This window comes from Azolla caroliniana, unplaced genomic scaffold (assembly GCF_043228905.1).
Source record: "Azolla caroliniana isolate FFs.n. ecotype wild unplaced genomic scaffold, voAzoCaro1.0.p SCAF_8, whole genome shotgun sequence".
NCBI classification, from domain to species: Eukaryota; Viridiplantae; Streptophyta; class Polypodiopsida; order Salviniales; family Salviniaceae; genus Azolla; species Azolla caroliniana.
This window is the reverse complement of record NW_028230443.1, coordinates 19033436-19105524: the sequence shown is the minus strand read 5'-3', so window position 1 is coordinate 19105524 and position 72089 is coordinate 19033436. Positions and strand designations below refer to the sequence as shown.

At 40.8% G+C, this 72089-nt stretch overlaps 4 protein-coding genes across 4 annotated transcripts; 3 read left to right on the top strand and 1 right to left on the bottom strand.

The window, feature by feature from the left end:
- Nucleotides 1-17282: 17282 nt before the first annotated feature.
- LOC147861255 (serine/threonine-protein kinase AGC1-7-like) lies at nt 17283-20755 on the top strand. The gene is made up of 2 exons (XM_087323604.1): nt 17283-18114; nt 18639-20755. Exons 1-2 carry the CDS (start codon nt 17411-17413, stop codon nt 20011-20013), a joined length of 2079 nt encoding a protein of 692 aa, XP_087179730.1. The 5' UTR covers nt 17283-17410; the 3' UTR covers nt 20014-20755.
- A 4195-nt stretch (nt 20756-24950) lies between these two features.
- LOC147861254 (uncharacterized) lies at nt 24951-26319 on the top strand. Its single transcript, XM_087323901.1, has one exon. It carries the CDS (start codon nt 24991-24993, stop codon nt 26317-26319), a length of 1329 nt encoding a protein of 442 aa, XP_087180027.1. The 5' UTR covers nt 24951-24990.
- Nucleotides 26320-37448: 11129 nt separating this feature from the next.
- Nucleotides 37449-39246, bottom strand: LOC147861253 (uncharacterized). Its single transcript, XM_087323355.1, has 2 exons — nt 39131-39246; nt 37449-39048 (listed from the first exon to the last, which is right to left on the bottom strand). The coding sequence occupies exons 1-2, from the start codon at nt 39244-39246 to the stop codon at nt 37449-37451; spliced, it is 1716 nt and encodes a 571-aa protein (XP_087179481.1).
- A 1237-nt stretch (nt 39247-40483) lies between these two features.
- On the top strand, nt 40484-47620 carry LOC147861252 (dynein axonemal assembly factor 10-like). Its single transcript, XM_087323831.1, has 16 exons — nt 40484-40621; nt 42161-42212; nt 42663-42704; nt 42813-42863; nt 43130-43179; nt 43272-43312; nt 43481-43570; nt 43651-43691; nt 44633-44693; nt 44878-44916; nt 45071-45147; nt 45996-46073; nt 46164-46220; nt 46309-46461; nt 47033-47100; nt 47178-47620. The coding sequence occupies exons 1-16, from the start codon at nt 40533-40535 to the stop codon at nt 47263-47265; spliced, it is 1077 nt and encodes a 358-aa protein (XP_087179957.1). The 5' UTR covers nt 40484-40532; the 3' UTR covers nt 47266-47620.
- Nucleotides 47621-72089: the final 24469 nt, after the last annotated feature.

The window sequence follows — 72089 nt, the reverse complement described above, 5'->3', positions numbered from 1 at the left end:
ATTTAGGAAGCTTCCTAAAATGATCGCGGAATTCATGGTATACATCCCTGAAATGTTGACACAATTGGAAGAGGAAAATCTCCAAGATAGGATATTAGCTACCATAGTGGAAGTTGAAAATGCATTGGTCATGCCATAGAGATGTAGGTTATGTGAGTCTTAGCTTGCTAACTTGGAATACACAAGGAATTGGTGGCACCCAATTCCAGATGAAAAAGAATGTATTGGTTACTGAAATTCAGTGTTGCACTGAGGCAATGGTGCCTGATGTTATCATGGTGTAGGAGCACTATCTAGATGGGGATAAGATCGATAAATTTGGAAACATTTGCCCTGGGAATTGAACCAATACATGGTCAACAACTATGGGGGATAGACATATTCATGGGGGATTACTTATAGTTATGAAAGCTAAGTTTATTTCTGGTCACACTCACAGTTACATTCATAATCGTATACGTTACACATACATACAACCATTAAGTTTCTTCACCCTCACTCATTACACTCAACTATACGTACATCCCGTACGGTAACACAGGTTGCCTTTAGAAATATAATAAATAGGATACCAAGGAAAGTTACTGCTCAGATGATCAACCAACTAAATACCCCTATAGGTATGCAAGAATTGTGGGATGCTATTCGGGATATGAACAAACAAAGCTATGCAAGAATTGACGAACTTCATATATACTTTTACATCAAATATTGGGATCTAATTAAGGATGACATGTTGATAGGGATGCAATACATTATGGTTGAAGGATTAATGCCCACAACAATGTGCAAAGGAATGATTTATTTAAGGGAAAAGTACCAAGATACCCCTGGAAGTTTGTCTATTTACCAGAATGCCCCTAGAAGTTTCAAATTTACCAAATTACCCCTATATCCAAAAAAATACACTTTATAAAGTAATTATACACTAAAATCTACAAGCCCTATTTACCAAAATACCCTTGGCGTTTGTCGATCGGACTGTCAAGTTGCTGGTTCTATGACCGGACAAGAAGAGCCCGATTGATTCTTCGTGGATATGGTGGGAGATCGGCGATGGCGGAAGCTTAGGCTCGGTGGCGTTTCGCAGGAAGCGCCACAGCTATGGTAGCTCCTACGTTTCCTTGATTATATGCAGGATTAGCAGTACTAATTATACCGATTTCCTTCTCTTCTTCGCCTTCTTTTGCTTCCTGTCCTTCCACTGCCCCCAACGCTCTGCTCTGCATTAGATTCAAACCCCCTAAATTCCCTCTCATTTATAGGTTCCATTTCTTGCATGCCTCTTATCCGCCTTCAGCTTTCAATCAGCTCCTGCCTTTTGGATCATGAATCCATGGTGTCATTTGCCTCTTTCGATTATGTAGGAATCATCTACTGATGAATCATTTATGTTTTCTGACGATTTCTTTACACACACTCCTCAGCTAATGCCCATGGAGAGATGAGTAAGTTTAGTCAAAGCCATATCCAGTGGGATTGAAGTTCGTAAAAAACAAAACAACAGTTATGGCCTGTAAACGCAGAACGATTTGGAGCCACGAAATAAGTTTTGAAGAGAATATGAGTGCAAACACTACTATGATTCAGCTTGAGATGAATTCACATACCAAAATTGTTACCTAGCTTAGGTGTGCAATTCAGATGAATGAGATTAATTAACAATGATTAACATCCTTAATGACTCAATTGACATCGCTAATTACCATAATAGCCTCTTAAATAACCCAATCTAAAGCGCTAATTACCGAAAACAACCTTTTAATTGACCCTATCAGTATCTCTAAAAACCCATTATGTATCCACCCAATCAGAATCTCCAAATACCCGTATTAGCATCCTGATTAATCCAAATAACATCTCTAATGACCCAATGGTTGTGCCTAATTACCTATCCGGTATCCCATAATGACCCAATCAGAAACACCTGGATTAGTGTCTCCGAGGGCATAATCAGTACGTTTTTTTACCGCTTTACGTCTCTTTTAATTAACTCTCTAATGACAACAACAACGTTGTTTTTCAATTCAATTTTGATGTAAAAACAACATGAGCCAGTAGATTCTCTGACTAATAAAAACAAAAGGCCTATCGATAAATAAGTGGTGAGTAGGATTTTGTTCTCAATCTGTGTAATTTTGTTCTCTCTCTAGGTGTTCTTTTCCTCTCTCTCTCTCTCTCTCTAGGTGGGGGGGGGGGGGGGGGTGGGGGGGGTTGGTAAAAAGAAATTTGTGTTTGAAGGGTATTCTAGTAACTTGTAAGTAGGGCCTGTAGATTTCACTGTATAATTATTTTATACAGTATATTTTTTTGGACATAGGGGTAGTTTGAACTTTCAGGGGCATTCTAGTAAATAGACGAACTTCCAGGGGTATCCTGGTACTTTTCCCTTTATTTAATACCCAAGGATGGAAAAGACCTAACAACGATCGATAATTGGCAACCATTGATAATTATCACCAATTCGTATAAGATAATGGCAAAACCTGAAAACCGGAGCATTGTTGATAATGTGATAACTTTTTGGGAATACTCAACATGGGTTGAGGAGCAAGAAGTGAACCTGGTAGTAATGCTCATTGCTACTCAACTTCGAAAAAGCTATGACAGGATTTCATGAGAATTCCCATAAGTAGTGATGGCAGCCCTAGGCTTTGAACAACAATGGATCCTTGGAATGGGTACCTTTTACAGAGGTGCATCCAGCCAGGTTTTAATGGTTGGAAGTATGGGGAAGAGCTTTAAGATGCTACGTTCGGTACGCCAAGGATGCCCATTGGCCCCGTACTTATACATCATTGTAACAGAAGCTTTGCATTATCAAATTGTTGATAGATCTTGGCAAATACAAGGCCTTACCTTGCCGGATGATGTAGGTATGGTGCTTGATATGACATATGATGATGATGCAATGACCTATGTCAAGGGTGATGCAAACAACTTGGGTAAATTGCAAAATGCAATTGATGAGTTTTGTAGGGGATCGGATGCTAAATAAATTGGAATAAATCATTGGGCATTTGGATTAGTAATAAGCCCGTGTTAAATTGGGCCCCTGGCCCCAATTTCAGATGGGTGAGGAGAGGATAAGCTACTACATACTTCGGCTTCAAAATTGGTATGGACATCGATCGAGCAGAACACTACAAACTACTAGTGGACAAAATAAAAGCGAAGCTAATATGGTGGAATGCAAGAAAACTATCCGTGTCGGGCAAGATTGTGATTGCAAATCACATTCTAATGGCCACTATATGGCATATTGTTGCATGATGGATAATCGTGCCCAAGTCAATGAAATTGATAAAAAGGATCTAATCAAAATTTTCTTATGCAGGGGCACAGAGGAAAAACATGCCCGTGCAAAAGTTTCTTGGACCACACTTATAAAAGGGAAAAGTGAAAGCGGGGTGGGATTGATACCGATAGATATTGTGGTGTAAATGAAGGCTTTGTTAGGCAAACTAGTGGTTAGGAAATTGCAACCTCCTAAGGCACCTTTGGAAAGTTCTATGGAGACGTAGATGGAAGATGTGGTTGCCGAGACAAGGTGGAAGTTGGCCAAGCAACCCTTTTGGGGTTTTGTGCCAAAAATGAGACCCAAATATTGAGGAAGTAAGTAGAGTCTATATGCTATTGGAATTATGAAAGCATGGCAAGAAATCAAATGCCATTGCATGTTGTTGGAATTATGAAGACATGCTTAAAAGAGTTACATATGCCATTGCATGCTATAGGCATACCTTGGAAGAGGAAGAAATAACTACCTCTGAAATTGTGTGGATGGGACTTATCGATGCCGAGAATTGTTCAATTGGCATTAAGGGAATGGAAGCATAGTCGAATGAGGCATGCTACTACAAACTAGAGCACGGAATGACAAGAGGTGATCAACCAGCCTATCAAAGAGAAAGGTCGATTAGGTTGATAGCAAAAAATGGAAAGGATATGATTATTGACCCTAAGCCTAGGGAGATGACACGTGCGACAATGTGTTGACCAATAGAAGGGCATTTGGATCAGCTATCATGGGACCCAACGATGTATTTCCAGAGAACTCAAGGACAAATTGATGGGGCAAAGCTAGTTCAATTTTTCAGGTACAACACGAAAATTGGGAGGCAAATTATTCTAGAACAAGAACACGACAAGATTGCAGCACAAAATTTTTAGATACAAGAGGGCATTAGTGAATGGAGACTAGATAAATTATGGAAAATGATATGGTATGACAATTATGACTTCAAGATAATGATGTGTTTATGGCTTATTGCGCATAGAGCCTTGCTGGTAGGGACGTGGGGTAAAGGCCCCAATGTAGACCCTAGATGTACTGCATGTGGACATATAGAAAGCATTTCCCATTGTCGCGGGAATGTCGTGAGGCAGTGGTTGTATGGGGAAGGGCATTACGTTTGCTTTGTTGTGCCTCTGGTTCATTCACCCTCAACTAGGGACATGCTTGCTGGAACGGTCTTGAGGATGATGTGGTGAAATACGATAGCACATGAAAAGCTAGTACAGAGGGGAGAATAGCATTGTTCGGCAAATGACTGACAACAGGTTACCTACAATTAGTGCGCAGAAGCAAAAACTTGGAGATCTATGGATGTTGTTTGCACCCATTACCATACGATGCATATGGACAACATGGTGTACCATAACGAGGATATTTTCAGCAAACAAATGCCCTCCAGCTCAATCAATTAAGCTAATATGGCACACACTAATAACTACACTGAGAGCTCAATATTAGCGGATTGATGGTACTTATGATGCTTCATAGTTAATGAGGCTGAATTTCAGAAAACGGTGGTGTACTACACCGATGGCTACAACAAATGGAATGGATATACGATGGCAGTATGTAGTACCCAGATGGTTGTTCCCCCCTCCCATTTGTTGAACGGGGGGCGTGAAAGAGATGTCATGTGGGATATTGAATGTAGGGGATGTGTATGAAAGGATGGCTAGAGACACATGTGAAAGTGTAAAATAAATAAGTGAGATCTCTTATAAAGGATAGGATAGTCTAGGCAAGGCCTACCCGAGAAAGGGATCGAGTTTGTGTATATTTTAACTAATGGAGTATATTCTTTGTTGGAAAAAGAAAAAATAAGAAATAAGAAATAAGGTATTGGGGGATATCCTTAAATTTTAGTGTTGTGAATCGTGATATGACGAGCGCACATGACCAAGTGAGTTAAACTAAGAATATATAAAAGATTGACAAATAGAGAACAAGTATGACAAGAAGTCACTCGACAAGATGAAGTCAAAGCCAACGACAAAGCTTAGCTTAGTTGTCAAGAGCTTATACTAGGAGTGGAAGTTCAAAGGTTTGAATCGTGTAATAGATGATGACAGAAGAAAGGTGATCTATAGTAAGCAACAAGATATATGGTCAAGGTATGTGGTTAAAATGAAAAATTGTGTCTTTTTTTGCATTAGTCGAGTCTCAAGGTTGTGCTACAAAATGAACTCACTATTTTAGTAAGGACCCTCTTAAAACCAATAAAAGGGAGAGGATAGCTCATTGTAGGGGGTTCAATTTTGAATCAAGGCAGAAGTGTTGTCGAAATCTCAAACGAGCTTGGAGTGGCGAACCAAGAGGGCGTCAAGGATCACCAATGACTAGAGACAATAAAGCCATCTCGTTGGTCTTGTAAATAAAACTCAATGTGGATATCCATCCAAAGCTCTACTTGCAAATCCTACATCTCTATTTTAATTATCTACCTCTATTTCAGTTCACTCCATGTAATGGAGTTGAGATAATCTTGCTTGTATCTACTCAATTCACGGGCTTTAGTATAAATTATTCATAATTTTGGTATCTAAACTCGATTATTTCTTGTATATTTGAAACTAATCGCAGTCGAACAAGAAACGTGTCAAACAATTGCATTCAGAATTCTGAGCTTGGGGCATTAAGTCACATGATTTTGGAGCTTAATCATAGAAAGAGAAAACTCGGAAACCTTGCCATGCCAACACAAATATTTTATCTCGAGGATTGTGACAGATTTCTTAGATCGTGATTCCGACAACCAGTGAGAAGTTGGAACCATCTCGTCATCTTTGTCCTCGAACCTTCACCACCTTGAACTCTCTCCTCTAGAGCCTTCACCTCCTCCAATATTGTCCTCGTTGAACCTACTCCTCTTCCAACATCCAGATTAGGAATAAAATAATAATATAATGTGTAGGCCTAATATACCACATAGATGCATGTAAGGCTATATTCGAACCTTAGGCCTTTAAAGTACAAAGCATTGTATTTATCAATAGGGTAAATATTTACCATCAAAATATTATTATTGTATTTCTTAATAGGGTCACTAATATAGAAGGATAGCCTGAAGTCTCCAACACGACAACTCGAGTTCGCAACCCATCCTCTTTGGTTCAAGTCCTCAATGGTCTCACTCAACATAGCAAATCTAGGATATATGGCACTTCATCTTGGTCTTCCTAGGCATCCCACGCACCCTCGTGATTGGCTACTCCCTAATTCCATTATTCGACAAAGCTTTGGGCATTCAATTCCCAAAACTTGTGAAACCAACAATGAGCTTTGTTGCTCATTATATAACTTTCAAGAGCTCTCTTGCCAAATAAAAATTATATCGTTTCTTTTAGCATCCACTATTATTTTTTTCGTTTGTGCATGCACTTGTCCTTATCCTCACATGGCAATTCACCTTGGCATTCATAAGCATCCCACACACCATCATTGGTTACCCCATGATTCTACTTGTCAACAAAGCTTTGGGCACTCAATTCCCAAAACTTGTGAACTCAAAAATGAGCTTTGTTGCTCATTATATAACTTCCAACATCTCTCTTGATAGATAAAAATAGCCTTGACTATTTTAGCATGCACCATCTCATGTACTGGTCCTTATCCTCACATGGGCCTCCAATGCCAACAAAATGGTTGTTGACGCATTCGTATTTATCGCTTACCTCATTGACATCCCTTACACATGGTAGCTCATTTTTTTTCACTTCGTTGCCCTCAAACAGGATTCAAATCCTTGGGCTTTAGTGGTTACCTCTTTCCATTTGAGCTATGTTTTCTTGTTGACTAACACTTCATCTCCTCACCTTTTCCTCCGTGCCACTTTGAGCTAGAATCCTAACTTGTCCTAAAACTTGCATTTACATAGTTTCCTCCCTTCACGCATGCCATGTCAAACAACACCAATCCCACCATAGTTGTGATCTAATGTATGAAGGGCAAGTCATTCATTAAGTACATTTTGCCTCAAAGGCAATCTAGCTCGAGCCACAAGTGATGGTAAAGAAGAAGACTTGCACCTCTTTCCTGCCCCAACCATTGTCCTAATGGTCCATCCCCACTGTCACCCTCATGCCCCCTCCTACACAACCCCCCCTCCCCCAATCAATCTCTATTGCATCCAACATCACAACTTTCATAAAGCTTTAATACCATAGACACAAACAATACAATCACCCTTCACTCTCCTTATCTATAAAAGAAAAGGAAGAACATAAAGAAAGAAAGGGGGGACCACATGAAACTACTTGTAAGTAATTGAACTCTTGTCATTTGTTACATGTCAACTATAATTAATCTTGTGGTATTTTAACTTTCTCTGTGTAGAGTTGTCAATTATAGGTCATAATTTATAAGTACTAAGTGACCATTCTTAGCAAATTATAGTCAACACGTGTCTTCACCATAATCCTCCACTATAGCAATCACCATTAGCATTACACCCTCAATGCAGTGTCTAACCCTTGGTCGTTGAATGACAAGCATTGATGACCACGATACATACATACATACATAAACTTGGTTGAAATCTCTCAAAAACGACTTGTCTAAATCTCTTGAGTGATTCATCTTAAATGTGTTGATCAAGCCTTGAGAGTTGTACCGAAGCAACTATTTTGGCATTGAAGGTCCTAAATCCTTGATGAGTATCAAGGTACATTGTCAAGTATTAATATTTTGGGGGGGATTTACTACTAAATCCCCGAATTTTAATACGCGAAAACATATAGTACAAAAAACAACAAACTATAAATAATATGCTATTGATAACAAAAATATGGAAAAACACTAAATATATGAAAATCCACACCTTACTAAACAAAAGTTTTAAAATGTGAAAATATGCGCCCCCCACTTTTAGTATTTTGTATGCCTTGTGAGCTTCCAAAAATCTTGATCGTATGCTTGTCGACATCCACCAAGACCCTAACAATGGCACCAAATATTAAGTTGAATGTTTGTAATATGCTAAATACCAACATAGACAACATTGTTAATTAACGGTCCACAACTTCATCCTTGGTTCATCGTACCATTATACATTGAGCAAATCCTCTCTAGTTCTCCCAAAATATGCACATCATTTAATCAATCTAGCACTAATTGTTCCCCATGTACGAAAAATGTGGCCAATATATGAGAAAGATCTTAAATCAATGCGAGAAATACCCTCCAACCAGAGAGTATACATGTAGCTTTTGTCTTCTAAAAGACGTGTGTGAAAAGCCAAGGGCAACAAGAATACATGCATGTACACAACTGTTACACTAAATTTTATGTGCTACATATTTCAATTTCCTAGCTTAATTTCAATAATGATAGTTACAAACTTGGCCATATTTTAATCTCGAAGTAAGAAATTGGGGACAATCTAACATAAAGCTTGAACCAAGTTTACTCAACTTGAGAAAAGAGTATACTAAAGCAATCATCATTTTCATGTAGATAAAATATGGATTGAGTCAACACATCAAAAGATAAAAGTAATCCTTTTCATGTGGTATTTATCGAAAACCTTCAAACCTAAGGATTAAAGAATGATGTCGAGTCTTGCAATTCAATGATTTTCTTTTTTTAAATCAACCAACCTTATGACACCTACTTCAATAAAGTATACGTTTTAAGTTTCGATATATTCAAAATGCAATATCATATTTGTGAGGACCAAGAACATAGTATTTATGAAAATTATATGTTAGGTTTCTTATTCTTTCATTGGCTCCACAACATGGATTTTATAATAAGGCCCAACCCAATCCCCATGCATTCGTTAACTTTGGAGCATAATCTAAGTTTTTGTTAAAAAACATTTGGCAATTAAGTAACCCCCATTTAAGATTTCCTAAAGAATGCTCAAAACCTTGGGCTACAAAGGTAGATGTGTCCAATACCCTCTCTTCCATGCATCTCATTTGCTTAGTGTTTCTTGTGAGAGTTAAACAATTGTTTCATGATTGATTAACACTAACCTCTATTATATATGGATTAGCTAATCCAAAGGAAAGGAAAACTAATTGAAGAATGATGAGCATTAATCCAACTTAAATGTTTGATTCACTATACTCAATGGAACAAACATTAGAGTTGATCAAAAAAGGAATATTGATAATACTAGCAAGGAATAAAGGAAACCTAAGAGGTATTTCAAAAAATTGCAAAAATGGACAAGTGCTTTGGTAAATTATGCTATATAATAAACACCCAACATACATGGTGTGCACAATATACCAACACAATCTTAGGTACATATTGGGGTGCACATTGGGTTTCACTTTTGAACCCTCAAATTTTTGGACATTTGTATGAAACTAAAAATGAACTTCAAAGTTAATCATTCCCAACCACACAATTTCCTAGCGCTCGCTCATTTCTCGATTTGTGCATGTCATCTTTCTGCGGGAGCCATGCTATCCTCTCTGACTCTCTGCGATTGCCACGTCAACCATCATATCACAATTTTGTTGCCAGTCATGTGGCCACTTACGATGTACCCATGTGAACACACTTTCATGTCAATTCATGCTACCTATAAACATGTTAGCATTGGAATCCTAAGTGCCCCTAATAGTTTCAAGTAGGCTAGACTATCATGTGAAATTGTGCCATCAAGCTTGTTTACTTAACTTATTGGCTAGTTTATATGTCCACCAAAGAGGTAACATAGATGTATCCTTATAAAGTTAAACTTTGAGGACAATGAAAATGTTATAATGATCCATATAAACAAAAGCTTTGAGGTACTCTTGTTCTTACAACCAAAGAGAGGGTGTTGGAATGTAGAACCCCATTGTCAACATTAACAAGCACAAAAACCTTTGTTTCGTGCATAAGGAACCACAATCCTAATGTATTCAAAGCGGATGGATGTAATATGAATAAATATTGCCCCTCACTTCTAGTAATTGATCGAGGATTTTAAGGCGATGAAACTAATAAGTGGGAAACGAGAGAAATCATCAATTGTACAATGAAAGTAAGTGTACCTATAAGCAAAATGCCACTTTCAAATCTAGAAGCAATCTCCGTAAGAATCGTTGAAGTACTAACCACAATATTCAATGTAAAGTTGATCATATACCGTCACTAAGTCCTCAGTGACAATAATAAATTCTTTATTTGATTGATTGTGGAAAATAGACTAGACATTCTTAGACTCTATTGTGTTATAAATATGTATTTATAATAGTTTGGTAAACATGATTGTTGGGTTGCTATTTATTCAAGTATACACAAAAAATAAATTGCACCTAGAATTAATGAGATAAAATTATCAAAGAGTTAATTATGTTAAGGCATATGGTTTGTGTAAGATCTCTTCAAGTTGATGAAGAAAAGCATTGAGGTAAGAGTAAATAAGTTTATTACTAAAAGATATTATGTGTGAGAATTGGAGTGTACCACAAATTCCACTGTGCACAGATTTGCAGATACATTACACAACATATCTGAGACTTGCGAAAACTTGGATGAGTCAACTATGGCTATATTGTATTGGGTTTGAGCATCTGGGCTACATTTTACATTCCTACTTATTATTGTCACTAAACGAGCAGTCAAGAAAGGGAGACATCGTTTGGTTGATAGAAAACATAATCGCAGATTTGATGTGCACCATATGGATTTCATTGGGATTCGTAACATTCAAGCATATGCTAAATCTTATAGAAATTTCAAAAGTTCAAAGACTCCTATATTTCCACATAGACCTCCCTCTCATTCATTCTCTTGCGTAAAATTATTTTTGCATATTTCACTAACTCCCAATGCTTTGACTCAACTAAAAGTAGCAATCTAAAATCAAAGATTTATTGGGGCTTCTTATCCTATATTTGTTCTCAATACATCTTATGCACAACTAATCTTAAATATAATAAAATGCCCTTTTTAAATAGGCACACATCTATGGAGAAATCAACTCTTTCCATTTGACACTTTAGAAACCAACCAAGTGAATTTACCCACAAATTCTTGCATTAGCATTGACTAAGGAGTGGGATAGTACTCCTTTCCAACCTTTGGATCATAGAAAATCGATTCGAAATCCCTAATAATCTAATGTCAAACTATGTTATTGGTAGGGTAAGACCAAGTTTAGAAGAGTCTCTTCTAGGTGGCTAATGAAGACTATTATATTCTCCACAATGCTTTGCTTCTAAAAGGTGGAGTTAGTTTCCATGGTATTTGATAAGATAATTGCATATTTACAAGAGTCTTTCCTTAGTATTGGTTAAGGAAGAAGATGCAACTGTTTTTGCATACAAACTAATACTTCTACTTAAAAATGGCTAAGGAGAAGTATTACTTTACCCATGGAAGACTCGTGTAAAAAAACATGATATACATTCATGTTCGGTTGTTTTTGCATGAGTCTTCAGAGTACAAAGTAATACTTCTCCTTAAAAATGGCTTAGAGAAGTACTACTCTACCCTTGGAATACTCGTGCAAGAAAATGTGACATACGTTTTGGTTGGAAGCCATGATGTAAAGGCTATTACATCCTTGTGGTTTACTAATGGTGCACGATGTGTAAATGTGTGTTATGCACCATAAGGCGACATTTCTCACACTGTTTGCTTTTTTTGTCTTCTAAGGGAATGGAATTTTTCTCACACCTTCCCTTCAAAATATGTGACTCACCACAAGCACAAATCAACAAAATGGTGATGTCTGGAAAACTGTAGTATAACCACATAAACATAATCCAACTAGCTTCACACACACACACACACATATATATCCAAGCCATCAATATCAAAATTTTGTATGATTCTTCAACGTATATCATATGAACTGAGATTTGAAATTATATGGCTCACTAATTTGATAAGGAGCTTGACCCTTATGATCTTCGTGAGCTATCTCAATCTTGATCACATTCTCAACATTAGTCTTAATTTTAATCCATTCTATTGATCTCATAGAAGAAGAAGAGGAAGAACAAGAACAAGGAGACAAATGTGACCTTGCAATCCTTTTTCATAATTTCCTCAAAACCCCCCTTATGCAAGATCTAAATAAACTCATGTTAACACTTGAATAAAAACACATAAGATGTCTTTCTTACAAGTCAATGCGAACCATCCTCATATAGTATGTAAAGATAATGTCATGTTTTTTCCTTATATCTTATATCTTATATGCTTATGATCATTTTATGAATTGAAAGAACAAGTTTTTGTTGCTTAATTTTGAAAACCTAACAAATCTAAGTGAGTGAATGTCGGTATCTTATATTAATTTCATCAAAATCCACACCATTCATTCAAATTAACTTAGCATGTACAAATGCATGTTATAGCGTACAATGTCAGAATACCAATATAGTACACAATAAAGGCCAATGTGAAAGCATTGTACCATGAAAACGATGCAAACTAAAGAAACATGCCAAATGAGTAGAAATCTGATCACGATTGTGAAGATAAATACTAATGAATATCGAATATGAACATTAATATGGAAGATTGAAGTTCAAACTCTCATTACTTTTGACAAGTGTAACAAGTGAGGAAAACGTATTCTCAAAAGCATCGTGAAACTATAAGCGGTTAGCAAAACAATAGAACATGTTGTACCCACAAATAACTTTCCTAAATAGTTTTTGCTTCTCGAATTGCAATTCTACCCAACTCTAAGGTTTAAGCATTCTCCCCATAAAAAATTAGGCTAAATAGAATGAGTTATTTCCAACACTCAACCATTGTTTGCATGAGGCCCCATTCACCCCTACATATACCTTAAACACGCTGTTGAGAATCGAACTCAACTTCCCTTAGAGATAGTGTTCACACTAGCCAGTGGACATCATACTAGGCTAGTTTTGTAATTAGTAAAAAGGGCACTTGCCCTAGACCAATTGGTATTTAAACCAACTCTTTGTAACCTAGTTATTGTTGGATGTAATTTATCTTTTGCTAATATACAACTTCTTGTTCAAGCTCTCCCTCTCTCTTTGCTTCTCTTACACACACACACAATTTACTTTCGTCACCTATGCCGCTCGCGTTTATTTATACACACATGAATTAACAAGTGCAGTTATATTGATCAACCCCACATTTCCTGCATTAATGGAGCACATGTATTAGTTGATAGAAGAAATCACACTCACGAGGATTGATTCTAACATGCATATCTATACATCAAGTGATTCTTGTCCCATTTGTAGCATATGTGGAAAAACCTTGAAATTTAGGTTCTATCAAATGTGATGTTATTCAATTTTGTGAGCGGTATTGACTTACATAATAAACCCTCAAATTGTATAAATGTCCTTCATGTAATCTTGTAAATAATATATATGTATGTATGTATGTATATACATATTTTATGGGCAATTTATTTCATTATCAATCCATTTACATGAATCATAAAATCGGGCATGCTCGTATGGACCAAAAAACTCATCCTTTCTTGACTGATTGAAACTCTCATGTTCTCCTTTACATGTCATCAAACATTAGGATGAGTGGATATTCCTAAGGTTGATGTTGGGGTCATAGGAACTAGTACTAATAGGCATGTGTGCATATTGTTATTTTTACTTTGTTTTCAAGTGTCTTGTACTGTGTCAATGACGTTTCATTAAAGATTTCATTAGGTTCCCTCTTTGGAGTATACGGATAAAGTTGGAGATTGTACTTGAGCCCAAGTTGTTCTTCAAAAGACATACCCATGTATGTATTTCCATTGTGCTAAGTATCCACTATGCTTCATTTCTATTACTAGTGTCCCTTTTAAAGAGGGGGCAAGAGGGGGCATCCGATGAACCCCACTTCAAATAAGCTACTTGAAAGCCTGCAATTCTAGATGAGAGAATTAGTTGCGCGTTCTTAATAGAAACACCTATAATAGGTTTTATATGTAAAAAGAGTGGGGGTTTTTAGAGAAGAAGCAAATTTTCATGTTACACTATTCATAAAGTTTCACGTCTTAATAAACCAAGAAAGGTTGAAGTTTTAGCTTAGATTGGAAGTATACTCTTGGTACTTGGAAATTGAAAATTTTGTGCTTTGGCCCCCATATGCTAAGGGGATCATTATGCTTGAAGGCTTTTTTATGTTGTCCGATTTCATCTATTTATTTAGTCATCATAGTTTTTGGGCATGTACAAGAAGGGCCATGCCTTCATAACGTAGCAAATTGGGATTGTGCTTGACGAAACATATGTCAAATTTCTAATATCCCTTTCATGTTATGTTGTAAACATCCTTTTCAGATTGGCCGGGGGGGGGGGGGGGCAACAACCTAGTGTTTTTGAATGCCTCGTTCTAAGTGTCACATTAACCTATTTAATGTTAGCAATAATTCATCATCCTATTCTAGTGCCTCGTTCTTCATTAAGTTCACGTGACATTTATAGTTGAGTTGGTATCATTACTTATAGTTTCTAAAGCATGTGTTGCAATTCGCGAATAACCAGTTATGCATCATACTGTGCTTCGCACGTTATCCCTTGCCTTCTTTTCTTTTCTAACTTTTCATTTATTCTTCTTGAACTAGATTCTTGTAACTACATACCTCTAGTTTCATTCATCATTGGGTTCTCAAATCTCTAATCGTTTTCCACGTAAATGTTCCTTTATTCGGTTTACCGTAAACCATAAAAACTTTATATGACGGTGGTTTCCGAAGCATTGGTATTAATTTATTACTATCGCAATTATAACTTTATTATCGAGCCTTTGCTTCCTTTGAGGAAAAAAAGTAGTTTTAGATGTGAAGGCCATAAAACTTTTCATTGATAGTGTATTTATACCTAGGATCTCCTAAGGTAAACAAATCTCGTCATTTATTTCTATTCAATATTTACATTCGTTCTTTTGTGATTGTACACAATTCATACATTTTCCTTTTCATCACGATACAACTACATACTCTCTCCACCCTACATCTCTCTTGGCTTATTGGAATTCACAGACACTCGACACAATCAAGTAGAATGTGTTGAAACCATTGTGGCATGGCCTCGATCTCATGAATCAAAAAGTTAAAAGGTGTAGCCAACATGTAATCTAGATCGATGCTCGATATCTCCAAAATACCCAAATGTGTAAAGTGGCATGATAGCCGACATACAATACACAATAGTACCTAGTACCTAGTACCTACCATTCATGTCTTAGGTTGAGCTCACATACATTAGAAGGATGGAATATAATTTAGAGCTACCTCTAGGCAACCCCAATCATGGAAATCCGGACAAAATCGTCACTATTAGCTATAAAATTGTGGCCATATCAACCATATCTACATGGAATTGCTTTATGATCGATCATCCAAAACACCACCAAGTTTGGTACTCTTACAACCCCATTTCTTTGATGAGATATGCATGAGAGACAAGGGTACAATGATGTATAACTAAGGTGTCAATGATGAATGTTGGTATTATGCATACATGCACATCTTGGTCGTGCCATAAGATGCCAAAGTGTACTATTAGTGCAAAGCATGTTAGGTAAGCCCACAATACAATCAATCATTCTGAAATTCCCATTGGGATTATGAACTATACAGACAGCAGAGCAAGCCTACGATAGAAAAAAGGCTTATCATGCAAAACTATAGTTATTAGATATACATATAAGGAAGAGTTGCTTTATAGCTAGCTAGGGGGTTGCCCAAGCATGGAACAAAAATGGGTTATCATGTAAAGCCATACTGATTAGATGTACATATATTAAAGTGAGACTTGATTTATGGAGAGCCAAAAGCCTCAGATGCTCCTCCTGATTCTTTCTTTCGGGAATGGAGAGGAATTCCATTTAATCATTATGGTTGCTTCGGGGTTAATTACATAGTTGTAAACTTAACTTAAAAGTTAAGGGTCAAAACGAGGCTCGATCTGCAAGTGCTACTGCTAGCAATGCTTTTTTCCTTGATACCACGTAAAAAGAAGAAGTATAAATTATAATCGAGAGGTGTTTAACCAATCCTCCTTGTGTAGATTATTGATAGATGGCTCACATATTCTAGGAAGCAATAACACGTTGAATCCTTGGAACAGTCAAATTCTACTTAAAAAACTTATCCTTGTTTTAAGCTATCAACAAAACGAAGGCTTGTTATTGTTAGTTATTTTGTGTGGGCTCCCCGGGGGAGGATACGTGGCTGGCCACGTGTTGCCACGTGGGCAGTAGCCAGCGGGAGCTTCTGCCGACGTGGCATGCCATGTGTCTAGCCACGTGGGCTGGAGCCAGCGTGGGCGTCCGCCGACGTGGCACGCCGACTGCGTAGCCACGTGGTGCCGGAGCCAAGCTCGGCTTCCGCCGACGTGGCGCGCCACGTGTCCGTTCCTTCGCCTTTTTTGGCCTTTCGTTTTCTCGCCCTTTCATTGTCTGCTTCTGCTGCGTCATGTACACTCACAAAAATTGTTCTGCGATAACAATTCAATAACACAGAGAATTCTGTCCGTAGCAGCAGCTGAAGCCTCAGTAGCTATGGCGCCTTCAATTCATATGAGCTTCTTCCTTCTTCTTCTTCCTTCTTCTTCTTTTCCCCCCCACTGTTTCGAAACAGACATGAATGATAGAGCGACACAGAGAAAAGGTAGGCCACATAAAGGACCAAAAAATCTTTTTGTTTTTCTTGGTTTACTTGCTGATCGCGACGGGTTAGCCAGGCTATGGCGTCGTGGAGCTCACACACGGGTTAACAATGATAACTCGTCGTTGCCTTTTTGTTCTGTTTTTCTTTTTTTCTTTTTTTCTTTTTACCTCTGTAACTGTTCACCCGTACAAAGCAGCTTTCTGCAGCAGATGGGAATGGTAACATGAGGCAGATCTTTCGTAACTGTGCGTAGTGTTGTGAGATCATATGACCTCCCTCTCCTCCGCAGCAAAAAATTTCTTGCTTCCATTTCAATTCTCTGTGTTACATAAGAGTAGAGCTATGGCGAAGAAGATGGCCAAAGTTTCCTCAGGTACGCAGACACATATCTACTTTCATCCTCAGCTTCTTCTAATTAATAGAGCCTGCTCATATGCCATTTTCTTCAGAGCGATATTAAGTGGACTGTCACGGCGTATCGCTGAAACATGAGCTCGATCCCCCATAGCTACCTCGTCCTGCAGAAACGTTTATAAGTAGCGTTAGCTATAGCGATGGCGATGATCAGAGAAGGAGGTCAAGAAGAAGAGGATGCCATATTACCTGATCAAGTTCTGCAGCAAACCTTAGCTTTCTGTAATTCGACTCAAGTACTAGCCAGTGTTAATTCTTCTAGCGGTGTCGTCCACCGCTGCCCGACCTCGACTGCTACTTCTCGCACTAATAGCGGCAATATAAGCTGCACAGAAGAACCAATAACTTCAGCGCCTGCTCATAATTATTCCATCCCTACAAGTATCCATGGCTTTCGCCCTGTTGCTACTCTTGGCCGTGGGAACAAGGGAACCGTGGTTCTCGTCATCGCCAAGCAGACAGGAGCTCCTTTCGCTCTGAAAATCAATTCTTGCAGGGAATCATCGGGCGGCGATCCAGTTATGGTAATGGATCAATCGAATGTGAGTATGCAAATGAAGACGAAGAAGAATCAGGACATTAATCATCTGCTTAGCCATGTCGATGCGGCAGATCTTAACATAATCGACCACTATGATGATCATCCTCTTTTGCCTGACCGTGGTGATGGGAACGAGAAAGAAATACTGTCTTTATTACGTCCCCATCCTTTCTTGCAAACTCTCCATGGCCATTTCGAATCAGGAAAGCACTCTCTGCTTCTTCTTGACTTCTGCTCTGGTGGTGATCTCCACATCCTGCAACACAAACAACCTGAGAAGCGATTTTCAGAAACGGCTGCAAGGCACGTATGATCGACCACATTGAGTACACATTTTTCAGAAACTTAGGATAATTTTCGTCTTTGATCTTCATCTTCTTGATTAAATCTTATTTGTTTTTTCTGCAATCGCTTAAATCTCTAGCTCCACGGTAATAGCCTGTAGTCATTATTATCCATTCAGGTGGCTGATGCTGTAACCCTATAGTTTTTCCTGTTTGTTTCTTATTCTTTTCAGTTTTGTCTTTCTTGTTCTCTCTTCCTCTTTCTTTTTGTTCCGAAATTTCTCTCTTACTGTGTAAACATGTCCTCCCTCAGCCTCCACTCCAATAGCTACCAGTAAATCTTCGTTTTATCTCTTTTCGTGAGCAATTCTTTCGAACTTCTCAGCTTCTGCGTCAAAATTGTTTCTCAATCTCTGCCTGCAACATAACCAAAAACCATAGTTTCCCGATTACCGTTACTAGTATTTTGACGTTTTTTCCTCCGGTTTCGTAAATTTGTGGACTCTGAGATATCTGTAATTTCCTTTGATCTCCACTGCGCAGATTCTATGCCGCGGAAGTTCTTGTAGCTCTAGAGCAGCTTCATAATACAGGCATTGTGTATAGAGACTTGAAGCCGGAGAATATTTTGATCCAAGAGAATGGTCATATAAAGCTTACTGATTTCGACCTTTCACTCAAACTGGTGCGGTCGAGGTCTAGTGACGGAGCTTTGATGTCTGACAAAGCCAGCGGCACAGCATCCACACCACTGTTAAAGAAGGAAAAAATCGATTTGCCGTTTCATGAGCATAAAGTAAACGACAGTATTGCTGGAAAAGAAAATGTAGTTGTGGAACAAGAATTGGCTATTGTAAAGGGATTAATGACGCAAGTTGTCGTTAAAGACATGGCGTGCATGAGGCGTTTAGGAGGTTGTTTTCTGTTTGAACAAGGTCAAGATCGAGGAGGGGAAGAAGAAGACGATGATGATGAGGAGAAGAGTGAGACAGCCGACGACGAAGTGGTTGAAGCTGAGAAATTCTGCGAATCTAAATTAATGGAAGCTCTAAGAATTAGAAGAAGAGGAGGAATGTTAAGAAGAGATGTACAGAATAAGAAAGAAGGATTAAATATACGGAAAACGATGGCAGAAAAGAAGAAGAAGATGGCGCAGCAGAAGAGCGTCTGTTTTGTGGGAACAGATGAGTATGTAGCACCAGAGGTATTGAGAGGAGGAGATCACACCGCCGCCATGGATTGGTGGAGCTATGGCGTTCTTCTCTACGAGATGATCTATGGAAACACGCCATTCAGAGGAAAGAACAGTGACGAAACTCTGCACAACATAATGGAGAAAGAAGCAGAGTTCCCAGGGATAGTAAGTGCTGCAAAAAACCTGATTTCACAGCTATTAGTGAAAGAAGCGAGTAAGAGGCCAAGGGTGGAAGAGATAAAACGCCATGAATTCTTCAGAGGACTGCAATGGGAGCTTCTGACAGAAGTGGCGAGGCCTCCTTTCATCCCTCCACCATACTCTCTGTCAGAATTCGAAGACAGAGCCAGAAGAAACCAGCAGCTAATTCGCTTCAACCCTAATAACAGTATGTCCAGGTCTTCTTCTTCGTCTAATTCTTCCAACCATCAGAATAACACAGTGCCATGGATCGATGAGGTTGCTCTTATTCATCGGGGCGGAATATGTAATTCTTCGTCATCTGCCGCAGCCTCACACAATTTATCTGCATCGACTCATACTCAGTCTTCTGCATCTTCTGCGTTGAGCCTGAGCAGCTGTGGCGCTATGGAATACTGCATGAATAGTCTTCACCGCGAGGAATTACTGGAGTATATGTCCATTAGTCAGGATCAAGATCCATGGATTGGTGATCAGCTCGACTTAATCAATCAACAAAAATCCTTGTGGAAAGCCTGTTGATTAATTCAGTGAGCCGAGCTTTAATCTACAATGGTTGATGTAGCTATGGGGAGATTATACATATATACACTGATGGACGGTCAATGCAGAAATGGTGAACTCTAATCTGCAGTGGTGGATGTAGCTATGGCGAGCTTCATGAATCTGCAGATGTAGTAATTGGAAAATTAATCCTAGTGGTTAGAAGACTAATCCTGGTGATTAAAATATTAATCCTAGCGATTAGATGATTAACCTTAGTTATTAGAAGGTCAATCCCAGGGATTGGAAGGTTAATCCCAGTGATTAGAAGCTTCATCCCATCAATTAGAAGGTTGGTCCTAGTGATTGGAGGTTCATATATCAGTTAAAATTAACCCTAATCATTAGGAGATTAATCCTAGTCATCAAAAGATTAACCCTAATCATTAGAAGATTAATTGTAGTGATTAGAAGACTAAACCTAGCCATTGGAGAAATCGAGGAGCCCTAATCATATGCTAATTAGTACTAACCGTAGGCTTTGGAAGATTAAGGAGCCCTAATCATCTACTAATCAGTAACTATTAAGCTCTCTAACAATCTAGCCATGGTAGTTATGTACATTATCTTATACAAATATAATATATAATGTTATGTATCCATTAGGACCCTTTTACTACTAATGTTCCTCATAATACTACTAGTATGGACAATATAACCATTTGTATTGTTACCCATTCATTCATTGAATAGTACAATTGCTTTGTAATGTTTACCACAACTCTTTTGCTTCCTTAGTTCAATCACAATCGAATTGCTTTGCCTTGCAGACATTCTTCACACACTCGGTTGTTGTTAGTGGTTTCTACTGGTGTGTTATCATCTTGTTTCATGGATATTACATTCATCCTATTGGTTTTCAAGGTGTAGCCTGTATTTATCCTTGGAACTGTATTTATCCTCGGAACGAGTTTCCTTACATTGTTGTAACATGCTAAAAATCCCTTCCCTTTTAGTAAAGAGATATATTTACTTCTTAGAGAAGGACATAAAGCTTGGCTACAAGGCACTTTTTTAAAGTTAGTTTTGGAATATAGAGTTAGGATCCACAAAGGGCTAGGTGACATTTAGTTTAGTGTGTACGTAAGAGAATTGAATCACATCAAGTTGCCTGAGTTGTTCCTTTGCGAACTCGGAAATTCTATGACACCCTTTCGTGAGGCTAGTTGCTAGTGTGGTTTCAACTTCACGTAATTGTCATCTTTCTTTACTTGCCACAAGAGCAAATGTTTCATTATAGTTGATGAAGTGGTTTTGTGCATAACCTTTAGCTATGAGCCAAGCTTTGTATTGGTTAATGGAGTTGTTAGAGTTATCCTTTTCTCTGTAGATCCATTGACAACCAATGATCTTATGTGGTGGCAACCATAGTACGTAAAATTCGTGTTCGTCTAGTATAACATTCGTTTTCCTACGTTGGAAAACGAATACGAATGTTATTCGAACATTCTTGTGTTTTGTTTTTGTTTTTTCCCCATTTTTTTAATGTTTTTTTTTTCATTTTTAGGCTTATATACCTCATAATAAATAGTTAATCCAAATGTATGGTATTTATCATTCTTTGAGGGTGTTTTTCTTTCACGAATGATTTAACCATTGACGAATGCGAATGCACCTATGGTTCATACTATGGCAACAAGGGATTTCCTTGTCGTAGAGTTCTTGCGTCTCGTCACTCGTCGGTTTTGTTTGTATAGGATTTGTAAACTGATTCCACTAAGGTTTTGGACTCTGGGATAAACACTACTTTCATCGTAAAGGTAAACACATTGTACCATGTAGTCATTGTAGCTTAAGTGGGCACTGGGCAACATAGTCTTCTCATGATTGGAGTGTTGTGGATTCTCTTATCCTTTCGCAGGTCTTTCTTCATGATAGGTGTCCTTACAATAGGTACACCTAACTCATCGTCAAAAGATGGAGTTGAGCTTCTTCTTTGTTAGAGCTTTATTATTTGTTCCCATACTTTATATGTAACCTTGCCAATGTCAAATTGGCACTTTTCCATGTTTTGTTGCTTACTGCTATTGTCAAGGCTTAAGGGCTTGTTCGAGCTACTCATCAAGCTTGAGGTTGAGTCAGCTTGTTCAAGCAATATTTGGCATGGTTGATGTTTTTCCTAGGTTGTGGTTGGTGTGGCCAACTTTATAAGTGTACCATGATGGTTGATCAAACATGACATATTGGCTTACAAGTAGCTTGTATGTTGTTGGATTTGTGTTTGGTATCAACCAAATAAAACACATACACCTTTCTTACCCTTTATCAAACAGTGGACATCTCATGTGTTCAAAATTTTTGCATGTGGCAATTTTTAGTTGCAATGTTAGAGTTTCCATGCTATAGAACTTGGAGAATGGAGCGATTGTATATTTGTATATGAATGTTCATGTTATGGATCTTGTGAAATGTAGTTCTTATCTATCAATTTTCCTTAGTGACTAAGCTTTGCATTACCTTATTTCTTGACTAGAAGATTAATCGTAGTTAAAAGAAGACTAGCCCCTTTTCGTTAGAAGATCAAGGAGCAGTAATCATATGTTAATTAGTAACCATCAAGCTCTCCAACAATCCATCCATGGTAATGTGTGGTTGGTTACATATATTATTTATACATATATGAACAATATATAACGTTTCATATCCATTAGGACCCTTTTATTACTACTCACACAAACAAGTAGGAGTACAATTGCTCTCAAATGTTTACCACAATCTTTGGCTTCCTTAATTCAATCACAATCAATTTGATTTGCCTAACAAATATTCTTCACACACTCGGTTGTTGTTATTGTTTTTTACTATGGCATTACCATCTGGTTTCCTTCACATTAGAAATCACACTTTACTCGACTAGGTTTCAAGTTGTAACTTGCATATTTATCTCGACAAAGAGATTTCTAATATTGAAACACACTAAAATTTGTCTTGTGAATATGTCCTACCATTATTACCCCCACCCCTTTAGTAAAGAGTTGCATTTACTTCTAAGAGAAAGACATAAAGCCTGGCCCGAGGACACTTTTTTAAAGGTAGTTTTGGAATATAGAGTTAGGATCCACAAAGGGTCAGGTAGCAATTAGTTCAACTTGTACATAAGAGAATTGATTTGCATCAACATGCTTAAGTTGTTCCTTTATGACTCTGTAATTTGGTACACAAAAATTTAGAGGTTCAACTATGCTAAAGCTACTAGTGTTGTCGATGAAATTTTGATTACATGCTTCCATCAATCCCATTGTTAGACCAATCTAACTTACTCTTATGGGTACGGTGATGTCTTGGCTAGTCAAAAGAGTTGAAGTGATTATGTTGAAGTACGTTGATTTAGTGCTTTACCTTGTTCCAAGGGAAGTTTTGATGAATGACCCCTTTTTCTTGTAAATAATCAATGTAGGTAGATATCCTTAAGACCTCACATTACAAACATGTTTTTAAAAATAATGGCAATGTTTTGGCTATTCTCTATAATGTTGTTGAAAAAGTATAATGGAAAATGTTGAAAACACATGTCGGAAAATGTTTTGGCACAATCGTTGTTCGATGCCTTTAGACCAAGAGTAGGCTTAAAGAAACTTACAAAGCAAACAATTAATATTCTTTAACAAATCAAATAAATCGCCCAAGCTCTTGAAAATAATACATATTTGCTTTTGAATGTGTTAATACTATCTCAATGATCATGACCTCAATGGAAAATGTTGGGTTTTTGAACAACATGAAGTGGGCAATCCACGTTTGCGTCTCACGTTCAAGGAAGTTCCATGTTGTGCATCTCCAACTCTTTCCATGTAGACACAAACACAAGGTAGTTATACAAAAAAATGAGGTATATTTAGTTTACCAATTTACACGAAATAGCTTGAGTAAAATTATGTGAATGCCAACTTGCAAACATCGACACGTAGATTCCAAATACACATGTTGATACCACAACCCTTAAACGGAACCTCGGAGAAATGCACGGGCTGAGGCCATTTGTGTAAACAGGAAAAGGTATTTTCGGACATCCTTTTTCTACAGATTTGTGTGTTAAAACGTCCTTATAGGTGTTGCGCATAATCTAATATCATCTGGGCACATTCTCCAAATCTCGGAACGTGCCAAACGAAACCGACAACTTCATATTTAGAAAAGCTAGGGAACGATTCTAAAAATGATGGAAGGGACCCTCAATGGGCTAGTGGGCAGGTTGGGACAACAACCAACAATTACATGTAAGGAAGCTACAAAACGCATGGGGGGTGGCTCATTCGGATCGGAAAATAGGAAATGGAAACGGGTGAGGAGTGGAATAGAGCGGAAAGAGGAAGGACATGTATTATGGTCGGTTGATTGGAGAAGTGCATTTTGGGCAAAATATTTGAGAAGGGTATTATTCTAAACCGTAAACCGTAAACCGTAAACCTTAACCCTAAACACTAAACACTAAATCATTAACCGTAAACAATAAACTATAAGCCCTAAGCCCTAAGCCTGAAGCCCTAATCTCTAAATAGTAAACACTAAACCCAAACTCGAAACTGCAAGCCCTAAACCCTAAACCCGGCCAAAATATTGGAGAAGGGTATTTTGGGAAATTTGGAGAAGGGTATTTCCGGAGATTATTGAAAAGGGTATTTTGGGCAATTGCAATATTTGTGTTAGTACGTAAAATTCGTGTTCGTCTACCATAACATTCGTTTTCCTACGTTGGAAAACGAATGCGAATGTTATTAAAACATTCTTGTGTTTTTTTTTTTCTCCCATTTTTTTAATGTTTTTTTTCGGCTTATTTACCTCATAATAAATAGTTAATCCAAAAGTATGGTATTTAGCATTCGTTGAGGGTGTTTTGCTTACGCGAATGCACGTATGCTTTATACTATATTACATATACATACAGTCTAGAGAAGAAGAAGAAGAAAAAGAAGACGCAGAAACAGACGAAGAAGAAGAAGAAGAAGCAGAGCAGCTATGGTGATGAGTAGTAGCAGAGAGGAACAGAGCCATCGCCATCGCCATCTCCCCCGCCCTAATCAGAGCAAGGCCTCGCCCAACCCCATCACTGATGGCGATGAATTCCCCCGCTCTGTCGCCAAGACCGCTGTCGCCCAGCTCTGCGAATCCGCAGGCTTCCACTCCATCCACCTCTCCGCCCTCGAGACCCTGGCCGACATCGCCACGAGATACCTGTGCGACGTCGGGAAAGCTTCCCAATTCTACGCGAGCCTGTCTGGAAGGTCCCAGAGCAACGCCATCGATGTGATCTCTGCTTTGGAAGACATCGGAGGCGGCGGAACCACGGAGAGCCAAGCTTCCATGGCGATCTCGAAATCTGTAACCCTTGCAGAGCTGCACAGGTATGTGGAATATGGTGAGGAAATACCTTTCTGTAAACCCGTGCCGCATTTTCCTGTTTGTAAGAGGAGAGAAGGTACACCCACCTTTGCCCAGCTTGGAGAGAAGGTTCCAGAACCTCACATCCCGCCATGGCTTCCTGCGTTCCCTGATATTCACACATATAAGTCTACTCCTGTGTGGAATGAGAGGAAGAAAGACCCAAAGCTTGATAAGCTCGAGCAAGCTCGGCAGAGAAGGAAAGCAGAGAGATCTTTAGTCTCTCTCCATCTTCGTCTGTGCAATAATAGCAGTGCAGAGAAAGCGTTCGGTTCAAGCTCTGCGGAGATGGTAGCGATGCCTCCTCCTTCTTTCGGAGCTTCCGCGGCTACTGCTTCTGTTCTTCCTCCACAGCAACAGCAAGAAGCTAACATAACTTCGAAGAGTGAGGTTCTCGATGGTACGAGCAAAGCGAAAAACAATAGAAGGCCCGGTCCAGTCACTACAGAAAACCCCTTTTTGGCGACACCTGTAATGTCTGATACCATCAAGATATCGGTACCAGAGTTGCCCTTTGGATCTGTAAATCAGACTGAGACAAAGAAGACCCAAATGCCCGTGGCTCTTCCTTCGGCTTTGGACACTTTCACACCCGCCTTGGAAGCCGCTCGCCACGATGTCCATGAGAAAATGGGTGGAGTATCCGAACCATTGTTATCATCGTCGTCATCGTCGCGAAGATTCCTTCTTCCTGATTCTAAAGATAGAATGCCGATTCTCATGACATGGGACTTTGGAGGAAAGGCTAAAGAGAAAGGTACTGCAGCTAGCCTCAGTCTTAGAACAAAAGAGAGGAAGAAATCGCGGAAGAATCAAGTTAAGATCGATGACAAAGATGAGAAGAAAAGGAGAGCTGAACAAATACTTGCCCAAACCATCGAAGAGAAGGAATATGGAGCTCAATGACAGAGGTATGGACCTTTCTAGGTGCTCAAATAAAGTTTTATTACCGTGCCAGCTTGTTGTAAAGTCCTGGTTTTTGGAGTCACAGGCCTTAAAAGTCTTGTTCAGTGCTTGATGATATCTTTCATGCATCACCTATGATTGTGACACATGTTGTGTATCTAGTTGAATTTTAGTACTGGCAAAGCTATGCTATTGAACTCAACCTATCTATCTTGGTAAGGCTTCTTCTATTACAACATGTGGTAGGAGGTTTGATGCTGATGCAGCATAACTTCACTCTAGATATGATCTTAAGTTACCCATTTGTATAAATGTTGATACAGACAATCTCATTGTTATCTTTTTGTATATCTGTTACAATATCATGGGTCTCCACATCTCGTGTTTATGGCTGGGGCCAGCTGCAAAATAGAGAGGGTCTAGTTCCTCATGATTATGTGGAAGATGAACAACGAATAATCCACACAAGGTCATTCATTATAGTAGATTTTTGCCTTTTTTTTCCATGGTAATGGAAGCTCTCTTTTGAGAAATGATGCAGCAAATGAGTAAATGCAAATCAATGGTGGTGACCAATAGTCTGTAGAGTCATCATAGAGTCTTGTGCCACGGGGATGTAAGATTGTGTCGCCGCAACTGTAAGATTGATTCCAAACACTATGATATACTGCTATTCCCTTCTCTTCCTGCAATTTGCAATAGTTGCACCCCGAATCTTTATTGGAATCAAATGATTCTTTTCCTTTTAATGCGACTATACATCTGAGTATACTTGGTTGTGTTGGTAAGTATTGAGTTTCTCCCGAGTGCCTTTTTAATTTGTTTCGTGTGGCCTTATTGATGAGCATGCTCTACTTTGCAGCATTCATGATAATGACACCCAAAACTGAGTAGACATGTTGTATATATAATAAATGTGCGTAGATCTGTGTTTGGTATCAACAGAAGAAAACACATGCTCTTTTGTCACCATGTATTGACGATTTGGCATCTCGTGCTGTCAAATATTTGCATGTGGCTATTTCATTTTTGGTTTATAATTGTCATGCTATGGAACTTGGAGAATGGAATGGCTGTCTATCTGGAAAAAAAGAATTCATGTTATGAAACTTGTGAAATGCAGTCCTTATCTGCTGGTTTTCATTACTGACTTGAAACGGAAAATTCTCTACTTTTCTGAATGGTGGTTTTTATAAATGCAAACAGGTAGAACACTTAAGAAAGATAAGTTTAAAATGCCGATAGAGAAAAGCGCCAGTTTCAACATGCCTCCATCTAGAGCATCATCAGCTTGTTCTGTGTCATCTTCAATAGTGAAGTGAGAAGTGTGGAGATGATTCGGAAAAAGAAAGCAAGCAGTAATTGAAAGAAGTTTCGGCTTCACTTACGATATCAGTTGTGGCCATTTATCATAGCTATACTTGTGTCCATCGACATATACCCTTGGAGAGTTTTGGTGCATTGGACTTATTTTAGTTTATGAAGAGTTTGGTATTGCAATGAATATATACAGCTTTACAAAGAATTTACAAAGAATTCGATGTGTCGAACATATTCTAGGTTATGCTTGGAACTCGTGCATTTGGAGTTCAAGAGTTCAAATCTGGTTTTCAAGTTTATGTGCAAACTTAAATTGCTTCGAAGACTTCCCTATTGGACGATATGGCTTTATGAAGATATGTTAATGGGCCGCTCTATTTATTTGCTCGTTATACACCGGCTCCCTCATAGATCAGAATGCATTTATCTGTTTTTTTCAATAGTGTCCTCTTACTTGGTCAGCTATTTCTCTTATTAGCACAACTTCTTGTGTTGCAACCATGTTTGTGAGAGGCTGAAACCACATTCCATCAACATGAATTTGGTATGAACATCTAGAAACTAGTAAATATGTGCAGTTAAGATGGGTATGAAGTCCAGTGATTATCTCAAATGACGACCACAATGAGACATAGAGATTGGGAAACTCCATATATTTGAAGAAACATCAAAATTAAGCGATTTTGGACATTTTCAAACTCTTTCCAAGTAGACCCATGGAATTTAAAACCCATACCAATGTGTCAAAGAGGTATTTCTTGAGAACCTAACATTTAATCTCTCTACCATTGTAGTCATAGAACGTAATATTCGTGTTCGTGGAAGCATTCAACGTTTGAAAACAAACACGTTTGAAAAGGGAAAAATACATATTCCCTGTTTTTTACTTCTCCCTCCCTCTCTCCCTCCCTCTCTCTCCCCTCATGAATCTTCTTCTGCAACTAATCATCAAACTGACACCGAGAAGAAGTCCTCATCTTCGAAACTGATTTTGATCAAACAACTTTTCAACATAAAGATGAGAGAAACCGATTCGACTACCTCCCACATCAACACCTTCAGTTGGATGTTGTCAGAACTCTCCTAAGAAGGGATCAACTTCGAAGAAGAAGTGAAAGCCCTTGCCCTCTTATCGAGCTTGCCGGCAAGTTGGGAGGTATTCTGCATGACACACGCCAATAATCGACCGATCCTAAATTTGGATCAGACTATCAGCCAAGTCCTCACTGAGGACATTCGGAGAAAATCGATGGGACTGACCATCGATGAATCGGCAGAAGCCCATCACTCAACCGAGTCGTTCAACTGACAAAGTCGTACGAGAGAACAAGCTGACAAAACTAGTCGGAATACCAACTGATCAAAAAAAAGGGGAGATCGACAACGGTCGAAGTCGAGAACGGGATGATCCGGCGAATTTTGCACACATTGCAGAAAAGCTGGCCACAATGTTTTCGACTGTTGGTCAATCAAGAGGAAAGAGAGTGGTCGGCGATCTGAGCGGAATCGATGACGACCCGACGCGGACCACTCTCTAGTCGGCAGCCAAATCAACGTTGGCGACTCCCGATCAGGAGAAGTTCTCTCCTTAGAGCATTCAGTGATCGGAGAAATCCTCTACAGTACACAGGATGCACACACGTGGCTACTGGATTCCGGTGCCGCATTACATGTGATCCCCAACATTGAATGGTTTTCAGACTATTCAGTTGACGCCAACGACACAATCCGTCTAAGCAACGGGCAAGAGTGCGGAATTGTAGGGATCGGAGAGGTTCCCATTCGATTGCCAAATGGCAACACAATAACCGTGCACCGAGTTCGGCATGTACTTGACCTAAACTAAAGTCTGGTCTCCATCGGCATGGTAGCCGAAGACGGGTACAAAACGACTCTAAGTGAGTCAGTATGGATGATGAGCCGAGGAAACCTGAAGATAGGAGGCGGGCACAAGTACAACAACTTGTACCCATGAATGGCGATCAATCCAGAAGGGGCCGTGAACTTAGCTGAAAAGACCGACCCAAACTTATGGCATGGCCAACTCGGTCACATGTCTCAAGCCGGACTTGATTGGTTGATGACAGTAGCCTACATCCTGAAACTCCAACCAAAGATGGACTTCTGTGAGCATTGTCGATATGGGAAACAGACCTGAAGTCCACACACTCTCCACTACGAGATGGCACAACAGCCCCTAGAGCTCGTGCACACAGATATATGTGGGCCCATGCCAGAGCGATCACAAGGAGTCTCTTGGTACTTCATCACCTTTGTAGATGACTGTACACGGAAGGTCTGGGCCTACTCGATCAAGTCCAAAGACGAAGCGCTCGAGGTCTTCACGCGGTGGATATTTGAAGTGGAGAACAGGTGGGGACACATAATGAAGACACTTAGATCCGATAATAGAGGTGAGTACACCTCCAGAGCCATCAAACACTACCTGTCCAACAAAGGGATTCGACATCAAAAAATCGTTCCCTACACACCCATGCAAAATGGAGTGGTAGAATAGATCAACAGAACGATCCAGGAAAGGGTGACGACAATGCTTGAGCAAGCTGGACTGAAGTTGGAATTCTAGGCAGAAGCATTGTAGACGGTAGTATACCTGATAAATCTAGCGCTGTCAAGAGCAATTAGGCTCGAAGTGCCACATGCACTATGGTCAGGCAAACAACCGACCTACGATAGGCTCCGTATATTAAAATGCGAAGCCTAAGCGTTCATCCCCAGGGATAAAAGGACAAAATTGGCACCCCATGCAACGAAATGCATATTTCTCGGTTATGGAACCAATGGGGAATTTGGCTACAGGCTATGAGACCCTGAGAACCGGAAATTGATCCGGAGCAGTGACGTAGTATTCAATGAAGACTCTATCTTCTCTCTGTGGAACTAGCTAAAAACAATTAGTAAAAAGGTGATGACAGAGACGTCGTAGAAGGACCGACCCATCGGGCCAACTCAGAGATTCAACAAACAGTTGAACTCGAAGAAGCCGACAACATACCTGCCGACTCCAAATCGGTAGGAAGTCCATTAGTTGAACTCGAAGACAAAGCCATCAACCACATAGCCGATTCGACAAGAGTCAAAGCAGGCAAAGTCAACAAGATGCAAGTAGGAAACAGAACCGAGTCGACAAAGTTCTTAGGGGAGGACAATGTGAAACCACCGAAATACTAACTTGGGGGCGGGTCACCTAACAAGACTCCTGACACAAATGGTTCAACAAATACCGATCGCCCAACCGAGTCGATCGAAGAATCCGAACCACTTATCTTGGCACCTAGGAGATCTGGACAAGCTCGAAGGCCAACAGAGTTTTTTCAACCGGGCCTTGACTATGTCAACTACACCGATGTAGGTGAACCAAGCACTTATGAAGAAGCTATGGCTGCAACGGACGCCGACACATGGCTACAAGCCATGAAATCTGAAATGGACCAGATTCACAAGAATCAGACATGGGAGGTGGTTGAACTACCAGCTAGAAGGAAGTCGCTACCCTGCAAATGGGTTTTCCGATACAAATATGTATCCGAATCAGAAAAACCCAAGTACAAAGCTTGGCTCGTCGCGAAGGGATTCAAACAAGAATACGGGGTTGACTACGATGAGATATTCTCACCAGTAGTCAAGATGACCACCCTTCGACTCTTACTAGGAGTTGTGGCGACAGAAGACCTAGAGCTAGAGCAGCTGGATGTAAAGACGACATTTCTACACGGAGATCTGGAAGAAGACATATATATGTCTCAACCGGCAGGCTTCTCGGCGAGGGGGGACGATAGTCACCTCGTATGTCGACTAAAGAAAAGCCTATATGGCTTGAAACAAGCGTCGAGGATGTGGTACCAGAAGTTTGATTCCTACATCAGGCAACTTGGATACCCCAAAACTGACTCTGACCCATGTATGTATGGTCGACAACTGGCCGACGAGTCCAGGATCTATCTGATCCTATATGTCGACGACATGCTGATTGCAGGAAGCAATTAAGTAGAGATTGGAAAACTGAAGCGGAGCCTTCACGACAAGTTCGCAATGAAGGAACTTGGACAAGCCCAACACATATTGGGCATGAGGATCGAGCGAAATTGAACAACCAAGACTCTCTGACTCTCTCGGTTCGACTATATCTGGAAGGTGCTGAAGCGCTTCAATATGGAGAATGCGAAGCTAGCACCAACACCACTTCCGACGTCGATCCGACTATCGGATAGAGACTCTCCTTCAACGGACAAGGATGGAGAGCTTAATGGAAAGATGCCCTATGCATCGACCGTAGGAAGTATCATGTACGCAATGGTGGCGACCCAACTCGACCTAGCCTATGCAGTAGGGGTGGTTAGCCGATACATGTCAAACCCAGGACGGAAGCATTGGGAGGCCGTCAAGCACATCTTCAGGTACCTGAGAGGGACCGAAGATACACAACTAACGATGTGCTTGACGGCCTCCCAGTGCTTGACTGAAGTTGAAGGCTACACCGATTCCGACTATGCTGGAAATACAGATAATCGGAAATTGACATCAGGCTACATCTTCACCTATGGTGGTGGTGCAATATCATGGAGGTCGAAACTTCAAGAATGCACGACTCTGTCTACCACAAAAGCCGAGTATATAGCGGCATCAGAAGCAACAAAGGAAGCGATCTGGTTGCACTGATTGTCTACTGACTTCTCGGAAACAAGAAAAAACAACCGGCTATCGCCAACCATCCATTGCGATTAACAGAGCGCAATACACCTCATCAACAATCCCGTCTACCACGCAAAGACGAAGCACATTGAGGTGCGGTATCATCACATCCAGGAGCTCATAACCAAGAAGAAGCTCAAAGTCCGGAAAATCGACACAGAGGTGAACATCGCTGATTGCCTAATGAAGCCACATCTAGATCTACGCTTCGGAGCTCTAAGGACGAAGATGGGACTACGACAAGTGACTGAGTAGAAGAAAACCGAATGAGGGACAATAGGTAAGACCTAATCAGAACAACTATATCTACACTTACTATACCTTTGCCGACTCGACCACATGCCAACTGACTTGTAATGTAAATTTAGGATAATCTTGTAATCTAGACTTACAGGGAGATAACCCCAAACATTTGTATACGCAAGAAAGAGTAGTCCTTTTAAGGGAGAGTTTGTTCACATAAAAGGCCGACTCCTTCCAACTTGTATCCGTCTGAGTGTGAACTCGTCCACATAGTTAGGGCTTAGTATATAAACAATAACCTAACGTTGTAAAGGAGAATGAAACACATTGTATCAAGTCTCTGAGTGAGTGAGAGAGAGAGAACGTAATAAAGCTTTCCATTAAAGCCCATTTCTGTGTAAGTTTCTGCCTTTCTCCCTTTCTGTGTTGTTTACCGAAGTAAGCAAACAGGTTCTCATACGCTTCCGCATATGCACACACCTACCAACTTTCCGCAATTAATGATTGATAAACAATTGATTAAATATTGACAAGAAAACTTAAAATCAAAATTGACATGATACCATTTAAACAATTGTCATAACATTAGCTATTTTGCGAATCAAATACTAATGATATTAAGAAAATAATGGTTTTAAGCGTGTGTAACCACATTGACCACCCTTGAACGAAGGAGAAGAGACTACCATAAGTTGTGATGAATAGATTATGTTATACCTCATAAGTATTGATCAATAGAATCCGAATGATGAGAGCTTTGCCTCACCAATACAGTTCTCAACAATGTCTAAAGTTGTCGTAATGAGGGGGTTAGCTCGTCCTCTTTGTATAGCCAATAGGGAACTCACATGCATTAAGAAAGATAACATCCACCAACAACGTTTGCCCCTAACAATTTTCTTTTTTGAAAGTATTTAGTAAAGAGTCATTCTTTACAGTTATTCTATAAGATGAGCCTAAGTCTAATAACAAAAGGGTGAGTTGACTCATTACCCCCTTGATATCAATGACCTTCTATAATGAGTTATAATCATTTTAGCTACATAGTGCATTTGATGTCAACTTGTTATGCTATGGAAGTTTTGGTTGCTTAGGCAAATGTTTGTGTCATGGACAAAATGGGAAGAAAGGTAATGGTTTTTCATGATTGTGTAACAACCAGTTTCCAAGTTGGATTATGAAGAATGCAACATTCTTGTAGGAACTGAGAATATTCTCATTAAAATTCAAGAAATACTTTTATTATTATCTACGAATCATTTGAAGAAATTGTATTGGCAAACCCCAAAAGCAATGTCTTTTCTAGGTCCACTCTTGGAGTCTGGACATTTAGGCCGAGGTAAATCTAATCCAGTTCCTTAGGACCTCAAGTATACGACACAATCTATTCATTTTCTTTGTTGTTTATGTACCCAAGTTTTCATTTCGATATCTTGATATATCTTCTGTTTTTTTGTGTTATTTCACCTCAATACTCAGGCGAATTAAAGTCAAGAGTGGAAGAGGCCCTTAACATACAACACATAGAGAATATGTATGCTAAGTATTCTAGCTTTTTTTAGAAAAAGTACTTAGAATACAATATGTACGTTAAATACTTAGAATAATGTGTAGAATACATGTAAAATACATTAAAACACTTTGTAAAATTTAAAGTTATTTTTAAATAAATAAATAAATAAAAACTTAAATTTTTTTAAAAGCTTGTTACATAGAACACGTGAAAAATTGAAAAATGGGAGTTCTAAAACGTAGAATACGTGTAGCATACTTTAGAGTATTCTAAACGTAGTAGAATACGCGTTTTTGAACAACTATGGAAGAGGGGTCATGACTCATGGCCATAACGTAATTGGGGCCAAGGCCAAAGCCAAGTCCATGACCATGACCCAAGCCTTGACCATGACATTGATCATGTCCGTGGGCATGACCATCCATGTCCATGCCCATGACCTTGGCCATGACCATGTCCACGGCCCTGGCCATGACTCTAGCATTGACCATCTCCATAACAATGACCATGACCATGTTCCCTGTCCATGTCCATGACCCTAGCCATGACCATGTCTAGCAATGGGTCCGGTTCGGTTTTGGTTTCGGTACCATGAAACCAAACCAAACCAAACCGTTTATGAACATTCGAACATTTAAACCAAACCATTTAAGAAAAAGGTAAACTAAACCATTTAAACCAAACCGTTTAGGGAAAAGTTAAAACCAAACCGAACCATTTAATAAAAAGTTTAAACCTAACCACATTTAAGCCAAGCTAATTAAAAAATTAATTAAATAAAAATACACAAAATTAAATAAGCATTTATATTAAAATAAATAAATAAATAAATAAGATTAATTGAGCCATTAGATTAAATAAACAATTAAGTTAAGTGAATTAAACCAATGAAAAACATTAATTAAACCATTAACATTTAATGGATAAAAAAAGATAGCCCAAAAACCTATAAACCTATAAACCCTAGTTTCAAAACCAAACCGAATTGAAACCGAACCGTTTATTATTAATTAAAGGGAAAAGTACCAGGATACCCCTGGAAGTTTGTCTATTTACCAGAATACCCCTGAAAGTTCTAAATTTACCAAACTACCCCTATATCCAAAAAAATACATTCTATAAAGTAAATATACACTCAAATGTACAAGCCATATTTACCAAACTACCCTTAAACCTAGACTTTTTTACCATAGGGCTAGTTTGGTAAATTTGGCTCATAAATCATATCCCCCTCAAACCCTCCACATCCCCATCATATCCCCCTCGAACCATATCCATCGTCCTCATCATCATCTTCACCATACTCATCTTCCTCTTTGACATCTGCCTCATCACCACCACCACCACCATCATCATTAGGAATTTCCTCCCCCAATTTACCATCTCTTCACACGACAGCAGCTCTCTGCTAACCTAGACATCTCCATCGACCTTTTCGAAGCTTCGTATCCATGGCGGTGCAGGATATTATTGCATCGGAGAAGAAGAAAATTGTGGTAAGGATAGCCAAAAAACATCGTGGCCACCACATCGTCTTTCTGAGGGAAGCTTTAACCCTAGCTCTAATTCCTTTGATCATCACCACGAGCACGAAGATACGGCCATCAAATGGGGTATCCCTTAGACCCTACGCATCAGAACCATCATGCCGCAGTAAGGGGAAGCAACATGGTGATCTATCCAAAGTATCGACTTTGGATTACCTTTCTGATTCGGACCTGTCTTCCACTCGGATAAACTCTATCGGTGGGGTGGATCCTGATTTTACTCGGATTAAGGCTTCGACCAATGATCAAATCAAGTTAATGTGTAGCTTCGGTGGAAAGATCATGTCTCGGCCAATGGATGGGAAGCTCCCATATGTAGGAGGAGATACTCACATTTTGAATGTCATTAGCAAAGCCTCCTATTCTTCTCATCATGATCCACAATTCTATATGGCTGCAGAATCTCCCAAAAATACTCTAGGAAACAAAAATAGCTTGTAAATAGAAATCTGTAGTCATGGACCAAAAATAATTTAATCCAAGGGATAAGATTTAAGATTTTTTTTCCCAAAAATGTTCCATGTACTCCCTTCGGATCATGAAAATAAAAACTTCTGGTTGTAATTTGTGTATCTGTAGACCAAACTTGATATATTCACCCAGGATCTATGGGAGAAAGGAACTAGGTTTTCAAGGGATTATGGGTGTATTCACCCAAAATGTTCAAACTTCATAATATTCCCCTGTGATTGCTCAAAAAAGGAACCAGAATTTGATAGAAGTTGCAAAAAAGGATGCAATGTGTTTGCAACCTTAAGGCAAATTTGTTGCGAACAACTCACAGTAAATATGTAACATAAAGTTTGAGACTGAGAAAGAAGGAAACAAACAGAAGGAAAGACAAACTTTGTGTAAGAAAACAAATTTTGTGATTTCACATAATGTTAACTCTCAGGATAAAGGGTTCAGAATTAAGATTTTTGAAGGTTTGAATAATCTATTTGAATTGCGTTCCACAGATTTTGCTGTAAAATTGCATTATTCATCTGAATCTGTGGGAAAATAGCAATTAGGATTTGGTTTCTACTGTAAGCAATTACATATAAATGTTTCACACACCCCATCTGGATATATAGAGAGAAATGCCAATTTTGCATTGCAATATTGAATCCATAGACGAAAAATGTTGTAGATTTTGCAATAACTAGTGATCATTAGAGATTATAGAGTTAGTGAACCAATTCGTTCTCTATGCTCTTTGAATCTACAAGAAGAAGAACTAGGGTGCCATTGCAATCATACACCCATAGTTCCAAATATTCCAGATATTTCCTCCAAATATTCATGGGTAAAAACTAGAGTTAGACGGTGTCCTCTGCATGATGCATCTGCCTACTTTTGTCAAACAACAATCATGAAGAGTGAAACAACAAAGATTCTGCATATATATTAGACGAATTTCTTCCTTTTTTCCATACAATAACATTCTGCACGAAAGAACAATAGTTTCCACATAGTTACTACTATATTTCTCTCATATAAGAACAACGACTACTAGCATCAGACACACATAAGGATAAGTAGCAAAAGCACAAAGAACAAAATTTTTTCTTATAACAAATCATTGTAATGATTCTTACTACTAATTTTGGACAAACTTCTTCCATTCCTTTCCATACGAAACTAGTTACAACGAATTCCTTACCTGTCCATCTCTTACTTATACACAAGAACATCAAATACATGTAATTCCAAAATTTACCAATCCAATTCAAAAAATGTAATTCCAAAATATCCAAAAAATCAAATATATCTATCGACTCAACAAAATATCTAATGATGCACAATCAACACTAAATTGGGGCCCTACAACTGCGAGCATTGTGTCCTTTCCCACGGCACCTTCCACAACGATGCTCTTTCTTAGTTGTGCCTTCTTCTATTGTGCGTATACGTTTGGTTTTTGGACGTTCCGGAGGTCTTCGTGTGGCTGGTGGTAACATGCCTCCAACAAAATTATCATGCGTAACAACAGGAAATATTGGCTCCTTGTAAGTATCACAATATGATTGCAACAAATATGCCTTGTGTGCAAAAGATTGAACTCTTTCTTTTCGAAACAAAATAGCAGCCGATGCATGTGCACAAGGTAACCCCATATCCTGCCATTGTCCACAAGTACATATCTTCTTATCCACATAAACAATCCTAACATGTTTCGGAGTATGGATCTCAAAAACATCATTAGTAGATGGCAAAATACGGTATAGTCTTCCACGTTGTATGGATTCTCTAATGAATTTCTCTGCATATCCAACCAATGCATTATGTGTTATCTCTCCATTAACCAATCCAATACGTGCTTTAGAGGTTTCTCCATTAACCCTCCTTTCATAAAACCATGACATTATCTTCTGGCGTATCAAATCCATCATCCCTAGAATAGGCATAGCTCTAGCTTCTAACAACCATGCATTTAGGGACTCGGCAATGTTAGATGTCAAGTGTCCAAACCTTTTCCCTGAAAACTTACATGTAGCCCAATGTGAGGGGTCGGCGGTGCTCATTAGCCATTTAGCTGCATTACTATTTAAAGTGTGAATTTCTCCAATGATAACATCAAAGTCTTGAGTATTAGTTGCATTTGCAGCTTTCCACAACATCCCCATTAGTTGAGTGCTTTTAAAAGCTTTTCTGAAATTGTCTGATAGATGGCGCATGCAATATCCATGTGATGTATCATTGCCAAACACCAACATAACACCATCCACTAAACCCTTTTGTCTATCTGAAATAAACGTTAGTGGATCTGTATGTCGAAGAACATCCTTCAAACTTTGAAGAAACCAACACCAATTATCATCATTCTCTGCTATTACTACACCAAATGCAATCGGAAACAAAGCACCTTGTGCATCGATGGAAGTAGCCGTGAGAAGGATTCCTAGATATTTTCCTTTCAAATGAGTTCCATCTAGACCAATTATTGGTCTACAATGCATGAAACCATTTATGCTTGCATTGTACGCAATGAATATGCGAAGAAAGCGGCCTTCAATTGTTTCTTGAACATGTGCCACACTACCAGGATTAGCTTCTAAAATGTTTTGGCAATAATTTCGAAGATTTTGATATGCAAATACATGATCCCCATGGATTTGAGCATGTGCACTTTCTTTTGCTTTCCAAGCTACCCTGTAAGAGATAGTGACGCCTTTTTCACGACGCACATCACCAATTAGTTCCTTTGGTGTGTATGTAGGATGATCTTTAAACTTCTCCAATGTTGTTTCAGCCAACCATTTTGAGCTTACTTCTTTGTTCCCTAAGTGTTGAGTGCCACCACATTTATGTTCTTCCCTATTCTTCTTGATCTGGCATTTTGGACCTCCTTCAATACAAGATGCATGCAACCTCCATCGACATCCAGAATTTTTGCATGCAATAGTTAATCTAGCAAAAGTCATGTGAGCACAAATTTAAGATTAAAAGTCAAGCGAGTGTAAAAGCATATGAGTGCAAAATTCATGTGAACCTTGTTTTATCCGTCTTGATCACTCTTAGCTCAACATGAGAGCCAATTGCATCATCTCTCACAGCTTGTCGAAGCTCCTTCAAAGAGTCAAACTGCCTTCCCTCCACCAAAGCCATTCTATGAGAGACATCAAACATCAAAATTAGAGAGAGACAGAGAGAACAAGAAGAGGAAGAAGAAGAAAGCATTGGATCTAATACAAAACAATGAGAAACGTTGATGTTTCTTCTTCACATCCAAATGAAAATACTTTTGTTGCTTTGCTCAAGGCTTGTATAAGGTTAAGAGACATGAGAACAAGTCTTCATGTACATGTAGAATGTGATTCGAGAGGTTTCCTATATAATGATATCTCATTGGCTACCACTTTGGTTGATACTTATGCAAAATGTGGCTCAATCGAGAGAGCTAGGTTTTCGATAAACTACATGTTAGAGATACAATATCTTGGACTTCATTGATTTTGTTTGAAAGTCTACCCAAAGAAGAGAATCACATGTTAGAGATACAATCTCTGTCAGTAGTTGGAGAGATTGAAGTCAACCGATGAAGGTGGATATTTGAGTATTCCATGGCTTTGCCAAGCTATGGAAGAAGTGGTTCTTTCTACACATGGATATGCACAGCTATTTATCCCTTATCTTCAACGGGCTCTTGCATAAGGTGATTTCAAATGGTTAGATGAGTACTTAGATTCTTATGTTGATCTAGCTATACATAGCTTCTCACCACAGACAATTGGTTATGAACCTCGCCTGAGAAGATCTAAAAATGACTACATATAAACACAAACAGAGAGAGAGAGAGAGAGAGAGAGAGAGAGAGAGAGAGAGAGAGAGAGAGAGAGAGTACTGACCTTATGAAGACGATTGATGATGAACAAGAAGGGAGAGAAAACTACCCAAATAATCACTAAGTAAAGAATTTTCTGTTTGAAGGGTAGTTTGGTAAATATGGCTTGTACATTTGAGTGTATATTTACTTTATAGAGTGTATTTTTTTAGACATAGGGGTAGTTTGGTAAATTTAGAACTTTCAGGGGCATTCTGGTAAATAGACAAACTTCCAGGGGTATCCTGGTACTTTTCCCTTAATTAAAACCAAACCAAACCATTTAATTATTTTGGAACTTATAAACTTTTAAACCATGGTTTAACGGTTCGGTTCGGTTTAAGCCGAAACCGGGCCCATTGCTAACCATGTCCATGACCCTAGCCATGACCATGACCATGACCAAGACCAATAAGGTCAAAGGAAAAAAAAAAAACCTTCTTCTTTCATTTTGTTCTGTTTTTGTTTGTGTGTGAGTAAAAACTACACAGAAAACGCTCACTCCATTTTCTTGGCTCGGTCTCCTGTTCTCTGTTTCTCTGTTCTCTGTCTCTCTGCGGTTTAGGTTTACATGGATGCAAAAAACAGGCCTCAGATTCTTGCGCATATCAGCAAGTCTCTCACCACCACCATCTACGACACCCTCTGGGTCCCCAGCAGGTTCTCCTTTCCATTCCCTTTTTCATATGATTTCATTTGATTTCTTCGCATTCCCTTGCATTTCCATTTCGTGTCATTGCATTCCATTGCATTCCATTGCATTCCATTGCATTCCATTGCATTCCATTGCATTCCATTGCATTCCATTGCATTCCATTGCATTCCATTGCATTCCCATTTTGTATCATCACGTTCCATTGCATGCCATTCTATTCTATTTCCTGTCATCACATCACATCACATTCCATTCCTTTCCATCTCACACTGCCTTCCACTACACTCCATGCCTCTCATTTCCCTTACATTCAATGCCATCACATTTCATGTCATAAGACGTGCCATCACATGTCATGTCATAAGACGTTCCATCACATTTCATGTCATAAGACATTCCATGACATTCCATTTGCCAAGCGATTTGCTGCATCCCAACGTCTTGTTGCGGAAACTATTGTGAGAACTATACGAAAGCATATTTCTAGGCTTTGCTAACATTCCTTATTGCGAAATTTCTACTTAATTTGGAATTAGACCTCCAGAAATCCTGATATGTCTGGCACAAGTGCTAAAATTTTTGGATTTTTTTTCATGAGTGCCAAAATTGTGCATATGCTGATATATCCTGTACCTCCCCAAAATGGCACTTTTAGGGATTTCTGGCTTTCTTCAGTTCGCCTAAATGCCATGCTGGTATGTGCCTCTTTAGTTATGCCAAAAGCAATCCATTCTGTAGTAGTGTACAAAGATAAGATAACCGAGTCTATTGATTCATTTGATTTCATCTCATGTCATTCCATTTGATTTCGTCACATTACATTATAGACTATAGTATATTTCATTGCATCGCAATATGTTATGTTATATTTCATCCTGCTTCATTGCGGTTTCAGTTCATCTCATTCATGGATTGCTTTTTTTTATGGCCGATGATGTTTTGCTTCCATTATGGCAAAAACAAAGCTAAATTAGATTTATAGACCTTCCCAATGAATTGTGTGGATTTAGATAAGTCACACGTCTAGTTAGAGATTCAAGAAGGTGTTTGACCCAGATATTTTCCACATTCCTACTCTTGTTGTGGGTATCATCAAGAGAATATCTTGCTTTTGTGGTCATAAGAATTTCTTTAAATATTTTTACAACAAATCGATTTGTAGTATCCATACATTCCATGTATTGTGCTGAATTCTACAGCATGTACATGACAACCACTAAATAATTACAAAAATCTCTTAAGTGATACATATCATGAAGCAAAATAATTGGAAGGTGGGATTATAGTTGTAAAAGGTAATTGGCAGCTTTGACATCATTAAAGCAAGAGGCCTCAGTTATCTAGGTATTGTAACAATAATTGTGGGGAGGTTCAGTTGTCCAAATGTTAAAAGCACCTATCTGACTATTGCATAATGTCTAGAATATTTTCCAGCCACAGCGAATAATGCCTGTTTCTGAACACAGACAACTATGTCAGTCTACAGATGTCTTCATGAGTCTATTTAATTGAGATTAAATTGAATTCATTTGTCTCATTTGCAGTGCAAGGTTTGTGCTCCTTGGTTCAACAGCAAGAACAACCGGAACTATACAGGTTTTAGCCCTTATTAACTTTTTGCTTTTTTATGTGATGTTTATTTTTGCTCTATATGAATGATATGTTTATTCTTCATTTATTTTTGTCATAAACATATCTCTTTTATTGACGTCCATAGTAAAACTATTTTGTACATTTGACATCTCAGCCGCCTAGTCATCATCAGACGTATATATATGTACTATTTGATACTTACTTTCAGAATTAGGCTGCATGACAATTCTTATGGACTTCATCTGCTGTTAATATATAAAACTCAAACATATCGCAAAGGGCAATTGTTTGAAGTACTATTTTCCTCGTGACTATTCGAGTCATTATCAGCTATCATATCTTGCTAACTATCAGGGCACAGAAAGTGATGTTTTAGTTAAAAATCAATTTACTATTTTTGGTTGGACTGCATTTCATGCTACTTTCACAATTCTGAAGGATGATCTTTTCCAGGTCTTTGAACTGAATGGTTCAGATTTGAACAAGGTTGCTGAGGTACTTGAATCCTGTCTGGTTTAAAATCATATGTTTACCGTTTCCTAAGACTTTTTTCAGGCTTTTGTAGAAAGGCTCTTGAAATTCTTTGTTTGCTTCTTTTGGCAGGCAGAGAAATCAATTAGCTTCAAGTGTGGAACCTTTGGTGCATCAAGCCTGGTAATTAGAATGTCTATCTCACATTCACAAAAGGTCACAAAGGTCCGTTATTATTGTCTGAGGCTGACAGGATATGGATTTCACAGTGTGCATATTGATATATTTGTATCATATCTAACATAGTCATTCTTTGATCTGGCACAATATCATTGTTGTGTCAAGCTATGCCATTTTCAGAAAGCTATCGTGTAATCATTTAGAATAATATATGAGCCTAGAGTTATAGAGAGCTAGATTGATTTCTATATTTGATTCTTGTATGCTAGATTGATAGGCAACTGGCAACAGGAGATTTTAAAGGCAATCTACATGTTTGGTAACACAATAAGAACTTCATTTTTTTCAAATGCTTGTAATCATTCATTTCAAATCACACGAATACTAAGTTCAAGCTTCATGTTTGGTCAGGGATTTGGAAAAACTCAGCATTCCTATTTTTGAAGCAAAAGGTTTTTTCTTCTTTCTGGACTTTATATGTTTGGACATTGAATGCGTTGCTCAGTAAGCATTGATGGATTTGCAATTGCTATGACTATGTAGTGTAGACGTAAAGACTTCTATATCTTGGTATCTATACATATAGAATGGAAATTTATTTTGAATTTGCTGTCCCACAGCGCATGAAAGCATTATCAATGCAATTGATGGATGTGGTGGATTGGGAATTGGTTATGGTGCCCCAGAAATTGTCACTGGTGGAAGGGATGGTAATTTAATGCATATTTTCTTTTACATTTTAAAATTAATATTTGATCTATTGAGTAATCTAACACAACCTTTGTTGTAGGAAGGGTTTGCATATGGGACCAACGTCAAAAGGAGGATCCTGTAAGTGTGCTCTATGATTAAGTAAACAAGTTCTTCAGTGGTGTATAATGAAACATAGAATACTCGATTATTTATGAATCCTAGCTCTTCTCTATGCTGCACACTTAGTAGCTCTGAAACTGTGACACTCTTGAATGGAAGAAGAGGTTGAATATAGCAATGGCTTTCCCTACCTTGATGCTTCTTATAGCCTTGACCAATACCAAATTGATACCACGACAAAAAAGAAAAAGGAATAGACTAATGCTTTAATCTTCTAGGATGAGTGGTCAAGTGCAATGAAAGGCGTTTATTTGCAGGCGAGTTGTAAAGGATCTAGAGGGATAGAGTTTTGCCATCATACTAATTTGAAATTTTTATTCACTTTATTGACTCTGATAATGTTACAACAAGATATTGATTTGTAGCCCAAGGATTTGAAAGTCATTTGTATAAATGGTTATTTTTTTATTTTGATGAACTCCTTTCAACATTTCAACATCAAATAGGACGTAATACTGTGTAACTTGTTACCATACAAATTGTATTAAGAAGTTTCTACATTAGGATACAATATGGCACTTTGACTGTCAGAGTCGATAGTCATTTTGCAGTTGATCATATGATTTGCTACAGGGATTGGAACCAATACTTCCGCTACATCTGTGATTTTAGCTCCACTATCTACCATCCAGTCAACCGGCTTAGAAGCATTTGAATCAAGATGATTTTTTTCTGTTCTTGAATTGGGAGCTTCATTGAACAAAATGGCCTCCCTTTAGTCTTTGCATTCTAGGTGCCGACTTTACACTTTATGTTAGTGATGAATAGAGATAGCATTTGAAGGATGAAATCACATAATCTGTCTTATTACACTTCATTGCTTACTACTAAATATTCTTTTCTTTCTTTACTTGATGTAAATATAGTCTTGAAATTTGATGTTATCTTGTAATTGCCAGGTTGTTGCATTTGAACCGGAATCTCAAGATACTGCGAGAGACTGTTGGGCAGTATCTTTTGGTAACCTCATTGTTTTTGGCGTTTTGTTTGATTATTAGGAGGAAATCTTACTTTGGGCTAGTCCAAGGTGGATCATATCTAGGAGCATTGTGAAATATGCACTACTACATTTTGTATAGACTTAATTCAAAATTTTTAATGAGTTAATGACCCCATATGTGTATGACTTTCTTTATGAAAATAGGAAATTCATACAATGATGAAGAGCGGTGTGTGCTAGCAGGTGATCATATCTATCTTTAGAGTGGGACCTTGTGCTTATCCTGAGTTCAGATGTTATCTGATGAAAAATGATTTAACATGAACTAGCACATCTACCAATTGTAATTTTTAAAATAATGAAATGAAAGGAAATTCATTCTTTCACCCATTTTCAGGCTATGATAATGGAGACATAAAGTTATTTGACTTGAAAATGTGCAAAGTCAGATGGGAAACAAGTACGAGTAATGGGGTGAGCACTATTGCAATTCTTTAAGCCAGTAGTTAACAAGTAATTATTTTAGTAAGTTGAGATTGGTGAGCCCTTAGGTGCTTTGTGAGTGGTGCACACATTATCTGTGGCTCTGTCCCCATGCTCCGATTGTTTGGTGTGCAGTCAGCCCACTACTCAGTTTTGGCTTTTCTTGGGGAGGGATACTCCTGCTGTGGCATAGAATTGACATTTGTGTTCGTCTTATGATGGGAATCTTAACCTCTGTTGGACGTTGTTTATGTGATGACATCCTCATGATATTACCCTGGCATGTTGGACACCTTGCTTGATGATTTGGTGAATCAGCAAATAGAGATTATTTTTAGTACATTTCCAGAATCACCTTAATGCTGTATCTAGAGAAGCTGATACTCTGGTGATGAGATCCAGCCGACATCAGATATATCGGTCACTATATGGTGTGAGTTGATTCACTCTCTAGAGACTAATGAGTCAGTGGGATGCTGCCAGGGTTGCAAGGAAAGAAAAGATTTTATTATTTGCTACATTACATGGAGATATACAACCTACATTGTTTCTTATGCACAGCCATTTCTGGGTCCTGACTGTCGGGCCCATATCAAATCTAGGGATTCTCAATATGGGTATAATTTTAAATTCCTTTTCAAGTGCAAGGCAAAAATAGTTCCCTAATCTCATTCAAATACTGATGCTAAGGTATATGCTCTGATATTGATTGTAATTGTCTGTTTTGTTGCTTTTTGTATTATCTTTATAGTCAATGGAATACTTTCCAAACTTTTTGAATATCGTTAAGATGAATATAAAATTTGATGTAGCAATCTCTTAAATGATTTCTTATCCAGGTTTGCAGCATTCAGTTTGACAGGAAAGATATCAAGATGAACAAATGTGTTGCAACCACATTGGAATCAAAATTCCATGTAAAAGACATTCCTTGTTTTGAAGTATTGTAACTATGCGAATACACTTTTCTTGACTTTGAAGCACTTTCCAATATGTGAACATTTCAGGTATTTGATCTAAGGACACAACACCCAGAGACAGGTTTTGCTTGTCTTACAGAAAAGGTTCTTACTGCCATTAGATGATTTTTTTTCACACAATTCTTTTCTTTGTTTCAATGATCCATTGACAAATGTCCATATATGATTTTAGATGTCACATGGCTCTACCATATGGGGAGTCAAGCATTTGCCACAGAACCGTGAGGTTTTTGCTGTGCTTGGGGGAGATGGATCTTTGTCTCTTTACAAATATAATTACCCAGAACAACGTTCTCTAAAGGATATGGAGGGAAAAGCTTATGGGGTATGTATGTTATAGATAAGCTGAATTTGTGTACTATTTCCTGTCATCTTTCTTTCCTGTAAGTGAGCCTGAATTGCATCTTTTTGATGTCTATATTGTACATAATATACAAAACCTTTTATAATAAAAAAGGATCTGGTTTAGAGCTAACTTTTTGTTATCATTTCCTCCGCATTACTGCAAAACACATAGGAAAACCGTAGAATGCACAGAATATGATTCTCTATGTGGATAGCTCTGAGGGTGTACAAAAATAGTGCTCTGATTGGTATCCAAGCTGTGAGCTCCCTGTTATTGACTCAAGAAAGAAAAAGACATTCTCCTTACTGCATATAGACTAAGACCGTGCATGTTGTGTTTTTTCCATTTCATTTGAAAATGATGTGAAATGCTGGCTTGTTTCTACTCTCATATTTGACTGGACATCGATGTTAACATGAACACTTCTGTGTAAAGATATTATCATTGTTATGTGAACGCCAATGTTAGCCTGTGGAGTTTTGTAAATGTTATTATCATTGTCTTAACAACGATAACAATCAAGCTGCTTTCCATATTATTTTTGGTGCAGGTTGTAGGGAAGGTGAAACCATTATCATCTTCAGTAATGTCTACCCAACCTATCAACTGCTTTGATTGGTATACTATATTTCATATATATGCACTACCAAACTTGTTAGATCCTTAACATAACTAGCAATGTTTGGATGTTTCAGGAGTCCAGATAAAGAAGGATTGGCTGTCATGGGGTCGTTTGATCAATGTGTTCGAGTTGTAATTGTGACAAAGTTACATAAGCTGTAGTCTCGTCATAGATTATATGCAATATATATATAGAGAGAAATGTAAAATTGATAATACTTTTACTGACAACAACCTTAAGCTTAGAATATTGTTTTGTAATACAAGAAGTATTTTACATGAGCAAGGGAACCTTGAATATTGTTTTTAAATTACAAGGGAACCTTGAATATTGTTTTTAAATTACAAGGGAACCTTGTAATTTATTTTTAGATATCAAGAACCCTGGACAAATAGCAAACAATGGATTAATGCCCTGTGGTTGGTGTTGATCGTGACTTGAGATCAACTTGTAGGGGAAAACAGCCCCTTTATCCATTATAAATACATACAATGCATGAATATGCTTACCACCTCTCATGACTTTACAGCTACATGTGTTAGGACTACAAAATATTACAGTTCTTCACTCCCTGGTGATCATGACATCATATGTTTCTGATTTAGTAAGATTTACATGTAAGAAGTTGCGTCCATCATGTGATTTTTAAGAATATGAGTATCAATCTCTGTCATCTAACTTACCTGATTCACTTGAGAGTAAGTTTCATCAACTCAATATCAGTACAATATTCATGAACAAAATTACCTAAGATTTAGAATGCACAAGGAAATAGGGAGATACTAATGATATGTAAATCACTCTCGGATAACTACAAATCAATAGTCTTTGAAGTATTATGTGAGAGCGAGAACCTCAAGGGTCATATGGCACAATAGGCAACACTCATTCAGGACTTCGATTTTCTATTAGATACCTTTAAACAATTTCTCAATATAATCATGAATGCCTTAAGTCATAACCTTGAGGTTCACTATCACGGACAATTAGATCGGAGTAGAAAGAAGACAAGAGACAAGATATTGAGAGAGAATGAATGAATTGTAAGTATGATTCTGCAACTCATGTTTCTTACCTTATTGGGATTGACAAGATGAACAATCATATTTATGCATGTTCTTAAGAACTATATGTAGTAAAAGAATATTTTGAAAATATCCACAAATAATATTTATGAAAATATGCATGTATGCTCTAGAAGTTTATCATAACCACATGATAAATACATGATGTGTTAAGATGCATTGGCTATGAGCCTTGGTTACGACATGGAGATTGAGGGTTTGATTCTTGGCTTAACCGGTTAACTTTATTGACAATTTGAGAATTATGATAACCGTCAAAGAAAATATCTTGATGACATTTCCCTTTAAATATCTTGGGTAAGATTTGGCCTATTGCATGTTGAAACGTTCTAAGACACATCCAATATAGTCGGTTTGAGACAGAAACAATTGTCGTCAATTTCGAGTCCGACTTATCTTCATCCCGAGAATGTGTCTTGCCGGACCGAGGTTCTTCATGCAAACTTGAACCGCAATTGCTGAACAAGTTCTGCGAGTTGCCCGTCATGTCGACTGGAGGGTAGCATGTAGTCCACTTAGATGATGAGGAAGATGGGAGACCCATCTCGAGTTGTTTTGGTGAAGAGATAGTGGTCCTCATCGCTCTTTGAGAAGCCGACTGATTGGATGAAGTTGTCGAACTTCTTGTACCACTGTCTTGGTGCCTGCTTTAGGCCGTATAGACTCTTCTTGAGTCAGCAAACTAGATGTTCCTGGCTGCTCCATATAAATTTCCTCCTCTAGATCGCCATGGAGTAAGGATGTTTTTACATCTAGCTGGATTAGCTCCTAGTCCTCTGCTGCCACTACGCCGAGTAGAAATCCAAGAGTTGTCATTTTCACCACATGTGAAAAGATCTCGTCGAAGTCGACACCATATTCTTGTTGGAAGCCCTTAGCTACTAATCTGGCCTTAACACCGGGTCATTTGAAACAAGTAATATGTCACATTTTAAGAACTGTTCGTAAAAAAAAAGCACAAACTAGGTCGTTTCACAAAAAGGGGTACCGCATGCATAAAGGTTTTCGAAAATTGAATCAGAATATATTGATTTATACCATGTTCAAATATTTAGGGTTTTCCAAAAATGCCTAAACAATTGACATGCGAAACTTACAAAAGAATGGCCAAAATTTACAAAAGGGCTACCCCCTATATTTATACATATTCGTGAATCACCAGCTTGATGTAAAATACAATATTAGAACTATCACTTCCCAAAGATACACCTTCCCCTTCAGACCCATTCGATGAACTAGAAGAGCTTAAATGTGAGGTCTCATCCTCATCGTCACGAGCAACCAATGCATTGTCTTCATCGAATTGTAATCCAACATCACCGTGATTATGAGACATACTCCTTGTTTGTCTCTATTTTGCGTCAGGAGGCACATCTGGGATCTTCTATTTTATTATCTTCATTGTAGTCTGTCTTAGATGGTCTATTTTGGTCACTTGGAGAAGTCATACACTAGTATGTCGACATTATCAAGTGTCAAAGTAGACGAGCTGGGTAGATTCTTTATTCTCCACTTTTTGCTTGTGCCTCCGACATCCTTAACCATCTCTAAAGAGTACTTCCCAGTAAATGCCTCTGGGGAAGAGGTATGATACCAATGAACCACAATGGATTGAACTTGATTGCCTTCTTTGTCCTTAATAATTTCGGTGATTTTAACAATCCAAAAGTGATGGCCCAACTTATCACCCCTAGCTAATGTTGCAACCAACATACTAACTTGTGGCTCATGTAGATTGCCTTGCAATCTCGCCTCTGCAACATGCGAGATTCTTGGTCCCACGTAAATATCTCTTTGTCGTGGATGAACTAGATTATTCAATTTAGGATTATCTAGTGGTTGTAAATGAGTCGTGCTCGTCATTGATGGGCCACCAATATTTCATTTGAATTGATTTTGTAGTGACCAGTAACCCGCAAAGTGGTTATCTAATATCGTATGATGATGAGTAAAGAAGCTACCCCACCATTCCACATCCTGATCACCAACGTACTTTTTGGTACGCTCAATATTTTTGCGTTTTTCCTCAAGGCACCACATCCAATATATCTTTTGCTCTTCAATCGAACTACCAGTAGCCAATCTTTTATGGTCTTCATAGGGCATTTGTTGTGCACCATAGATTACTGCATCTGGAAAATGCAATAAGAGCCTACATCCGTCTTGTGGCACCCATTGCGAACTAGATGAGTATTGTTTGGCATACAACATCGTTTGGTTATGATCGACCAAACTTTTTTGGATTAGGAAGATGTGGTTAAAATTGATATTATTAAGCGGAGCAAGAACCCTACAACGAGTCCCATTACCATCCACACAGATGCGTTTAAAATCATAAATGTTGTACACCTGGCTTTGGGGTGTAAGCTTTAGTGATAAACTTTGATAGCATAGGAAGTGTGAAAGCATCCATTTTGCTAATTTCTTGGAGAACCTACTAAACATTTGATCTACGTGATCATGGGTGTGACCAACTAGTAAGAAGTTGACCTTAATCTTTTTGAATATGCCCCTGTCTACTAACATACTTAAATAACGAAACGTGCCAATCGAGTTTTTGTTTTCTCTTGTCGTGTTGTCTAGTTGCATGTATAGTACCGGTGGGAGAATACCTTGCCAAGTTTGTAAAACTCTCTGCATGATTGTTACTATAAGATTAGGGTCGTTGTGGATATTTGGATAAGTTAGGAACACTTGAGGCCTTATTGTCTGACGATACGCAAGACAACCTACTAAGTGCATCTGCACTGGGCATTCATCTCCAATATCCTTGGGCAACCTTTGAAAGTGTGGCAAACAAGTGTTCTTCTGATCCATGCCATCTATAATCAAGCACATGTACCTTTCCGGTGTTTGAAGCACTTTTTGACGATGGTGCATAGCTTTAGATCTTTCCAACGAGTGACTTTCTCGATGTTCTTTTAATAAATTCTTATAATTCTTCATTTCTTCATTTGTTGTCCCACTCTTTGCCATGCTTTTTAAACTTGCACATACAGAACAAACTCCCATTCGAACCTTACGGGGTATGACCACATTGTTAAACTTCAATCTCCATAATCAATTAAAATGCCGATATTGTATGTAAGGTACACTTTCTAATAACATGTCATCCTTATACGCCTGGTACCCCTCACAACGAGTGAAGTTATCTGACAAATGTAATCTTCTAGTGTTGGGATAACATCACATTGCTTCGAGAAATATATCTCCATCCATCTAACGGCATGACGCCCAATTAGACTCTTACATCCAGATTCTTTATAGTTGAAAGGTACCCACGAGCCCTTTACTAATTGATGTTGAATTCTCCGGAGCCTCATGTTACCAATGCTATAAGCAATCTTGAAAGCAACTCGACAACTCTTCGTCCTAAGTGAAAGGTAATATTCCACATGCATTGAAGTTGACTTTGTTGTATGGTCCTTAACAAGTTGCATATGTGAAATCAAAAAAGTATCTTGTTCGTCGCCATTAAGTGACAAATACTCCTATGCCGCAACCCCCTCAAGTTTACCTTTCCAAACTTCGGAAGACATAGATTCCCACAACATGGCTTGCTTATATCAAATGAAATTTGACGATCTGAACACAAAAAATTGCATCTTTTAACACTAACTTGTCGAGGAACTCTTCGAAAATTGAGAGGCTTATTGACACAATCCTCGTCAACATTAGATAAATTAGACTCTTCATTATTTGTAACTACTTTATTATTTTGTAGTCTACCTAAGCTAAAAGGCTCAATCAAAAAAAGTGAATTCGAACTTTGCCCAACATTATCGTTGGACTCTACATGACACCGTTTCATATTTACATGGTTATATTCCTCGGTAGAGAATAATGAGTTATTAGATAATCTAAAAGGCTTAATGGAAAACAGAGAATTTTTACTTGATGTTGAGGACATCTCGACTAAGGCTAACTAAGATCAAATGAGTCGAAAATAGTTCCTTTTAACTGTTTTTTAACTACAAGGTATCTCCTTTTAACTGTTTTTTAAGATTCCGTAAAGATTCTTAAAAGATTCTCTTTTTTTAAAATCATATTTCGTTGAAAACAACCCTCTTTCACGGGAATTCCATGTAGTGCATCGAGTTCCTAAATGCTTTCTACAAGAGGGTTGCTTTCAATGTTGAAAAGACAGGAACTCAAAGCACTGCATCGAGTTCCCGTTGGAAGCACACAATTTTGTGATTGGTGTGCTACAAATAGTAATTTTATTGATAGTTTACTATCATTTTTTTAGGTATTTCTAATATAAATTACATTAAAATTCGAGGCTTTTCTATTGTTTTTAATAAACTTTTTCTTAGTTTTAACGTTTTATATATCCATTTTTTAGAATATTTTCATATGATTATGTTATTGCCTGTTGTTTGCAGTGAACCTCGTTAAAAGGTTCCATCTTTTAAATTAAAGATTCCCTCCTCGACCAAGAAGCCTATCGACAACATGAATAAACAAGAATCTCGAAGAACTTTGATTGAGTCGGCAGGTGATGGGCATTAGCCGATAAGTTTGTTGAGCCTCTCCTAATGAACTACCCCCATGTAGAATGGATGTTGATTTATACCGAGGAAGAAGGGGATTTACTCCTCATATTTGCATGTCCGAATGTGAGGGTAAGCTTCAAGTGGGAAAAACCTTCACATACGGGCAAATAAAGAACATTGAATATGAGGACAGTGAGTCACCGAACCTACTGCTCGATGTTGAGAGCTCAAGGGGGTTGTGTAGGGTCCAAATTGATGAAGGCAATTTTATAATAGACTCCTGCCACACCAATCTCATGATATGGCAAGACTCGAACCCATGACGTTATGTTATATAGGTCGAGCTCTTGACCATTACATTATCTATTGTAATACATTTGATATTATTTTCATTTAAGTTTTACTATAGAAAATTAATGTATATTCCAGATTTCTCTGGAACATTCTAGAACCTTCAGGACTACTCCTGAGAACACTATAAAAGGAGGCACAAGGCATTATCTCGAACCAAATTGGTTCAACGTCAGTCTTAAGCCTCATAACTATTTTGTATTTACTCTTCACATAATATATCATTTGTTATCATCACTCTCTCTCTCTCTCTCTCTCTCTCTCTCTCTCTCTCTCTCATTTTCTCTCTTCCTCTCTCATGAGTCTTACGTAGTTAGTCCTCTTAGTACTAATAGTACTTCCCTTCTCTAGTACTAATTCTCTCTTTGTTTTAGTACTATTCCTAACAGTTTGAACCAATTTTCCTCCCTTTGGTCTTCTTTTTGGTTTTCCTCATCCTCTTACCCCTTTTTCCAATAATACGGCTAATGTTAGCGCCCAAGAATATCAATCCGTTTTTTCCGAGTTTTAGTGTCTAAAAGAAAAATTCGTTGCATTGGAACAAGAAAACCAACGATTGTTAGGGGATCTTCAACAAATCGCTTTAGAAAAATAGCAAACACAGCAACAACATGGGGAGTCAGCGTTACGTGTGCAACATCTCGAAGCAACCATCATAGCGTAGCAACAACAAGGATCAAGTCCCCAAGGACTTCATAAAGAGCCCAAAATTGGACTTCTTGTGAAATTCGATGGAACACACTCACAATTTAGAGGATTCCTAAATCAGGTAAGTTTAGCCATTCAGATTCATTCTCCTTGATACCCCACTGATGCATCCTGAGTAGGCTTAATAGGCACGTTGCTCAACGGCTCAACCTTGGCATGGTTCGCTCCGCTTTTAGAAAAACAATCTCCCTTGCTTAATAACTTTGAAGACTTTAGTAGCGAGTTAAAAGGCTGCTTTGGAGATATCGACAACATCAAGACGGTGATCAACAAGATCCGACGATAGCGTCAAGGCAATCGTCCAGCCTCTGCCTACACGGCGATTCCCGTCTACTCGCCTCAGATATCCCCTGGGATGATCAAGCACTAATGGAGCAGTTTCGCTACGGCCTGCGAAACAACATCAAAGATTTACTTTTAACCTTCCCCGAAGAATCAAAATCTCTTACAGAGGTAATCATCAAGTGGTTCGATGTGACAACCGCCTTTTTGAATGACGTTCGAAACGACAATTACAAATACCACGAACTAGGCCAGAGCCCACATACGCCTCAGTCGCAGCTAAACCGTTTGCACGAGATGTATCTCAGGCAAATTCTCCGACTCCGATGGAAATCGAAACCATGCGTTGTAGTGGCCCGTTATTGGAAGAAGAAAAGCAACGACAATGTGCAAATCGATTATGTCTTTATTGCGGTGGACTAGGGCATATCGCAATCAACTGTCCCCATAGGCCAAGAAGACAGGTAAATCAAATCGTAGCCTGTACTAAACCTGAGTCAATTCCCTTAGGAGTATCTAATAGTATTAATAGTAATTATAGCCCAAGTATCTCAAACAAATTTGAAATCCTTAGTCAATTAGAGGAAGAGTTAAACGACTAAGTCTAGCCAAAATAGGAGCCGTTTGGTTGGACAACCCTAGATTTGTGCAACCCATTAGTGGTCCCATTCCCTCTAAGCAAGTTAGCAATGTGTTCTTAGCCCAAGTCATGGTTATTACTAAAAGTAGCCCTCCAGTACATGTCTTAGCACTTTTAGATTTCGAAGCCAATTCATGTTTCATGGATCAGAATTTTGCCCAAGCTTCTCAAATATCCTTTAGAAAACTTCCTTGCGCCGCATCTGTAGTAGTCATTGATGGTCGTCCCATTGCTTCTGGTAATATGGTAGAAGAGTTAGAACCCATTCAGGTTGTCCTAGATAGCTTTGTGTGTGTGGTATCATTTAATATAATTAGTAGTCCAGAGCATCCCATTGTCCTAGGATTACCTTGGTTTGAATTACATAATCCAGACATAGATTGGAGAACAAGAGAAGTCTGGTATCGACAACTCTGAGAATCTACTCATCGAGTTTCGACCATTTCGCTCCATCAATTACGCGAAGAAGGACGCAAAGAGTCAATGTTTCTATTTGCAATATCAATACATCCTTCCAGCACGATTAAGAAGGAATTCTTAGTTCAACTTCCTGCGAAATATCATCCAAGTTATGCCGATGTATTTGATAAGGTAAAAGCCGGTACTCTTCCTCATCATCGTCCCTAAGATTGTCCCATCGATTTACAACCAGGAAAAGAGCCACTCTGGAACCGATTTACAACTTGTCATCAACCGAGTTGGAAGTCCTTTGAGCCTACATAGAGGAGAATTTGGCAAGTGGGTTTATTCGTCATTCGAAATCTCCAGCCGGTGCACCCATTTTCTTTGTCAAGAAGAAAGATGGATCCCTTCGTCTCGTCATTGATTACCGCGGCTTGAATAAGGTCACCATCAAGAATAGGTATGCACTTCCCCTTATATCAAGTCTTTTAGAACGTGTAAATGGTGCCAAGTTTTTTACAAAAATTGACTTATAAGGAGCATATAACCTCGTGCGGATCTGACCTGGAGACGAATGGAAGACCGCTTTTCGCACCTGATATGGGCACTTCGAGTATACTGTTATGCCGTTCGGTCTAACCAATGCATTCACAGTCTTCCAGCACACGGCAAATGATATATTCAAAGACCTCTTGGATATCTATTTGATCATCTATCTGGATGATCTATTGATTTATTCGAAGACCCAAGAAGAGCATGATTCTCATGACATACTATTAGTACTAAAACGAATTTGAGAGCATGGTCTTTATGCCAAACTAGAAAAATGTAGCTTTTACTGCAAGCAAGTGGAATTTCTAGGCTACGTCATGTCCTCAAAAGGCATCTCCATGGATCTAGCTAAAGTCAAAATTGTGCTAGAGTGGCAAACTCCATGTTCATTACGAGTGTGCTGCAATGTTTCCTAGGCTTCGCTAACTTCTATCGCAAGCTTATACAAGATTACTCGAAGATTATTTTGCCTCTCACACGGCTTACCAAGAAGGGACAGTCATTTCTTTGGTCCAATGAAGCGGACATGGCTTTTATGCATCTTAAGAAAGCCTTTCCATCAGCTCGTATTCTAGCTCATGTGGATACAAACAAACCATTCATCATGGAGGCTGATGCATAAAAATCGGCAACGGTTTGGTTCGGTTTGAGAGGGTCCAAACCGAACCAGTTCAGAACCGAATTGTTTAAATATTTTGAAACTTGAACCGAACTGAATTGTGAAACCGTTAAACATTTTTCAAACCGTTAAACCATTAAACCGTAAAAACCGCGGTTTCGTGGTTCGGTTTTGGCATTCAACATAGGTCAAATTTTTAATTTTTTAAAATTTATAATATTTCATTATTTAGAATTTTTAAAAATTTTAAGATGTTCTTAAAATGTGAAAATAAGGTGTAAAAATGAAAAAATTGTTTAAAAACAATTTTAAAAATTAAAAAAAAAAAAACCCGTTAAACCATTTAAACTACGGTTTTTAACTGTTGAAACTAAACCGAAACCAAACTGAACCATTTTTTTTAACCTAAACCTGAACTGAACCGAATCGTTGAAACCGTTAAGCTGTTAAACCACGGTTTCGCGGTTTGGTTTGGTTCAAACTGAACCATTGCTGATTGTTACCGACGCATCAGATTTCGCCCTCGATAGCATCCTTTCAGGACAAGGAGATAAAGAAGAGTTACATCCTGTGGCTTTCCACTCGCGCAAATTTGATGCCGCGGAAATCAACTACGAAATACATGACAAGGAGTTATTAGCCATCGTGGATTCGTTTGTGCAATGGTGGCACTTCTTAAAGCACTCTCCTCATCAGGTCATCGTCTTCAGTGATCACAAAAATCTTGCTTATTTCTAGAACGCTCGCGTACTAAATCGACAGCAAGCTCGTTGGGTCCAATTCCTCATGCGTTTTGACTTCAAAATCATATATTGGCTGGGGAAGCAACAAGGAAAATCATATGCACTATCGCGACGCTCATATCTTGCACCTCATCCTGGTGATCCAGCATTTTATAATCAAAAGTAGGTAATCTTGGAACCAACACGTTTGCACACAACGCGGATTTTTCACACTCCATTGGATTCCCGTATTATCGATGCCATACGTGGGAATTTGAAGATGGACAGTTTTGCTCAAGCCATTCTAGCGCAAATTGATGCCTCTCAAGCATTTTGTTCCCAGTCTCAACAACCAGGTATGGACTACCGAAAATTCGAATATCATGATGGTTTATTATTCTTTAAAAAGCTCGTGTATGTTCCCAATTGCTCATGTCGCCTTCAAATCTTCCAAAATTGTCACGACACCCATACGACTGGACATTTCGTTAGTACTAAGACGTTGGATCTAGTCCGACGATCTTTTTGGTGGCCCCATATTTTGTCGACGACTACGTTCGGACCTATGATTCTTGTTGCCGAGCAAAGATGCTACGACATCATCCATATGGCTTGTTGGAATCCTTACCAATTCCAAGTAAGCCGTGGAAATCCATTTGTCTTGATTTTATCATAGATATTCTAGTCTCGAAGGGCTTCGGTGCTATCTTAACCGTCATTGACTGATATACTAAGATGGCACATTTTGTGCCTTGTACTAAGGCCATCACTAGTGAGGAAACCGCCGCCCTTGTCATGCGTGAGGTTTTTCGGCATCATGGCCTCCTAGACAATATCATCAGTGACCGAGGACCTCAATTCGTCTCCAAATTTTGGAAGCATCTCTTCAAGATGCTCAAGGTCTCTTGCAACCTCTCCTCCGGCTATCATCCCCAAACTAATGGGCAAGCGGAACGAACAAACCAAATGATGGAACAATATCTTCGGTGTTTTCTAAGTTATCAACAGGACGATTGGGCTAATATCCTCCACTTTGCTATGTTTGCTTATACTCTGGAGCTACCTACCAATCCTCGTGCCAAGGATCATTTGGAGAGGCTACAGAAGATTAAGATGGATCTATCTTCTCATCTTCGTCATGATCAACACATATAGAAGACTTATGCAGATCGTCATCGGCTTCCCTCCTCTTTTGCCATCGGAGATCGAGTATGGCTCTTACGTTGTCACGTTATTACGCGCGTGCGTGTAGAACGAGGCGGGACCACGGGGGTCTCGGACCGAGAAACAAGAGAGAAGGAAGGGAGCAAGAAAGACGAAGGTCGTGCTTCGCGCACGCACAAATATACAAAAACCGCAACTGATTGAAACAAGATGAATGAGGGTATGTGTATGTATATATATATATATATATGTGAGGACTGCACGCTCCGAAAACAATGCTCGGCCACAACCGAGTCTAGGATCAAACACAGAAAAACGGGTAATGTACGCACGACACAGTAAAGAGAAGAATACACAGGATGTTTACGTGGAAAACCCAAACATGGGAAAAACCACGGCAGTCCACAAACTGCAAACTATCACTATGTTATAATATACAATAGATGAACACAGAGGTAGGCACAAAAGTCAAATCCTAGGTAGCAATATTCTATAGGGGAAATCGAGGAGTATCTCTGTCCGAAAGGACAGAGAATTAATGTGATGTAAACGGGTGAAACGGCCTCCCTCCTTGAGCTATAAAAGAGAGGGAGACGGGGAGAGAAGGTATCGCGCGCTAGAGGGGACGAAGTGCTGCCGGACTGGGATCGAGCTCTTCTTCTCTATCGTTCTCCATAGCTTTTTTTTGCGCAGGTTCTCGAGAGGCTGATTCTGCTCCGTGGAATACCCGTGTGCTTCCGGCAGAATCTCCATCTTGCTCCCCTGTGTGCGTGGGTGATCAGGCGTCGGCATCCATCTCGCCGACTTGATCGGTTGTAACCGTTCGTGTCGTTTGCATACATACAAATACATACATATATTTATATACATGCACTAGTGTTCTTATACTCTATCTCCTGCTCAACTTGTGCCTCCTGTGTTGTTGGGCCGCATTCCCGTGCGCTTCTTTGTCTATACGTGTGCGAGCGTGTCTCTCTCTCTCCCCCCTTTTCTCACCTATTCCTCGGTCCAAGACTCCAGTGGTTCTGCCTTGTTCTCCACGCATGCGCGTAACAACACGACACCGTCAACTTGAGGTTTACCGGAGCCGAATCGGAGACACATATGCAAAGTGAAGATAGTGGCCGACTCCCCTCGGTTGGCCACTATCTTCCCTACACATCCATATCGGCAAACAACCTCTTCAAGCAGAAATTTGCAAACGACTGAAGTCGTCTTATTTGTCAAGGCTCGTCCTTCCACTTGATTTGTCAAGTCTTCCCTTGCCAGTGCTGAGTACTTCATTTGTCCCACTCCCATTGGCATCGAGACCAGATCCACCATCCATTTGAAGTGTATGGTGAGTGGGTATGTCGGCTGTAACTCATCACGATGACGTATATTTGAATATATTTGGAAAGTTTTGCATGTGGACACGAAATGGAGTACATCTCTGTACATGCTTGGCCACCAGTACTTCTCCTTCAACTTTTTGAATGTCGCCCATGTTCCTCTATGACCTGCCCAAGCACTCTCGTGGAATTCGGTCATTAGCGTCTCTTGCTCTTCTTTCTTTACCACCACTTGACGTGGTATTCTTGTCCTTCTTTTTGGATGTCGCCAAAGGAATCCTCCCTTCAAGAAGTATCAGTAAGCTTTCTTTCGGGTTCACCAAAAATGTCGGGTTCACCACTTAATTATGTCGTGAAGATCTGTCACTATGCGCGGATCGTGAGGCGGAACCGCCGGGGTTCTAGACCGGAAGGATTCAAAGTCGGTACAAGCTTTGGCGCAAGCTTTAGCGAAAAAGTACTTAAGATAGATTGGGAAAGAGAGAAGTTGAGATTAAATGATTGAGAGCGATTGATTGAACTTTTATCTTTAGATTTAAGAAACAAGTTACACGATCAATTTGATAACGAATTTCTTCTTCTTAATTTCATAACCCCAAAAAAAAACTCCTTTTTTCTCCTCCCCCTTCCTTCTTTTATAGATGCTCTCATGCATACGATGCATGTGAGGGTACAAGACATGCATAAAATGCATGCTTGCCATTTGGCGCTTATGTATTACATGTGGTGCATGATAACCATGTCACTCATTTTAGCTCTCATGTATGAGAATTTACAGGTAAAAGTACAATGATAGAAATATAAATTCAACTAAATGGCATGGCTTAATGGTAAGCCAATTGACTCTTAACTCAGAGGTGCAAGGTTCGAATCCTTACTTGCCCTCCTTGTATATGTATATATGTATATATATTTATATATTTGTTTATCTAGTCACCGGACGCCGGTTCGTCGGATGCCGTCGGTTACCGGTGCCTTGTCGGATCATCGGCTCCATCGCCGGTCCGGTTTTGGTTGGCCAAAACCCTTTACGAGTAGCTAGCCCACCTCCACTCTTAGTTCAAGTTACCTTGAACTCTCTATGCTCCACACATAGACACAAAGATAATATCTTTTGCTCTACCTTATATATGATAAGAGCCGTATTTGTCGTGCCTATGTGGGATATCTCACAATTTTCTCTTTTCCTTTCACAAACTTTATACCCTCATATCTTGACATTTAGTTGTCCGTTTCTCGTGTAATAAAGTGCATTCGAAACCTCCATCATTTTGTACTTAGATATTAAATTTATTTAAAATGTTATCTTCACAATTATTGTATTATGTGGTTCATATTCGATTTTGTACGTTTTATGGGATTTTCACACTATTGCCGAAAATCTTCACGACACCGCTCAATCGGGTCGTGATCGGACTTTCTTCAATCATGCGCGTAGGGCGATCTTCATCCTCAATCTCTTGGTCGACAGATTCTGGGTCGAGCGGAGTTGGAGTCGGAGTTGTCTCTGGTGCGTACCAGGATGCGGACTCGTCAAAAATGACGTCTCGACTTACTCGAGATTTTCGAGTTGAAGGGTTGTAGCACTTGTACCCCTTTTGCTCCAATGAGTATCCTACGAGGATACATTTCTCCGACTTCGGGTCAAGCTTTTGATGCTTCTCGTTGGGGATGAGCACGCACACTATCGCTCCGAATATGCGGATATGCGATAAGTTCGACTTCTTTCCGAAGTATTTTCCGTGCGGAGTGACCTCATGCACGCCGGATGTTGTGCACCGGTTCATTAGGTAGACGACCGTATTTACAGCTTTGGCCCAATATGACTTGGGCATATGCTTCTTGTTCATCATGGCCCGCGCTACTTCAAGGATGTACTGATTTTTGCGCTCGGCTACTCTGTTTTGTTGCAGAGTGTGTCGGCAAGTGAATTCTCGCCGAATTCCTTCCTTTCGGAGATACGCCGTGAAATTATCGGAGAAGTACTCGTTGCTGCCATCCGATTTAAGCGCTATACATGTCGGCCTATGGCTTTCTTGACTTCATTCTTGAAATTTGGAAGTGTTCGAACACTTCGCTCTTTTGCCGCATCGGGTAGATCCAAGTGTGCCTAGAGAAGTCGTCGATGAAGAGCACATTATCGCGTTGTTACGCGCGTGCGTGGAGAAAGGCGGGACCACGGGGGTCTTGGACTAGGGAGTGACGGAGCGTAGGAAATCGTGCTTCACCTTTCCCAGGGCACCCCAGGAACACACTGGAAGCAACCGAAGGGAGAGAGAGAGAGAGAGAGCAGGCACGCAACATTGACTCTCGCACGAACATGTACATAAGCCAGAAAGAAACACTAAGACACACAGAGACTCGAATATGCACAACCAAATGTATATGTATTTACAAGACAACGAGATTCAACACTGACTCATAGCCGGACCTAGGCCGCATGAGTTACAACCGTTGACTACTGCCAAGCCGCCGGTCGGGGAGCTCTCGGGCTTGTCGCGCCGAGCGGGGTCTTGCATAGAGTACAGGGCATAAAACTGGAACGCTAGATGCCAAGGCTCGACGCACAGAAGGACGAAGAAGAAGAAGAAGTAGTAGTAGAAGAAGAAGAAACCCTAAAACAAGAGAGAGAGAGAGAGAGAGAGAGAGAGAGAGAATGTCTCTCCGTCTAACAGTATACCCTACTAATACAAAATGGGCAACCCTTCTACAAGGGACCATCCCTTCCTTTTATAGAACAAGGAGAGGGATGCGTTACAATGTGGGATAAATCTCGATTTAGATGGGATTCTTCGTCCCGACTTAACTCCTATTATTCACACAATTACATGAGTGTGAGTGCACATGGTGCACCCCGCCGATGTAGCCAATATTTCCCGGTTTCCGCCTCTGGACGAAATTCTTCACGACAACGTAATATCGGCATCCGCTGAATGTAGCCGTCTGCGCCGGTCCCCATACGTCGGAATGGACTACGTTGAGTAGACCTTTGCTCACGTTCCGCTCTTTCGGGAATGGGTGTCGGTGTTGCTTGCCGAATTGGCACGCTTCGCATACACCTTCAATCTCCTTCTCTTTGAATGTCGGAAGTCCGATGATGACTCCTTTCGATTTCATTGCTTTGAGTTTGTTGAGATTGATGTGGCCGATTCGGTTGTGCCATAGCTCTATATCGGAGTCGGCTTTCGTGTTTTTCGCGAACATGACGGATTTCATCTCGCGTGAATCGAGAATGAACATCCGACCCTCTCTTCATCCGCGTGCAATGAGTCGGCCCTCTTTTTCGATGAAGCAACCGCCTTGATTAAATCGAACTTGCATCCCTTGCTCTACAATTTGGCCAACGGAGACCAAATTCTTTGTAATGGTCGGTACATGCAAGACATTTTTAATGTAATTTTGCTTACCTTCTTTTCTGAACGGAACATTGCCAATGTGCCGAATCGGGTGCGTAGTGTCATCTCCGGTTTCGACATAGCCAGGTCGGTTCGACCCTCGAAGTTCTCGGAACCATTCTTGATGCGATGTCATATGGTTAGAGGCACTGGAATCGACGAACCATACGTCTTCCGGACCGGAGGCACTAGTTGAGGTAGCAGCCGACATAGAGTTTGCTCTATGTTTCATCATGAACATTCTGCCACGGTCGGAGTTGTGCGCATACATTCCGCCACGATCTGACGGGAACTCAACGCTCCTTATACGCAACGCTCGGCCACAACCAAGCTTCTTTTCATACACAGGAAACAGGAAACGAAAACACGCGACACAGAGGAGAGAAAAAGGGTACACAGAATGTTTACGTGGAAAACCCAAAGAGGGAAAAACCACGGTAGCCCACAGGCTGCAAACTATCACTAAGTTGGAATGTACAAAACAGTGAGTTCACAAAGGCAACGACCTCGTGCTCACGATCTTCGCCACAAGTGGCGGTTACAACAGAGGCAGCGACCTCTTTCTCTCTCTCTCTCTCTCTGTACACTGTTACGTGCTCTCTCTTCTTCTTGCACCAACAAGGAAAAAATGACAACAACTACTAAACGTTTGCCCTAAGTCATATTTATACTAATATGGCTTTTCGGCTATTTACAAATGTAGCCTCGATGGGCTCTCAGAAACATATTCACGAATATGTCTCTTCATCCGGTTCTCACCGGGTCTGTACCATCCGGCTCTCCGTAGCCGGGTAATCCTCATCCGGTCTTCACCGGGTCTGTATCATCCGGCTCTCCGTAGCCGGGTACTCCTCATCCGGTTCATACCGGGCCTGCACCATCTGGCTCTCCGTAGCCGGGTACTCCTCATCCGGTTCACACCGGGCCTGCACCATCCGGCTCTCCGTAGCCGGGTAGTCCTCATCCGGTCTTCACCGGGTTTGTATCATCCGGCTCTCCGTAGCCGGTTACTCCTCATCCGGTCTTCACCGGGTCTGCACCATCCGGAGGGACCTGTCTCCCAACACGATCTTCGTAGTCGGAGTTGTGCCCTTACATTTCGCCACGGTCGGAGTTGTGTGCATACATTCTGCCACGATCTTCGTAGTCGGAGTTGTGTGCGTAATTCGTGAGTTGTCAGCTTGTGGAACCCAATTCACGCATTTTCTTTCGGCACTCTTCTTCGTGGTGGCTGAGCTTTCCGCAATATCCGCATTCGGTTGCGTTTTGACGGCTTGGGCCGGAGTGGACGCTCCCCCTTCTTGCGAAGGTTCCTCGTTGGCCTCCGTTTTGCGGCCGAAATTGGGAGTTGTTGTCGTAGGTCGGACCTCGTCCGCCTTGTCCTTGGCCGAATCGGCCTCTCGCTCGTCCGCGTCCTCTTCCTCCATTAGAGTGCATGTAGAGCATGTGGCCTTCCGACTCATTGCTCCTTGTATGCACGTGGTTTTCTTCAACCAATAGCATTGATTGGAGCTCGAAGAAGGAGGGAGATTTCTCCCGTGCTAGAACGGCGGTTCGCATCGTGCCGAACCGTGGTGCGAGGCCGCTGAGGCATATTTGCACCATCTCATCATCATCTATACTTACGCTTATTGAGCCGAGCGAGTCACAAAGCTTTTTGATTTTCATGTCCCTTTGTTGAATGTTGTTCAACTCTTGGCGGAGTTGAAGCTTCCTTGCGGTCGTGTTGGCGGCGAAAATCTTTCGTAGATTTTCCCACGCTTCCTTCGGCGTCTTGGCTTCTCGAATGTAACCGAGCATGTGGTTGTGAACACATGTCGCTAAACAATACATCACGCGGCTTGCGGCTTGCTCCCATGTCGCGTATCCGGGAGCCGCTTCGGCGGGTCGGTCTTCATGCACTCCTTTGATGTAGCTCCAATAGCCTTGTCCGACAAGGTATTGGTGCATCTTGTACTCCCAAGATACGAAGTTGTTTCGATCCAACTTCTCGGTAGGGAGAGTGCTCCCCATTTGAGTATTCATTATGTCGATTCTTCTTCTTCTTCTTCTCTCTTCGAATGCGAGCTATGTAGCGAAGCTACGATAGCTATGAGCCGGTTCTTGGTCGTCGGCGTAGAACACAACACATGATCACGATGAGGCGAATGGGCTAGATCGAGCTACCAAATCGCTCTGATACCATGTAAAGAATCAAGAGATGGATTCTTGTGGAGCGGAAGAGATGTGAGTTATGTGTGTGTGTAAGAGAGAATACGCAAGGTAAAAGTATATTGACAAAGGAGAAAGACTCTACATTTATGTAGTCACCCTCTCTCTTCATTAACTACAAGACTCATGGAGCATGGGGAATGTGAAAGCTCATAAGTTATGTGTCATAGAATATGATTCTATGACTCATACTAAATGCTAGAATACAAAGTGGTGACATAGTGGTGACTCTTGACCGTTGGAGTGTCTCTTCACTCTCAAGGTGAGTTCACACACTAGACCAAGTTGAGCTTGATTCTCAACAGATCCAACTTTCCTCTCTGGTCCTTAGCAACATGCACGTACGCGAGACACCCGAACACCTTCAGATGCCGGTAGGACACTTCCTTACCGGTCCACACCTTCTGTGGTGTGTCTCCATCCAAGGGCACCGAGGGTGATTTGTTTATCACATACGTCGCTGTCGACAGCGCCTCAGCCCAAAACATCTTGGGTAATTTTGCATGCGCCAACATACTCCGGACCCTCTCCATTATGGTCCGGTTCATCCTCTCAGCCAGCCCGTTTAGTTCCGGCGTCTTCGACACGGTAAATTCGAGCCGGATTCCCTTCGAGCAACAGTACTCCTCGAATTGCCCCCGGTGTCCACCTTCGTTATCTGCTTGAACCGCCTTCAGCTTCCGGCCGGTTTCTCTTTCCACTCTCGCGTGGAGCTCTTTGAAGACGGATAACACCTGATCCTTCGTCTTTAACGGTGTGGCCCACAGCTTCCGGCTGTGGTCATCTATGAACGTCACGAAGTACTGCGATCCGGCATGTGACTTCGTGTCCACTTGACATACATCAGTATGCACCAACTCCAGTGGTGCATTACGTCTTATTGGTGGCCTCGATTGGAAGGAGGTCTGGTTTTGTTTACCAGCCAGACAATGAGTGCACTTCTCCAAGTGCACATTCTTCACTGGAAATGAGGTTGTCGTCTGCAAGCCTCTTCATCCCCTTCTCGCTCATGTGACACAACCTCTTGTGCCACAGCTCACCGGTAGTGTCGGATGCCACGTTCACTTCTTCCAGGCATAACCGAGCATTCATCAGGTACAATGTGTTTACCTTCCGGGCCCGAGCCACAATCAGGCTCCCTTTGCTGAACTTCATAATGTTAAGTCTTCGGGCCGGACAATGGCCTAACACAGGGTGTCTACGGGAGACACTTCACCAAAGGGTGTTACGGCAACCGGATTAGACTTCAACGCTTAATCCAACTTAATTAAGTTACTTATTAGGATCGTCTTTCATAACACGCGTAAGATATAACAATTAAGACAGAACGGCAATTAACACAGAGAGATAACAACGCTTAAGCTTTCATTAATTAACCGCTCCCTATTACATTGTATTCGGGCCTTTAAATAGGTTTCTGGTATGTATTACAAAACGGTGTCATTCGCACCTGTTCGGGATCGGTCCGGATCCGGAACGGCATACCGATTCCGGTCCGTCCATCCACACTCATAGCTTAATTACAACCACATTCCTACTACTTAATTAGCTCTCCGTTTCCCACTCTGGACTCCTTTGCCGGCCGGTAACACATGGCACGCCCGTGGGACAGTACCTTGTACGTCGAATCCACAACCGACCCTTCCTATTCTTTGTCCAAAATGTCCAGAATGCTTTGTTCGAGAGGCTCCAATGGTTCATCTGGAAGTGGTTGTTGTTGTTGTTGTTGCTGCTCTGTTGCTGTCTGCTGCGGCGGGTCCGTTGGTGGTTGTTGCGGCTGCTCCTCCGTTTGTGTCTCTGACACCGACGTCTCCGTTGTTGCTCCCTGCGTCGTAGTGGTCTCCGGTTGACTGGTTCCCGGCTGGCCCTCAGCCGGTGACGGTTCCTCATCACTAAGGTTAACCGTTGTCGCTTCCCGTGCTTTTTCTTCCCGCACCCGGGACCGCTCGTAGCTTTCAAACTGGATTTGAGCGTCCAGCCTATCATCGTCCAGCTGAGCTACGAGCTGCCTGACCTACGCCAGCTGTTCATCTGCCAGGACTTGGAAGTCGTCGGCTAGCTCGTCCCGTATGGTGGTGAAGTCCTCGGAAGTCAACGTATAACAGTCATCTCCTTCCTTCCGCCGGTTTGCCACATCCGCCCGTAGCAATTGGAGTTTCGCCGCGTTTTGTGCCCACTTTGTCCACCATTTTACGGAGCTTTCATCAATCAAGTGTTTCGTCTGATTCAGCCATGCCCGGAGGATGGACTGAATCCGGCTCATTCCCAATTGCGATTTGGTTTCCGCCGCTTGCCGTTCCTCCTTCAGTTGTTTGATGATTTTGACGTTGTCCTCCGCCTACGCCTTGTAATGCGTCAATTGCCTTTGATATGTGCTTTGTAATTTCTGCAATATTGTTGACGCTCTCTCTTTGTCTTCTTGCTGTTGCCTCTGGTGTTGCCGTTCAATCTCTGTTTCCGCCATTTTCCGTAGCTTGTCCTTTTCCTGCAGCACTTTGTCTTTCTCCTCCTTTAGCCAGTCGTACGCTTGATGGCCTTTCCGTAGGCTCTCCTCTACCCGGCGGAGGTTCTCAACAGTCTTCTTTAATTCGGCTTCAGCCGCCGTCTTCAATTCTCGTTCACGGCTCCTTAGCGCTTCTTGTGCGGCAAGTTCCTCTCTCAATTTTGCAAGTTCCTGAGCTTGCACCACATCTCTCGCCGGAACGGTTTCCGTTGCCGGGGTCTTATTGCTATGTACAGGTCGTTCCGTTTCTTTATTCTGTACACTTACCGGAGTCACCAGTGATTGGATCCATATTTTGGCCATCTCTGTCGTGACCTGATCCAAGTCTTTTTCAAGGCACCGGATTCTGGACCGGGCCATCTCTAGTTATTCGGTTGTGACGAGAAACCGTTCGCTTTGCGCTCTTTCTTCCGCCTCTATATACCCCACTGCTCCGGCTATCTGTTCGCATATCCACCGGAGCCACAGGCTACCGGTGCCTTGTTGTGCTTGCACGGAGGTTTGATAGATGGGCTCACTTGTAGAGGGGTGGTCCCGCCTGGTCGCGCCGAGTTGCAGTTCCGTTTCCGCCCGTGGACCATCCTGCTGTCCTGGTTCCCCTTGCGCTTCTTCTTGGCTGACCGAAGGAGGCTGCAGTGACCTTTCCGGTTCTGGCGGGATGGGACTTGCCGGTGTTGCCGGTGGTGCCGGGGCTTCTGTTTCCGGTGCCATCTGCACCGGTTCCGGTTCCTTCCTTGGCGTAGGAGTCTCAATATGGGGAGCCGGTGTTCCCTCCGTCTGAGGGTCCGAACGTTTCCCGACTGTCTCAACGGTCCTTGTCGACGACCGTCGCTGGAGGTGCTCCGTAGGCTCCTCCTCTATTTCCTCCACCTGAGCTCCGACATTGAGTTTTGCTGCCAAGGGGTCCACTTCTCGATTCACCGGTCGGCGGAGTGTGACCTTTACGGGCCGTGCCGGTGGTTCCTCTTGCGCCTCCGTTGGGCGCTTCCGGTTGCCGCTTCCTGCTGCCGCCTGTTCTGCATCCGCCGCCTTTCCCTTAGTGGCCTTCGAGGCCAACAACTGTTGCCGTTTGGAAGCCGTCCTTGGTGTGCCGTCCGACACTCTTCCTCGCTTCTTGGGCTGGACGGTCTGAACGGGTGGCACCAACAAGGTGAGCCACTGCGTTACGGCGTGCCATATCCTTCGTCCGTCTCGGCCTTCTTTGCCGTCTTTGCCTCTGACGATCTCGATCGCCGCACACAACCCGTCTGCAATCAATACCGGCCAATCCACCTTGATCCCTTCATAGGTGGCGATGATCATCCCTGCCCGGTTCTGCGGCATGACAGGGGGTCTAGGGTACACGTGGCCGTATTCATGGAGCACACGAGCAATTTCGCGGAACAACATATCTCCGCCGCCGTGTGTCCGGTAGCCCTTGCTGGCTAGAGAGTACTCACCAAAATACCTGATGAGTTGCTCCGGGGTTGGATTGTCGATCGTGAGTATGCCTCCCTCCGGAAGGCCTGTTAACACTCGAATCGCCTCTGCCGTTATGACCTCTGTATCGATTTCCTTGATCACTTTGTCGGCTTCTTTGTGTGGCGATACTTCCATCATCATCAAGAAGTCCTCGAGCCCGTGTTGCTTCAGCCATGTCTTGGCGGCTTCCGACAGCGTTTGCGGGTCCATCTCTGTGTCGGGGTCGGATTGCGGTGGCGAGGATGGATGGTGATGAGAGTGGGGTTGAGAAAGAGAGAGTTCAGAAGGCGGGGGTTCTCTGTGCGCAGGTTCTCGTCTGATGATCTTGCAGCGTTTCGGTGCTTCTGTGCTCCTGGGTTCGCGAAAGTAGAGGGTCTCTACGCGCAATGGTTTTTGTCCGGGTTTGGAATACTAACACCGGTTTGCCGATTGCGAACATTTTTTCGTTACCTTTCCGGTGCCGGTCGATGAATGCTTTCCGTCGCCGTTGCTCCAATTCTAAATGTAGGATGCTGGCCAACCGTTGTTCCTCCAGCTCACACAACGCTGTCAACCTTATTGTCTCCGACTCCTTCTCGTTCAGCCGTTCTCGTAGCTGGATCCGTAAGCTAGGTACTTGAAATTCTACCGGCATGACCGCCTCGAGTCTGAATGCCAACCGGAACGGTGTTGTTCGGATGCTCGTTTTGTATGCCGTCCGGTATGCCCAAAGCGCGCTATGTAGCTTTGTGTCCCAATCCGTCCGGTTCTCGTTGACGATCTTCTGAAGGATATTCTGGAGCGTCTTGTTTATTGATTCCGCTAATCCGTTCGCCTATGGATAGTAAGGTGTGCTTCGTTTGTGGACCACAGCATAGAAAGTCGTTAGGCTTTCCACTACTTGTTCGAGAAAGTGCCCCCCTTGATCACTTATCAATTCAATGGGGCATCCGTAACGGCATCAGATGTACTCATATAGAAACTTTGTCGTTGACGCAACGGTTTTATCCCGTAAAGCTTTGGACTCCACCCATTTCGTGCAGTAATCCGTAGCAACGATAACGTACCGATTACCCGTTCTCATTGCCGGCGGCTTGAACAGTCCTACAAAATCCAGCCCCCACTTTTGGAATGGCTCGAGTGGTAGTACCGATTGGTGTGGCATACGAGCCTGCTCCGTTGGCTGGCCCATTCTCTGGCATAGGTCACATTCTTTTGCGTACCGTACCGCATCTCTTAATGTCGTTGGCCACCATAGGCCACTTTGCCATATTTTTCTGGCCGTCGCATCTCCGGCATAGTGACCTCCGGCAACTCCGCAGTGGGCTTCTCTCAGTATCAGTTCCTTTTCATCTCTGCGCACCGCCCGTCTCCATATGCTGTCCGCGCCCTTGTGGTACAATGTGTCTTGCAGTAAGCAGAAATGTCGGCTTTGAACCGCCAGGCGTTTCCGTTCGTCCCGGTTCAGCTCTTCCGGAGGCAGTCCTGTGCTCAGAAACTGGTGCATAGTTGTGAGCCACTTGTCTTCCTGGGCCACTGTCTCATCTGCTGCCGTCTCCGTAGTGACTCGAAACAGCTCCGCATCCGGAAACTCATCCGGTACTCCGTCACCCGTCTCTCCGGACTCCAATCGGCTGAAGTAATCCGCTACGGCATACTGTATACCGGGTCGGTGGAATATTTCAAACTCGAACTCCTGTAACAATAAGGTCCACCGGGCCAATTTGCCGGTGAGTGACGCCTTGGACACTAGGTAAAGGAGTGCCGAATGATCTACATGGAAGGAAAACTTCCTTCCCAATAAATAGTGCCGAAACTTTGTCACACTGTAGATCATCCCTAGGGCTTCCCGTTCCGTAGTAGAGTAGTTCCGCTCTGCTTGGGATAGCTTCCGGCTGGCATAGTACACTGGACAGTACCACTTTGGTTCCGTAAGCTGCATCAGTACGCTTCCGATTGCGATGTCGGAGGCGTCCACGAACACATGAAATTCTTTACTCCAATCCGGAGGCTGCACTACCGGTGCCTACGACAATAGTACCTTGAGGGCCTTATACGCCCTATCCTCAGTGTCGGTCCATTGGAATGGTGTCCGATGTACGACGGCATGCAACGGTGTAGCCAGGTCGGCCAAGTATCGGAGCATCTGGCTGTGCCACCGGATCTGGCCTAAGAACCGGCTTAATGCCTTTGCCGTTGCCGGCGCCGGTGCTTCTAATATGGCTTTCACTTTGTCCGGGTCGACTGCAATACCTTCCTGGCTCACAATATGTCCTAATAAAGTTCCACTGGACACGCCAAATACACACTTTGCCGGATTCAAGCTTAGCCGGTACGCTCTACACTTTTCTAGACAAAGACGGAGGTGCTGAAAATGGTCCTCCTCCCGGCTATAGACGGTGAAATCGTCAAGGAAAACCTGCATAAAAGCCGGAATATATTCACCAAAGATTTCCATGATGATTCGTTGAAATGTTGCCGGTGCCGTTTTGAGTCCGAACATCATCACCACGGCCACAAACACCCCCCATTCGGTGACGAATGCCGTTTTCTCTTGGTCGTCGGGGTGCATCTGGATCTGATTATACCCGCTGAATCCGTCTAGGAAGCTATAGACCTCATGGCCGGCGACGGCATCCAACACTCCATCTGTGAACGGAAGTGGAAACGCATCTGTTACCGTAGCCGCATTGAGTTTCCGGTAGTCCACGCAAACTCGAATTTTGCCGTTCTTCTTCGGTACGACTACGATCGGGCTCAGCCATGTCGCTTTCTTTACCGAACGGATAAAGCCAACTCTTAGCAGTTTGTCGATTTCTTCCTTGACCTTGGCGGCGTAATTGGGATTCATCCGGTACCGTCTTTGTGCCACTGGTTTTGCGTCCTTGCTCAAGTGCACTTGATGCTGGTATAATTGAGGGTCGAGTCCTCGCATGTCTTCGTATGACCAGGCGAATACGTCGCAAAATTCCGTGAGAAGTGTTATCATCGCCGTTTTGTCTCCGGACTTCATCTCCTTGGCGATGTGCACCAGTTTTGCTTCGTCCGTGGTGCCTAAATTCACCTCTTCCAGTTGCGATGCTT

Coding starts and splice junctions, on each gene's coding strand:
- LOC147861254 (XM_087323901.1), top strand. CDS start 24,991: ATGGTGATGAGTAGTAGCAGAGAGGAACAGAGCCATCGCCATCGCCAT.
- LOC147861255 (XM_087323604.1), top strand. CDS start 17,411: ATGGCGATGATCAGAGAAGGAGGTCAAGAAGAAGAGGATGCCATATTA. Junction 18,115..18,638: donor TTTTCAGAAACGGCTGCAAG/GCACGTATGATC, acceptor TCCACTGCGCAG/ATTCTATGCCGCGGAAGTTC.
- LOC147861252 (XM_087323831.1), top strand. CDS start 40,533: ATGGATGCAAAAAACAGGCCTCAGATTCTTGCGCATATCAGCAAGTCT. Junction 42,705..42,812: donor ATTTGAACAAGGTTGCTGAG/GTACTTGAATCC, acceptor TTCTTTTGGCAG/GCAGAGAAATCAATTAGCTT. Junction 44,917..45,070: donor AGAGCGGTGTGTGCTAGCAG/GTGATCATATCT, acceptor ACCCATTTTCAG/GCTATGATAATGGAGACATA.
- LOC147861253 (XM_087323355.1), bottom strand. CDS start 39,246: ATGGCTTTGGTGGAGGGAAGGCAGTTTGACTCTTTGAAGGAGCTTCGA. Junction 39,049..39,130: donor ATCAAGACGGATAAAACAAG/GTTCACATGAAT, acceptor GACTTTTGCTAG/ATTAACTATTGCATGCAAAA.